This window comes from Malus domestica, chromosome 12 (genome assembly GCF_042453785.1).
Source record: "Malus domestica chromosome 12, GDT2T_hap1".
Lineage (NCBI taxonomy): Eukaryota > Viridiplantae > Streptophyta > Magnoliopsida > Rosales > Rosaceae > Malus > Malus domestica.
Window position 1 is genome coordinate 15,196,243 of NC_091672.1, and position 56,020 is coordinate 15,252,262.

At 37.8% G+C, this 56,020-nt stretch overlaps 3 protein-coding genes and 1 non-coding gene across 7 annotated transcripts; 1 reads left to right on the forward strand and 3 right to left on the reverse strand.

Annotated features, from left to right (window-relative positions):
* Window positions 1-29,570: 29,570 nt before the first annotated feature.
* On the forward strand, window positions 29,571-40,712 carry LOC103449930 (E3 ubiquitin-protein ligase UPL7-like). Of its 4 annotated transcripts, none has more exons than XR_011573831.1 (15): window positions 29,571-30,907; window positions 31,031-31,153; window positions 31,381-31,624; window positions 31,702-32,294; window positions 33,150-34,139; window positions 34,226-34,560; window positions 35,736-36,014; window positions 36,126-36,378; window positions 36,870-37,040; window positions 37,143-37,221; window positions 37,990-38,097; window positions 38,531-38,647; window positions 38,735-38,824; window positions 38,996-39,080; window positions 40,338-40,712. XR_011573831.1 is itself a non-coding variant. In XM_029090729.2 (15 exons), the coding sequence occupies exons 1-14, from the start codon at window positions 30,884-30,886 to the stop codon at window positions 39,077-39,079; spliced, it is 3,504 nt and encodes a 1,167-aa protein (XP_028946562.2). In that variant the 5' UTR covers window positions 29,571-30,883; the 3' UTR covers window position 39,080; window positions 40,338-40,712. The 4 variants fall into 4 exon arrangements, 1 of the variants encoding a protein (XP_028946562.2); XR_011573832.1 differs by having other exon boundaries at window positions 36,126-36,368; window positions 37,143-37,235; XR_011573830.1 differs by having other exon boundaries at window positions 37,143-37,235; window positions 38,996-39,172; window positions 40,338-40,476.
* LOC103449931 (GDSL esterase/lipase At5g03820-like) lies at window positions 39,578-41,887 on the reverse strand. The gene is made up of 5 exons (XM_008389257.4): window positions 41,475-41,887; window positions 41,268-41,398; window positions 40,967-41,197; window positions 40,326-40,581; window positions 39,578-39,931 (listed from the first exon to the last, which is right to left on the reverse strand). The coding sequence occupies exons 1-5, from the start codon at window positions 41,713-41,715 to the stop codon at window positions 39,738-39,740; spliced, it is 1,053 nt and encodes a 350-aa protein (XP_008387479.3). The 5' UTR covers window positions 41,716-41,887; the 3' UTR covers window positions 39,578-39,737.
* A 1,902-nt stretch (window positions 41,888-43,789) lies between these two features.
* On the reverse strand, window positions 43,790-45,672 carry LOC103449929 (protein CHUP1, chloroplastic). The gene is made up of 2 exons (XM_008389255.4): window positions 44,630-45,672; window positions 43,790-44,405 (listed from the first exon to the last, which is right to left on the reverse strand). Exons 1-2 carry the CDS (start codon window positions 45,443-45,445, stop codon window positions 43,938-43,940), a joined length of 1,284 nt encoding a protein of 427 aa, XP_008387477.3. The 5' UTR covers window positions 45,446-45,672; the 3' UTR covers window positions 43,790-43,937.
* A 4,934-nt stretch (window positions 45,673-50,606) lies between these two features.
* On the reverse strand, window positions 50,607-50,708 carry MIR11015 (microRNA MIR11015). The gene has a single exon (NR_161636.1). It is a non-coding gene; the product is annotated as a microRNA MIR11015 (primary transcript).
* Window positions 50,709-56,020: the final 5,312 nt, after the last annotated feature.

The window sequence follows — 56,020 nt, forward strand, 5'->3', positions numbered from 1 at the left end:
ATTTATATGACAATGGAATTATACTATAAAGAAAATAAGGATAAGGTATAGTTACCTTTCTCAGCAATTTTATATCTTCTCATGAAACCTTTGTGCGTTTGCCTCACTGATTTGTTTTGTCTCACTATTTTAAATGTATAACAAAGATCCAAAAAGATAAATGTATATTAGATAAAAGCTGGATGAAACATAGGAGAAAATATTGTTTGGTAAGGTGTAAACAAAAAGTTATATACCTATCGATCAATTGGAGTGGGAAAAGTTGTATAGCTACAGTTGTAATATAAGTATTCTATATCACTGTGCATCATTCATTTGTTACTTTCTTTTGGTTTAAACCTTATTGATGAAAAAAACCGGAGGGGTCTTGGAACAACGTAAATCCGACCGTGAATCTACAAGAAAGTAAAGAACACAAGATGTATCGTGGTTCACCCCCATGTTTGGGCTACGTCCACATTGATGTTGATATTGTTTCACTCTGAATGGTGAATATACAAGAAAGCTAGAGGCAGTGTGCTCTCTCGCCTATTTTTTGTGGCCTAAGCCTTGCCCTCAATCTTGGCCTAAAACTTGGCCTCTCCTAATAAGGAGAGTGAGGAGTCATTTTATAGAATAAGGGCTCCTTACTTATTACATATTTTCCCCTTAATTTATTACATAATTACACTTGAGTCCCCCGAGTATTTATACGAGGTCTAAATGCGGAGGACCTAAGTATGGTACAAACAGTAGTCCCCCAAGTCTTCAGTCAAGAGAGTCTTTTGGCTGGAGACTTGAAATTCAGTCCATGTGTGGGTTGAAGTTACTAGATGTCGTCTAGAACTGATACTCAATATGAGGCGGTGCTCAATCTGAAATGATGCTTAACTAGAAGTAGCACATGTTGCGAGGCTGCTCGGTTTGTGGCTTATGTTGCCTTGGTTGGCTCAACTTGTGGCGTTGAAAGTGAGGGGGTCCCTTTTATAGAATAAGGGCTTGCTCCTCAATACATGAAAGATGGGCTAAAGTTGATGCTCGTGGTGATGCGGTTGCTCAGCAGACGGCGATGCTCTCTAATAATTGTGAGGGAGTCCCTTTTATAGAGTAAGGGCTCGCTCCTCAATTCATAAGTGATGGGTTAGGAGTGATGCTCGCGGCGAGACGGTTGCTCAGCAGGCAGCGATGCTCTCTAATAATGGTGAGGGAGTCCCTTTTATAAAATAAGGGTTCGCTCCTCAATACATGAATGATGGGTGCTCTCTAATGAAGGTGAGGGAGTCATTTTTATAGAATAAGGGTTCGCTCCTCAGTAGATAAATAATGGGCTAAGTCCTCCAATTATTTTTCATGAGGCTTAGTTGCGGAAGCCCAATATATGGTACATAGTGTAGTCCCCTCAGTCTTCCGTCAATAGAGTCTATTGGCTGGAGACTTCAAATTGAATCCATGTATGGGCCGAAGTGGCAGTTGTTCGGATGTGGTCTTTGTATACCCTACACTGAAGCTTTGTAGGTGAAGCTTTTGTAAATGAAGCTTTTGAAGCTGGAGTTCTCGAAGCTGGAGCTCTGTAAATGAAGCTTTCGAAGCTGATTGACATGAGTGATGCTCGTGAATGTTGACATGAGTGATACTCATGAATGTTGACATGAGTGATGGTCATGAATGTTTATGTATGATTGACATGAGTGATGCTCATGAATGTTTATGTATGATTGACATGAGTGATGCTCATGTATAATTTTGGAGTACTGGACGTAATTTTGATCACTTGGTTGGTGATAATAACGGCAGGCTGCCAAATATTTTTGGAGTACTGGACGTACTTTTGATCACCTGGTTGGTGATAATAGCGGCAGGCTGCCGAATAATTTTGGAGTACTAGACGTACTTTTGATCACTTGGTTGGTACTATTTTAAGCTTATGGGCCTTCGCCCTCCACATAACATTCCAGCCCATTATTTTGGGCCCACTATTTTTTTTTTTTTTTGGCATGCTGCCTTCTTTCTTTATTTATGATTACCCTCTGTTGGGGTTATACAGATATCTCCAAAAGATAAGAAAAGTAAATCACATCATTCAAAACAAAGGTTTCGACACAAAAGCTTCGATAGTTGTATATCGTTGGTGCGTACTGCACCTACTGCGTACTGGGTTGTTTCAGATCTTTTTCCATGTGCGTACTGCGCCTATTGAATGTTTTACCTTTTCCTTTCTCTTTATTTTTCTTTCTTTTGGTAGATGATAGACAAGGGAATAATGCCATTTCCTTGTTTTTGCAGAGGCAGATCAGGAGAGATAAGGATGAGATATTCTTCTTTCCTTCTTTTTCCTTTTTTTTTTCTACTTTTGCTTTTGTTTTCTCAGAAAATGGGAACATGCATAATGAAAGTGTGGGCATCTTCTTTGTTGTTTTTCCTCTTCCGCTTGTTGGTTGTAAAGGTCAGTTGGCAGATGGCAAACAAGAGGAATAATAATAGGATTGTTATTGAGAAAGCTTATCTTCTTCCTCTCTACTGTCGGTCTGGTCTTCTTGTTCCAGTCCACAACCTTTTCAGTTCCGGAGCAGTCATCTCTGTGTTTTATCTCCAATATAGATGCACCTCCTTCTCTTCTTAATTTGTGGGAGAGGCAAGCAGTAGTTGTGGTTCCAGCATGTCGACCATGCTACCTCCAACGAAACTGTTACAGCTGTCATGAACACTTTTTGCTTCTTGTAGAGCCTTAGCCTCACCGCATGCCTGCATTAACTGTAAATAGAGATGCAAATCCACATGAACATGCTGTTTCTCTAGCAATCCCAAGATTTGTACAACCTCTTTAACATTCCCCTCCTTGCAAAAATGATCCAACTCTTCAAGACTAGAACTAGATGGGCTATTTTCCAAAGCCTCAATCAATTGCCCCTCAAATTTTGACTCACTTCCCATATGAGAATCCATTCTCGTATTTTGAAAAGCATCTGAATTTGTCTGACATTGTCCAACGCGAGGGCTTTGTTGGTATTGCCCAATACTAGGGTGTTGCTGGTATTGCGCATAACTAGGCCGTTATGGAATCATCAGCATGAATGGTACTAATGAGCTGTAGAGAAACCCATTGGCCGACCAACTCATACACGTCATTGAGAATCGAAGCGTTGAGATCGTTGAAGTCCAAAACATTCTTCTTCATCAACACCACAGTCTCATTGATCTTTCCATGATTCCCATTTTGTTGTTGGCCTGTGAGCTTCTCAATTATATTCTGCAGTATTTTGGTCTTCTGTTTGGGGTTGTACTCACAAAATCGATAAGGTTTGAATCTCTAGCGTCGACACCCCGCGTAGGGTCGCCGGAATTGATATCAGCTCCTATAACTTGACTCAGTTGGAGATGATGATGTCTCCGGAGCTGGAAGTACCAGAGAGAAAGAGAGAGAGAGGAGAAAGAAAGTTGATGATGTCTCCGGAGCTGGGCGAAGTTTGGCAGGGAATCATCGTAGCTGAGTATCATCTTGAGGTCGCTGTCGTCGTCCACGGTGAACCCAGCACGCATGTCGGAGGCCATGGAGTCTGCCACGTGACGCATGAGGGGCAGAAGAGTGGCACTATCGTTGTGTGACTTGGTCAACAGTGAAGTAAGGGAAACAATGACAGATCAGACGGCCATCCTGAAGCGAGGCATGGTCACAGTAGGTGATCAGCGTCGGAGGTAGAAAGATCCAATGGCTGGGGACGTGGTAGCAGCTGACATTGTGTTGTACGGTGAGATCTATGAAAAGGAAAGAAGTGGGAATATAGCGTTGTGAAGGGTTTGGGTGTCTGGGCTGCTTGGAGAATTTAGCCACACAGAGAGGGGTTTTGATTTCTTAGGTTGTGCCGATTCAAGGTGGTGAGATGAAAAAAATGAAAGAGAACCGACATAGCTTTTCGTGTCGTTTCCCACAGACGGCGCCAAATGTTGATGCACAAAACCAGAGGGGTCTTGGAACAACGTAAATCCGACTGTGAATCTGCAAGAAAGTAAAGAACACAAGATGTATCGTGGTTCACCCTAATGTTTGGGCTACGTTCACACTGATGTTGATATTATTTCACTTTGAATGGTGAATATACAAAAAGGCTAGAGGCAGTGTGCTCTCTAGCCTATTTTCTGTGGCCTAAGCCTTGCCCTCATTCCTGGCCTAAAACTTGGCCTCTCCTAATGAGGAGAGTGACGAGTCCTTTTATAGAATATGGACTCCTTACTTATTACATATTTGCCCCTTCATTTATTACATAATTACACTTGAGTCCCCCGAGTATTTATACAAGTTCTAAATACGGAGGCCCTAAGTATGGTACAAACAAACCTAAACCAAGGAAACAAATAAATATTAAATGCGGGGGGATCATCATCTGTCTTGGCAACTTAAACCATACCGTTTTTATACTAAATTGAATGAAAAAAATAAATGACAACATTGAACATATGATAGAAATTCAATTAGCAGAGTAGAGGCAGTGATAGTATGACTTTATATATTAAGTGTACTCACAGATAAATAATGATATTGGTACTATGTATAAGTTGATCACACAAACTATTCAAAGGGTATAGAGTAATGATCAAACGCTAAGTTCACAACAAAGTAGCCAAAGGAAAATAATAATGAGATATTTAGATAAGAAAAATTATGGAAAACTGAGATAAAAAAGTTACACGCAATTGAGTGAGCTAAAATTGAGTTGATAATAAATTTGAACTAGGCAAAAAAGTTTAAAAATAATACAATTTATTTTATGTTTTTTTAGTGAAAGTACCTCATTGGATGCCTTTATTGGTTGGAACGTCTAGTTATTTTGGTAGGAATTTTATATCTTTATTTCCTTCTCAGCAATTTTTTTTTTTCCACAAGGTATCGTGATGTCTTTCTATGGGGATCAGAGTGAATGGAAAGGAAAAAGCAAAGGATTATGTGCATGGACATTGTCTTGCCTAAAGGTGACATTTATTCTGTAATGAAGTGTGACAAGAAAATCAAGTAAAGTTCTTGATCACAGATAATTATGAACTCACAATTGAAAGAATCATGTTATCTGCAGGTTTTAACATGTTGAATTTGGTGAATATTGAAAAGTTGAATGGTAACAACTTCAATACATGGAAGCATCAAATTGAGATGAACTTGGGAATGTTAGAGTTCACTGTGGCATTTAAGATCCCATCAACCTACTGTACTAACTGATTCAAGCACTGCACAACATAAGGAGACTTTTGCAAGATGGGAGAAAGCTAATCAAATGTCTCTCCTCATTATGCAAAATGCTATGGAAGAGCATATTCGTGGTGGCATACCTAGCTGTGACTTAGCCAAGGATTACACGGCTAGGATTGAGGAGAAATTCAAAAGGTCTGACAAAGCTGAGATAGGTGCATATCTCACTGCACTGATTAACACCAAGCATGATAGGGTGAGTAGTGTTCGTGAACATCTGCTCAAATTGGTGAACATCTCCAACAAGCTGAATGCATTGGAGATTGGAATAACAAATCAGTTTCTGGTGCACATGGCCTTATACTCCTTATCTGGTGATTATGATTAGATTAAGGTGAATTACAATGCACAAAAAGAGACTTGGACAACCAATGAACTTATTTCCATTTGCTTTCAAGAAGAGGAGAGAATAAAGAAGTCCAAGATTGACAAGATGGAATTGGCAAACCTTGTCAACTCTGGGAAAGGAAAAGGTAAAATAGGGGTTGCTAAATTCAAAAATGAGAATTACAAAGGCAAAAAGCAGTCAAGATTCAAACATCAAGCTGGTGTAGACTTTGGTGCCTAGAAATCTTTCAAAAACACTTCAGTTGCTACCAAAAATAATGGTGCATGTACCTCCATAGGTCTACGAGTTAATAAAGTACAACTTAAAAAGTGTTTCCTTTGTCAATCCACTAAGCATTTAAGGAAAAATTAGCCTGCATTCAAAATCTGGTTGGTTAAGAAAGGTAATACTAAAATTGATGTTTTTGTCACAGTAGAGTCTAACATGGTTTTTATTCCACAAAATTCATGGTGGTTTGACACTGGTTGTTCAATCCATATAACTAATTCATTGCAGGGATTTCAAAACCAGAAGGGACAAGTAAGGAAGTCTACAATGTGTTTGTTGGAAATGGGAATAAAGTTGTAGTTTAAGCTATTGGCAGAATTATGTTGAGACTGTCATCTAGATTTGTTTTAATTTTGAACAATGTATTTTATGTTCCTTCAATAAGAAGGAACCTGCTTTCTGTTACTCAGTTTGTCAAGGATGGATTTTCATATGTTGGTGATGTTAATAAAATTCAGTTTTTTATTCAAAACCAGCATGACAATCCAATTGGTTATGCATTCCCAAATGGAGATATTTGGCAAATCCAATGCATATATTATGAAGAGTGTCTCAATCTTGAACATTCAATCTCGAAACGTATGCTTGTTAATGAAAAATCTTCAATGTTATCCCATAGAAGGCTAGGGCATATATCAAAAGAGAGAATGTTGAGACTAATTAAGAATGGCATATTGTCAAATATCAATTTTGATGACTTTGAGGAATGCATAGATTGCTATAAGGGAAAAACTACCAATACCAATAACAAAAGAAAAGCTACAAGAAGCAATGATCTCTTAGAAATCATTCATACAGATGTGTGTGGTCAATTCCCAACGAAGACAATCTGTGGAAATTCATACTTTGCTCTCTTTATTGATGATTTCTCAAGATACACTTGTATTTGGTTTCAGAAAAAAAACTCAAGTTTTAAACTGTTTTAAAGTTTTCAAAATAAAGTGGAGAGACAATTGGGAAAACATATCAAGGTTATAAGATCCGATTATGGAGGAGAGTTTTATGGCAAGTACACTGAAAGTGGACAGCATATGGGTCCATTTGCCTTGTATCCACAACAACATGGCATTGTAGCACAATACACTACCCCAGGAACTGATAGGAGCATATTTATGTGACTTAGTTAGCTTTTTTTCATGCGTTTTCATAGTTAGTTTGTGTTTATTATAGTAATTTAAGCTATTTTCGTGTGTTTGTAGGTCCAAATGGTTAAAGTAGCAAGAAAGTGCTTTTTGGAGCATTTTGGAGCAGTTTTGGGCATAAAATGGATATCACATGCTTGGAGCCAAATGGATGGACAAATTTGAAGACCAAAGATGGCTAGGAATCTGATAAGGAGATGAAGAAATTAAATTCAAGACAAAGAAGATAAGGAATAAGCTCAAAAGAGGAAACATTATCCACAACCTTATCCAACCTTATCTTATCCAAACCAATCTTATCTTATCCTATCATATCCTAATCTTATTAGGCCTTAAATCTAGCTGCAAGGGGACCTAAATATCTATTTCTAGAAGCTATTTCTAGAAGCATTCCCTTCTAGAAGTCCCAAATCAGCCACAAAACACATTGTTTCTAGAAACCCTACAAAGGTGGCGCTTTCTAGAAGGCCTTGCCTTGCCTTGCAATCCACTCTCCTTTCCCTCCAATACCTGCCGCACCTCTCTATCCCTTTTCCCTTTTGGAGTCTGATTTATTAGGCCTTTTCCTTGTGGATTTGGGTTATACAAATCCTTTGCAGAAACTAAGTGGGCCAAAACCTTTTCCTTGGTGGATTTACACATTGTGCCGCACCCTTTAAACCCTAGACCTAATTCTGAAGGTTTTACATACCTATATATATGTGTTTTAAGAGTTGGCCGAATTCACCATCCCCTTACCATAAGAAACACATCTTGCCGCACCATTCATTCACCATTCTTGCGATTCATACAATTCCATACACATTCAGCTGCAACCTTTCACCCCCATCAACCATCATTCATCATTCTAAACAAGATTATGCCATCCATCACCCCCAAAACCATCAACCACACCTTGTGCCGCAGCAAGGAAGAATGAGGAGAGCCCTTGGACGTGCTTGCCATTCGAGTTAGAGTCGCTGGAACGTTTTAGGTGTAATCTTTCTTTTGTTTTCAATGTTTAAATTCAATAATCTTTGTTTTGTGAGTATGAGGAACAAAACCCCTCTTAGCTAGGGGGAATTTCGAAACCATGGCTATATTTGCAATATGATTTGATTACATCCAGTTGTGATTTCATGAATTGTGAATTCAATTTACTTATCTGTTTGAATTAAAACTTGTTTATGTATGTGAGTTGAAAGTGCACACTTAATTTGCATGTATAAATCTGATGCTAGGATATAAGAAAGTTTCACCTAATCGTTATGAACTTATATTCATAAGTAGTAAAGGTTGTTAGTCACAATCATGTTAAGTAAATTCCTGGCATAAGTATCATGCGCTTTCATATTTACGAATGCCTTGTCAACACTTATGATTTTCATAGAATTTAATGATCTTTGATTGTTTCTCTATTATGCGCTTTCATGTAGGGAACTTTTGAGTAATAATTTGATTGCGATGAGCTATTTCCATTCAATTCAATGATTTAAGGAAAATCTGAGGGTTAATTTAAGCATACCTAATTAACTTGGGGTGTTGAGGTTCATGGTTCATTGAAAATGCAACTGGAAATTGTTTTGCATGCAAGTATGTCATGTGTGGAGAAAGACCTCTTAGCTAGCCCATCATCCATCTAATTCCACCAAATTCGTGCAAATCTACCTAGTTTTAGTTCTTGTTTTGTTTACTTTATTTTCGTCCAAAACCAAATCCCCCTTTACTTTAGAGTGTCTAACTAGCTAGGATCTGTTTTAGATTGTGTTTTTAAGTGTTTTGAGTCAAGGAAAAACTAAAATTTGTTCAAATTTGTGTTTAGAGTAAGAAACTGCCCAGTTTGTGTTTTTAAGCAGTTTTGAGTGTTTTTAGCTTATTTTGAGTTTTGTGAACTTGTTTTGAGTCTTTTAAGTCTAGTTAAGTGCGTTAAAGCTTAGTTTTATCTATTTGAGTCAGTTTTAAGTGTTTTAGCAATCCCTCATAATCCCCGGTTCAAGAACGATCCCTACTTACATATATACTACAATTGTCAAAAGAGGGTTTAATTTGTGTGTTAAGTTAATTTTCGCATCAGGAACACCATCTCAGAATGGTGTTGCAGAAAGAAGAAATAAGACTCTCAAAGATATGGTGAGGAGTATGTTTTCTCATTCACATTTGCTTAAGTTCTTGTGGAGGGAAGCCATCAAAACTGCAAATTACATACTGAATAGAGTGCCTACAAAGGCTGTTGAGGTTACTCTATTTGAAGCTTGGACAGGAAGAAAGCCAAGCTTATCGCATTTTCACACATGGAGGTGTCAATGTGAGGCTAGATTATACAATCCAAATGAAAAGAAATTGGATTTGAAAACAACCAGTTGTTATTTCATTGGTTATGCAGAGTAGTCGAAAGGTTACAAATTTTATTGCCCTCATTCATACAACAGAATTTCAGAGTCATAATGCTAAGTTCATTGAAAGTGTTGGTGAAACCTATGTTCCAAGTGATCACTCCAATGTTTTTGAAGAAAGCAATGAAGACATTGCAGAACTAAAAAATGGTTCTGTGCTGAATCAAACACTGTTGTTACCATTAGCAGCTCCAGATACCATTGTAGCTTCATTTTCCAACATCAATTCCAATGTACCACTTGACAGTGGTAATAGGGCATCCTGCAACAATTTACAACAGATTCCAACAAGTATTCAGCCTTCATTCATTGTGCCCACTTGACAATGGTACTAGGGCATCCTGCAGCAATTTACAACAGATTCCAACAAGTATTCAGCCTTCATTCATTGTGCTTCCAAATGCTGCATTAACTTCTCCAGTACCAACAATTGTCCAACCACAAATAGGCTTGGATCACTCTTAACAGGTTATGAGAAAGTCTACTAGAATAAGAAAATCAACCATACCAGATGACTATCTGGTCTATTTGCAGGAAATGGAGTATGACATTAGTGATGAAGATGATCCAACAAACTACAAGGAGGCTATGGAAAGCTCTAATTTTGCTATGTGGAAGGAGACAATGGAAGATGAGTTAGCATCTATGTCAAGAAACAAATTCTGGACCTTAGTTGAAAATGTAGAAAATATGAAATCCATAGGCTGCAAGTGGGTTTTTAAAACCAAACGTGACTCACAAGGAAATGTGGAAAGATTCAAAGCTAGATTGGTGGCCAAGGGGTATACTCAAAGAGAATGAGTCAAGTACAATAAAGGATATGGGACCAGCTCATTATGTCTTGGGTATTGAAATTGTAAGAAACAACAGTCAAGAGTTGTGTCAACAATGGAGTCTGAATATATTGGTTGCTTTGAGGCAATGAGACAGTCAAACTGGTTGAAAAATCGATTGCATCACATAAAGACAGTAAGGAGCATTAAAAGACCACTGAAGATATATTGTGACAACACTTCTGCAGTGTTTTTCGCCAAGAATAAAAAAAAAACTCAAAAGCTTCAACACTTAAAGATATCAAGTACTTGAAAGTGCAAGATCAAGTTAGAGATGGAGTTATAGACATTGAGCATATTTGTACTCATGAGATGGTGGCAAATCCGTTGACAAAAGCGCTCAATGTCACTGTATTTAACAAGCATGTGATGAAGATGGGATTGCAATCTTCAATGGATCTTGAGTAATGTGGGAGCAAGGTATTATGGATATGAATCTTGCTACTTTATGTTGTATAGAGTTGATTAATTTCATCTATAATGAATCTTTGCAAAGTTAATAAAGAAGGATGTTCATGACATCTCAGGATCAAAAATGTGGGAGTCTGTTAGTATACTATTATGATCCCTAATAATGATGTTCCTCAATGACAACATTCACATTATATTGTATTTGTTTAGTGATCTTGGAGAACTAGTACATAAATTTGTACAACGCTTCTCCTAGGTCTGCAGATGCAATATTTTAATCAGTTGTGAAAGTTCTTAAATCAAGATTAGCTCAGTGATCACATTTACTAAGTAACTGTAGTAAAGTTAAAAGTTTTGACATCACTCATGTGGTAGAATGTTGGAATTCATGTGATTTCATCACATTTGAATTCCAGTGAGTTCATCAAAATTTGGACAGTAAGTAAACTTAGGAATGAGCTATAACACATTCGAACTTATAATAGTTTGAATCCGGACAAACTTAATACATAATGGAGGAAAAATGATGTGAACCACATGTAAATAACCAAACCATAAGGCAGTTGGATTGGAATTCGAAAACTGATGGTAACTGCCATGTTAATGGGATGAGGTAGTTACCAAAATCAACGGTGTGGATTAGTCCCTCTTCTCAGTATATAACCTTTGTGTTCATTATGAAGGAAAAGCCCCATTGAGTATCATGAACATATATGCACTGAATAGAAGAGAAGAGAAGACACCACCATAACAAGAGGCATGGCTACAAATTCTGGTCAGTGCATACATACATTTGCATGTCGCTGGGGTTTATGCAGTTTCTGTATTTAGTACAGAAACATATCAGGATGCATGCATGCATAATAAACTTGATGTTCATGTAGATTAACAACTTGGTTGATTGAATCCTTTTAATTAAAGTTAACAAGATGGAATAAGGAAGATGGATTGATGCTACAAAGCAATAAATTAAATCAAAACAAATTTTAGGACTTACTAATTGTAAGTTTACAAGTGTCTTTTTTTTTTGAAACATGGTTTACAAGTTTCATTAAATAGTAAGTAAAAAAGCTACAAACATAACATTCACTAAATAATCAAAATCAGTTCCAGAGATAACTCTTTGGAAAAATTTCATGGAGAGACAATTCTTGGTTATATTTCACGCAGGGACAACAAACTTTCTAAATGCCAAGACTAGCCTTGAGAAAGCTTCCAAAAACTAATGCACAATGGTCTAAATGGTCTAAGGATGGTCCAACTTTTTCAACTAAGCACCTAACAACAAAAAGTAAATCCCGCAACATCAGTTTCCTCTATGCAGAAATAGTAACTCCACTACTAAAAGTGACACAAGTGGACAACTCCAAGTCTTCTTCCACTATAACCATTTTTTCTTAAAGACAACCTCAAGTGTATATAAAGAAAGTTGTCGAGATCGATTTTCAATTTCAAGGACCATCTTGATGGGATGGGTCAATTTCAGGGACCATTTGTGATAAAAAAACCCTATATTGTTTTATGTAGTCGTTGTTTTTAAGTTCCCTAAAACCCAAATTTATCTCAATATATAGAAAATAAGTTTCGCCTAAACAGTTGTGAAACCATCGGATATCCTATACATAAATTTGACTATGCTCTGCATGCTTATTTCATTCCAAACTATAACTAAAATAGTTTTATTCTTATGACAAACAAGTTATTTCTCAATCCGTTTGAACAATAGAAAACCACTTTAAAATCTTTTTCTAAAGAAAAAAAAACCAAAAAACCACTTTAAAATCTTTTTCAAGAGAAAAAACCTACATCTTCAAACAGTGTCGTACATGAACTATTGTTTTTCATGCATAATAATAGGCAATCATATAATGAAACTAATATCTAAGAGCGAGTGTGAGTTCCCCTACTTTGATTCGAAAAACATTTTCATCAAAGCAGGCGGTAGTTATGCTCCTATTGCCAACTGTGCCGCATGTTAGTTTCCTACTGCATTTGTTACGATTTTAACAGGGCGTACTAAAAGCTGATACATTATTTTATATTCATCCCTTGCTTATAAGGTTTGGTGTGATTAAAGTTCTATAGGTCTTAGTGTTACAGACATTATAAAAGGCAAATGATAGACTAAGTATTGAGTTTAAAGGAATCCTTTGAGTGGAGCCACACATAAAAACTTCCAAGTCCTTAGCTCTCTTGCTCTCTTTGCATTGCCCTCTTGTAAACACTCATCTTTGTAAACATTTGTATATCAATAAAAGTTCAAGTGTACAAGTAAGCTTCCAAGCTTAAGTAAGTTCCCTTTTTTAGTGTGGTTTCTTTAAGTAGACTTCCGGTCCAAAGTAGGAAACACTATTATGGTTATATTATTATCTTGCTAAACTAATGATCATACTTTGTTTGAACACTCCGTTATAGTTGAATATTGGTCATATAATTAACTAGACATCAATCAGGGAACCTCTAAGTTCTCAATAACTCTGAGTACATCCCTTCTGGCGTTATACATGCTTTGTGAGTGGCCTTCATATTGAAACATGTCAAGTTCTATGTGCAAGGTTATATGTTTAGTTGTCATAATGACCATCCCATTATTTAACAGAGACCCAGCTCGAATTTTTGGTATCGGAGCTCAAGTTTAGTATTTTAGTAGTATAATTATAATAGTAATGTAACTTGAGGACATTAAGTCATCAACACAGCTAATATCACACACCCACTTAATTTGCATGAATACTGTATATTATTGTCCTTGTCTACCATTTCAGAACCATTACCAGAGTTTATTGTCCTAGACAACCTGTTATCACTAGTATTAAGGGATATGTAGCCCATATTTGTAAGAGAATTAACAAGGTTCTTAAGAAGCAAAAACTTTATGATAGGGTTCTTATAAATCCCAAGTCCATTAGTAAAGAAAAAGAAATTCAACATAATTTATTAGAAGCAAATAATCATACTTTAGAGACTCTAAGAGGACAAAGAGAGTATTTAAAAAAATCAACTAGTAGTAATTTTTGGACAATGTAGACTTTAGTTCATGATAGATTGTCTTAGTTTAGAAATGAATGAGCATCAAAAAGAAAATTTACTGTAGACCAAAATAGTTTAGTTTGTTATTTTTCACTTAGAAAGCATAATCATATTTTGCATAGTGAAGAAAATCCCAAGCAAATAGTATTTTAGACCTTATTATTTGTCAAGCAGGAAAATATAAATTAGAAAATAATAAGTATAATAATTTATTGGGTAAAGTACAAAAAACTACCTCAACTATTGGTGTCACGACACTTTCATACCTCATCTTTTTAAAATAACAATGTCATACCTCATCTTACGAATTTGTGTCAATGTTGTACCTCTGTCAGTTTTTCTGTTAATTTTTCTGTTAAGTGCCGACGTGGCTAGATAGAGGGCCACTCACTAATCCAACTGGATTAAAATATAATATTTTAATAATTAAAAATTAAAAAAATTTAAAAAATATTATTATATCTCTCTCTTATCTCTCTCTCTCCCCCATCTATCTTGCCTTTCTCTCTTCTCTGCATCCCCAAAACCCCTTCCCACCCGACCCCCCCAACCTCTTCCCACATGTCCCCCTTAACCTTCCTCCACCACCCTCTCTCTCTCTGTCTGGACACCCACCTGCATCCTCAAAACCTTCTAACCCTTCCCACCCGTCCCTCCCAACCTTCCTCCCCTCACTCTTTCTTCCCCCTGCTCCCATCTTCTTTGCGCAATCTCTTCCTCCAAAAACTCTCCCCTCTAGAGCCCCTCGACCTCTCCGTCTCCCACCTCTGCTTCGCCACTCTCCCGCCCCGCTGCCCCTCCCTCTCAATCACCTGCCTCGCCGTCAACCACAACCTCTTCTACGCCGCATCAGGCCACGATTGGCAGTGTCGAACGATGGGACGGTGTACACCGGGTTGACGGATTGTCGAATCTGGGTGTGGTCCAAACCGTTTAGGGAAGACATAGAAGACAGGAATGGGGTGGGATTTGGGTTGGGTGGTTCTATTTTTGATTTTGGAGCGGGGTGGGATTTGGGTTTAGTGGTTCTGGTTTTGAGTTTAGGGAAGACGGAGCGAGGGGAAGAAAGGGTAAAGGGGAGGAAGGTTGGGGGGGACGGGTGGGAAGGGTTTAAGAGATGCAGGTGGCTGTCCAGAGAGAGAGAAAAGAGAGAAAGGGTAGTGAAGGAAGGTTGGGGGGGATGGGTGGGAAGAGGTCGAGGGGGTTGGGTGGGAAAGGGTTTTAGGGATGCAGAGAAGAGAGATGCGAGAGAGATGGGGGGAGAGAGAGATTTAATAAATAAAAAATTTTAATTTTTTAATTTTTAATTATTAAAATATTATATTTTAATCCAGTTGGATTAGTGAGTGCCCCCCCCCACGTATCTAACCACGTCAGCACTTAACAGAAAAATTAACAGAAAAACTGACGGAGGTACGACATTGACACAAATTCGTAAGATGAGGTATGACATTGTCATTTTAAAAAGATGAGGTATGAAAGTGTCGTGACACCAATAGTTGAGGTAGTTTTTTGTACTTTACCCTAATTTATTAAATCAGTTATTAGATAATTTAGAAGAATTCATGGAGGACAAACTAAAAACTTTCCCATAACAATAAGGTTACACCAAGGTTCAACTTTAACTCCTTATCTTTTTGCATTGTTACTAGATGAGCTAACATGAGTGCTAATAGCTAAAATCCAGGAGGGAGTAGATTTGAAGCTTAACCTTTGACAGGAAGTGTTGGAATCTAGCCGTCTTGACCTAATGTGGGGACCATATTAAAATAACGCAATTCTAGGAAGTATAGGGGTCATCATATTGGCAGATCAGCAGACATGTGAGACTTGTGCACCTTCAAAATGTTGGACATCTCTTAAGAATAATAATTAATAATAGTTTTCCTAAAGGAATCTCTTAATAATACAATAAAGACTCTTTTATCGTGAAATCAATGGTACGTGTGCATTCTAGGAAGTTTAGGGGTCACCGTAGTCGCAGATCATCGGATATGTGAGACTTGTGCACCTTCAAAGTGTTGGACATCTCTTAATAATAATAATAATAATAATAATAATAATTAATAATAGTTTTCCTAAAAGAAATTCTTAATAGTACAATAAAGACTCTTTTGTTGTGAAATCGATGGTACATGTGCAGTAAATAATATAAAATAAATAAGACAAAATATTTACAAGGTTCGACAATTGTGCCTACATCATCAGGACAATATCAGTATTCTATCTCATTATCAAACATAAATTACAAAGCAATGAAAACAATAGATTGTTTATTTTCTTCTCTACAACAGTTGTGATCTAATAGGCCTTTATACAGGAAAATATATAGTTTCCTGCTAAGGCCAAGAAATGTGACAGTAGTACATGCTACATGTGACTAGCAGTATACCCTCAACATTTGCTGGCTGACAAGAAGCGGTGAGACGGTGCTTGTTTCTTCATGTTGGCCATCCACTTTTATAACACTCCCTATTGGATGACCACAAGTGTTTGGTTGATTGTCTCTAAAATTTATCCAATAATAACTCATGAGATGAATGAATGGTCTAAAGGAAACAAAAGTACTTTGCTCATATGACCAATATAGTATACTTTTAGACACTCCCCCCGATGATATATCCCTCTGATCAGAATATTCTTGGATTAATTAACTTTATTAGGCTAATGCATGTTGGTGCAATCCTTGAATTTCTGAAGGGAAAACTTTGGCAGATAGTTAGTAAGGTTGTGTACCATATTAGCTTTGAACTTGTTTCTCCAGTTTCCATTACTTAATTCTTTCTGTGAGTGATCTTTATGCAGGCGAGAAAGATATTCAGATTTTGCTTGCCCAATAAGACCATGGCTATTAAAGAGTTCATTGGAATAGAACAAGCTCATGTCTATAATTTCCCGAAGATAACAATAGATAAACTTTATTTCATTCCAATACCCCCATATGTTGGTATTGTATTTCGCAGGAAATATAACATTTGATTCACTGTATTGTGCTAAATAGTATAAGACACATAACTAAGATATGGTACTTCTGAACCAAATTTAATTTATCATTTCCCTCACAATGATGAATGATTTTCTTAATATCTAACTATTGATTAACCATTTGAATGTTCAAATCATGATCTTCAATCCATATAGTTCTTTGATACCCATAAGCCTTCTGATGGATAAGAATCACGTTGGCATATCGCTCGATTTGCAGCTCGAGACAATATGTCATTCAAGGATTTTCTACACTTTATGACACATTCTTCTTTGGAATTTATACAGAGCAATTCGCTTCTATGTATATTTGAGGGATTTATTTGTGGAGATATGTTTTGAGCATTTCATAAACCTTCGCATAATATATAATTCTCCATAGAAATGAACAAGTTTCACAATGAGACATCATGTTTGCAAGAGTTTACTACAATTTCAAGTTTCGACTAGATGTTGCAGGGATTGAAGTCTCAATAAGACAATCCATAGACTTGGCACTACTACACTATTGCATGCCCGAAGCATGACAGTCGCCATATAGTTTTAACCCCTAAAAGGACAATTCATGGACATGGCAATTTTAATATGTCTTATGCATGAAGCATAATAGGCGAATATATTCCAATGAGTCAACTCCCCAAAAGTGGAGATTAAAAATTCAAACTTTATAACGCTTTAGAGGAGATTATGATGCAAATTCTCCAACTAATTCATCTGATAAGATATGATTGTCCTAGAAGAGACAATGTAAAGTCCCTGAAGAGGTAAGGATATCCAAAGCAATGAAATGCATATAAATTATGCATGTGCATACACATGAAAATTATGGGATAACAAATTGATGATAATCAATGTTAATTCTGGTTTTATAGTAACTACTAGAGTCATCCATAAGTTGTGTTGATATTCAGCCGCCTTCTTTTGTTTGTTAACGAAAAGAAAGATTATTCGTCAAAATGGAGAGAGAAAACTCCATTACTATTTAGTAAGAACGTGTTGTAACTTGCTAAAGCATTTAGTAGTTTATTACTAATCCTTAATTACCTTTTACACATCATTTGAATGTTGAAGTCGTTCTTGTCTCCTAGCCGTCATAGACTTAAGTAAAGTTTGTTGGGCCTGTGAGTAAGATTCTCATCATTGAGCTTTGGTCTTCCATTCACTTAGTCAACCACTCATTTTCTCACTTTGAACTTCTTAGGGTGATTGATCCTTCAGCTTCAGCTTCCTACACAACAGAAGTGGTGTGCAACCTTTGCCCTTGAATGGTCCTTCAAAGCATCATTTTTTAGTGTCTCATCCATACTTAGCAGCTTCGGTGTAATGAGCCAACATTTGATCAACTATGCTGAGGTGTTGGTCACTTAAAATCTTATGCCAACAACAATTGAAGATGACTACTAGAGAGTAATGCAAAGTAAGCAATAATGCAAGGTTTCAGGCAACAACATTACATACCTCATATTTCCTTTGTTCTCATCGTCCTTGATAGAAGCATATTTATGCAACTTAGTTAGCTTGTTTCTTGGCATTTACTTAGTTTAATTCTAGTTATTTTAGTACTTTAAGCTATTTTCGTGTGTTTGTAGGTTCAAATAACAAAGTTAGCAACAAAGTGCTATTTGGAGCATTTTAGAGCATTTTTGGGCCAAGATTGGATAGTGCAAGCATGGAGACATGAGGATGGACGTTTTTGAAGATTTGAAAGTTAGAAATCAGCATGTGTGTGTGCAAGTGTGTTGACCTACAACTACAAACATACATCCATTACACCCATTACATCCACTCATTACCAAACACTCACCCACTACACCCATTACATTCACTCATTACCACAACACTCACCCACTACACCCATTACATCCACTCATTACGAAACAGTCATCCATTACACCTATTACATCCACTCATTACCAAACATTCATCCACTACACCCATTACATCCACTCATTACCAAACACTCACCCACTACACCCATTACATCCACTCATTACCAAACATTCACCCACTACACCCATTACATCCACTCATTACCACAACATACACCACTACCACCTTAATTAGATGGTGGTCCTCTCCCTAGCCTATAAATACATCCACCCTTCACCATAATAAGGGAGGGGAGATCCATCCAAAAACACATTCACACGGACAGTTTAGGGAGAAGGGAGGAAGACACATTCTGCCGCAAGGCATAGTCTTTTCTTCTTAACCATTCTACACATTCCCACAACAAAAACACAATTTCGTGCACCTTTATTTCCCTTTCCTTACCGTGACCTCTATCCAACCTAAACACATTCAGCCATTCCCTTCCATATATCCATACGCATCCATCAAACCACACATTGTGCCGCAACAAAGAAAAGAAGGAGGACCCTTGGACGTGCTTGCCATTCAAGTTGGATTGTTGGAGCGTTTTTAGGTGTTTTCATGCTTTTGTTTTCAATGTCTAAATTTGTTTACCTTATCCATTTGAATTAAAACTGATTTGTGTATGTTGGTTGAGAGTGCACGCTTAATTTTCATGCATAAATCTGATGCTAGGATATAAGGGAGTTTCACCTAATCATTATGAACTTATATTCACAAGTAGTGAAGGTTGCTCGTCACAACCATGTTAAGTAAATTCTTGGCATAAGTTTCATGCAATTCATAGTTACAAGTGTCTCGTCAATACTTATGATTTTCATATAACTTAATGATTCTTGCTTGTATCTCTATTATGCAATTCATGTAGGGAACCTGTGGGGAATGCTTTGGGTTGTTGTATGCAATCATCCAATTCAATGAAATTTGGAAAATCTGAGGGTTAATTAGTGCAATTCACAGTTAATCTGGGGCGTTGAGAATTCGTAGTTTATTGAAAAGCAACTGGAAATCGTTTTGTTTACAAGTGTGTCATGTGTGGAGAAGAACCTCCTAGCTAGCTTTCCATCCATTCAATTTACTCAAATTCTTGCAGATTTCATTAGTTCTTTAATTTACTTGTTTTGTTTTCAAATTCATCAAAACCAAAACCCTCTTTACCTTGTTGAGTCATATTAGTTAGAAACTAATTTAGTTTGTGCTTTTAAGTATTTCGAACCAAGTTGAAACCAAAATTCATCCAAAAGTGTGTTTAGAGTCCAAATCTGCCCAGTTTGTGTTTTTAGGCAAATTTGAGTGTTTTTAGCTTGTTTTGAGTTCTTTGAGTTTGTTTTGAATTCTTTGAGTCTAGTTTAGTGTTTTTAACTTTGTTTATATGTTTTTAAGTCAGTTTATAGGTTATTAGCAAGCCCTCCTAATCCCCGGTCCAGAACGATCCCTACTTACATTCTTTACTACAATTGATACAAGAGGGTTTAATTTGTGTGTTAAGTAAAAATTCGCATCAAATTTTTGGCGCCGTTGCCGGGGATTAGCAACTTTGATAATCCCTTGTTGTTTCTTTTTGTATATTTTCGTGTCTTTTGTTTTTAGTTACTGACTTTGTTTCTGTTTGTGTTTTTTTTTTTTTTTTTTTTGTTTGTTTTACTTTTGATATTTGATTTAGTTTAGTTTCCTTGATTTCAGGTACTAGAGAAGTAAGACATGGATTTTGCTACCATTCAAGCTCAATTGGCGAAACTTACTTCTCAATTGTCACAACATGCCGAAATGACCACAATGCAAAGTGTCCCTACATATGGTGTGTCCTATGGGCAAGGATATCCAACTCATTAATGTTCTCAATTTGCTGCGAATGAAGATGCTTGGGGTTATCAAGGCCATAGCCAATCATAGGACAACATGTTTTCCAACGCTTACAATTCGGATTTGAGAGATTATTCAGATTACATGTGGGGAGAACCTCAACAATTCCAACAAGATAGATATTGGCAGCAAGAAGATGAGTTCTATTCAAGACCTATGCAGCCACCACAACCTCCTCCACAACAATTCCAATCAAATTCAAGTATGCCTTTGAGTTATGATGAAATTCTTGATGTATTAACCTCTTTGATACAAGGCTCACAACAAGAAGAATATTTGCCGTCGTCAGATGAGTTCTATCACTGGCCATATGAACCATCACAACCACCACAACAATCTGCCCAATTCAATTCAGGTACGTCTTTGGATAATGATATGTTTAATAAGTTACTCACCTCTTTGAACCAAGAAGTAGAAAATCGAAACAAAGAGATGCAAAATCAAGCCAAGAAGACAGGTGAATTGGAGAAGCAAATTGGGCAGATTATGGAGTTCATGGCACAAATTCAAGAGCAAAGTGAACTCTCTAACTCAACTATTGAAAATTTGAAGGAAGATTTTGAAATCCATGATGCTATCACTTTGGGAAGTGCTATGGAGGTTAGAGGTGAACCCAAGACATCCAAACCAAGCCAAAACATGGATGAACAGTTGCTGCTTGAAGAAGAGGAGAATAACAAGGCCACGGCAAGGGAAGAACCACCCTTGCCACAGCCTCATATGCCCTCTATGCCGTCCACTACAACCAAGGTAAGCCTAAATTCAATTTGTCCTGACCCCGTTTCACCAAATGTCCTTATTCCTTGCAGGATCATGCAATCCAAGGAAGAAGAGGGTGAGAAAGGCATCTTCGAAACCTTTCCAAAGAAGATACACTTGAGATGAAAATTCCCAAAGAAGTTGGATTTTATGACACGGGAAAAGTCATAACTCTCAAAACACCAAAACTGGCCAAGTCTCATATCCCTGCAACCTTCAAAGATGTGGTGTTCGTAATTGAGTTTCTGTTGGAGCAAGCAAGTAAGCCATCTTCTCCAACTTCGATTTTATTATATACTAACTTGTTGATTTTGATGATTCAGGCACCTACACTAGAATTTAAACCATTGCCAGATCACATCAAGTATCACCTTCCATTCAAGGATCAATTCCATGCTATGGGCCCTATCCAAGTTTAGAATGAGGTATCGTCCGGCTGGAAGACGTTAAAGCAAGCGCTTTTTGGGAGGCAACCCATGTATTCAAATAAGGAAGATTTTTGAATTGCTCCACGATTGGTTTTGCGTTCCTAAAAACCTTCCATTTTCTGCAGTTTTATTTGCCATGATTGTCATTTTTATTTGTTACTTGTTTAATTGTTTTTGGTGTGGGTTTATTTTTGAAACATTGATAGATATGCAAGGTATTTTTACATTCTTTTTCATGAAAAAAAAAGGAACATTAAGCAGAAAATACAAGAGGAAGCCTTCACAAAGGCTGCTTAGGAAAAGTCTCAGTAGTCGATAGAGCCCCAAAAGGAGGAGGCATCGGAGGTTGATCATTTGGAGCTTCATTACGCGGTACAGCCCTAGAAGATGAAGGTAAATGCTGTTGGAACAAACCCACAAACCTCTGATGATCAAGTAAAATCTGACCATCAAATTTCTGCATCTGGTCAATCTTCTTCTTCATGTTTGTAGCATAGTTATGTACGAGCTTGTGCAACTGTTTATTCTCATGCTTGAGCCCTCTAATCTCCTGTTTGAGACTCATCACTTCAGCTGCCAATGATTCAACTTGACGGGTTCGAGCAAATAGGTGTTAGGCTATATTGGACACAGAACCTGCACACTGCACACTGAGAGCCAGAGAATCCTTAACAGTCAACTCATCAGATCGTTTGGAAAGTATTCTGTTATCTTTGCGAGTGACAAGGTTCCAGGCCACCACCACAGCGGTCATATCATTCTTCATCATCGAATCCCAAACGATAAGAGGACCAGTAAGGGATATGAATGATGGGCGTCATATGTTGTCTGGAGAAGGTATGGTTGCCTCTTCACCAAGGTTCAAGTCAAAACAACGGTCGGAGGGGCCAGACATTTTCAAAGGTGTTGAAGAAAGAAAAGGTCGGACAAGTCAAGATCGTAGAAGTGCAAGAAGAGAGTTTCTACAAGCAGAAATTCAAGTGTGCTTTGAAACATACTGCACGCCTTTATAAAAACCAGCACTCGATGGGATTTCAGAGATCGAAGAAGCGAGCTCAGAAATCGAATAGGCCAATTCAAAAATCGAAGAGGCGCTAGCTTTCTCAAAAGCTGGGCTTGCTCAGAAACCACGGGTCAATCTTCTTTTCCAGATTTGTCCGCATTTGTCACATGCAACCTCTGCACTCGACGGAGCTCAGAACTCAAAGAGGCGAGCTTAGAAATCGGAGAAGCATCTGCTTTTCCAGACGTGTCAGCATCTGTCACATGCACACTCAGCTTTGCGGAAATCACGGGCAGTTTGTCTAAGCGCCGATTCCAGATATTGAAGAGGCACTTGCTTTTCCAGACGTGTCAGCGCCTGTCACATGCACACTCAGCTTTGCAGAAATCATAGGCAGTTTGTCGAAGCGCCGATTCCAGATATCGAAGAGGCACTTGCTTTTCCAAACGTGTCAGTGCCTGTCACATACACACTCAGCCTTGCGAAAATTACGGGCAATTTGTCGAAGATTTCTTGTGAAGTAGAAGGCACGTAAAGTTTACTGTTAAATCATCCAACGGTTGCCGACAAGAGTGAAAGAATAGTACCGGTTATTAATTTCTATAAATGCCAACCTTCACCCTCCATTGCAAGGCAGACATACATAACCTTTCTTCATCTCCGAGAATGCCTTCCCAATGAAGCCTCTCGAGTCACTCAGTGTTCCTTATTCCTTGGGGTACCTTTGCAAACAACTCATCTAAAGCAAAAGTATTTCATATCATGAAGGTTGAAAGCAAGATTATCTCATATCATGCTTTCTCCCTGTCATTCTCCTTGTCGTTGTTTTCATTTGAGGGGACAAGGAGAAAGAGAGCAATTAGCCAGCACTTGGTATCAATCTTCCGATCTGGAACCGACTGCCTGATACCCCTTCCTGATTCCTTACCTAGCCTTGCTCTCGAGTACTCATCTTCAACATCTTATGCTTCATCTTCGTCTACCACATCTGCTTGGGAACAGATAAAGGAAGTGAAAATGATACCTCGAAGCATGTGGAGACAATGTGCTAATTCATCCTCAGCTAGGAATAAGGAAAAAGAAAGCAAATGGTGGGCACTTGGAAAGATTGAAGAAAGAAACAGACTATCACCTTTACCTCGTGCCTGCTTGCCGTGCAGAAGAAACAAGCAGAAAAGAATGCAGACTACACAATCAAATCAACCCAGCAGAAGGAGTCTGATTTGAAACCAAGGAACTCTGATATTTCTCGCTCAGAATTCCAAACTAGTTCGAGATAAAAGCTGTGGAAATTCGCCAAGATCATCTATCTCCAAAACCAAATTTGCGTTCTTAAACTCTATTTTGTCTGGTTTTTACTTTACCATACTTGTCATGTTTATTTGTTGTTAGTTTGTTTGCTTGTTTTTTGTGTGAGTTTATGCTTGAAACATTGAGGACAATGTTTGATTTAAGTGGGGGGGGGTAACCAAGTTGTTTTGCATGAAATTCGTATGAGTTTATCACCCATTACTTCTAGTGTTGTTCCTTACTGTTTTTAAGCTATTTTGGAGTGTTTTAGTGTGTTTTGACATAAAAATCCGAAAATCTCACAAAAATTTGAAAAAAAAATTGTTTTGAAAAACCCAAAAAGAGTTGTTTTTGTGTGTTTATTTGTGTCTTAGGGTACCTTCCAACACAATGATTAGGATTTGGTTTTTAATTACATGACTGTTAAAGAAAGTTATAAACATGGATGAAAATTGATTTACTCTTTGGTGTATGCTTGGTTGTGGTTATAATTTATGAATTCACCTGCAATCATAAAGGAAAAATCAGTTTTTGTAACATGCTTGAAGGAAGGAACTCAAATGAACGCTACAACCTTGTGAGACTTGAGCCTAAACGTTTATTTGGAGAGTTAATAATCTGTGCATCATTGTTTTCTAAAGTCGTTGCATGATCTCATTATTCTTTGCTTGGTTGCTACTTAGAAGGCATTTCATCATTTAGTTCCAAATGCTAGAACTCATGCCTATTTCATTCAAAGCATGCTATTGATTTGCATAACACATATTCAAGATGAAGTTGTGTAGTGACCACCAAAGCCAAATTGTCGTGCCCCTATTTCATTATGTGTTTAAGTTTAACCCCGTTGAGCCTTGTTAAGCCTATGTTCTTTGTTAACCCACACTATCCTTACCTAGCCTAGTTTTAGGATCATTCATACCCTTGTTCTTGAAGCATAGTAAAGCATGACCTAAAATGAACTCTTTTTTTATCAATGTATTGCAGAAAGCAAGTGTGGGGGGAAGTGATTCTTGTGTGTGTATGTGCCAAAGTCCTTAATAAGGCACGGGTAGAGAAAAGAAAAAAAAAGTATGAAAAAAAGCTCTAAAGTGTTGTTTGTTAAAAAAAGGTCCAAAACATTGAATTCGGCCCTAAGTGTTGCATGAATCTTCCCTTTGTATGTAAAAGTTGATTCTACATTCTAAAGTGAATTCCAAGTGTCTATTTCATTGCTTTGCTTGCTATCGCTTTAAGAACGTTTGTTATTCCTATCCTTTCTTTGTTAGCCATTACCTCCAAGCCCTGTTACAACCCTTGACTTCAATCTTGAGTGTTGTGCGTTTCAATTTATGGAGTTCGAAATTGGTATGAGCATATGGTGTCACTGGTTCTCGCATCTAAGTAGTAGCATACCATTCATGAGGTCATATCTAAACATGCTTAATAACTCCAGAAAATTGCTTCCTTTGTTATAACATATGCCAGTCCCAGTCTCTAGTGTAGGGTGTGTAGTCAGAAAATGTGTGTGAAAATAGAGAGTATCTTGTAAGGAATTGAGCAAATTCTCTAAGGCATGTTACTACATTCAAAACATTGTTTTAATTGGTTAATTGTGAACTAGTAAGTAATGACTGTGATTAAGTTTGTGCTCAAGTGTGAAGATAACCAAAATCTGTGTGTGTTTTAATGATGATTTTTAACATGTCATGTGCATTGGAAATCCCTGAGGCAAATGTTGGAAGGTTACATTGTGTTTTGTTTGTTTTGTTTCGTTTTGTTTCTTTTGTTTTGCTCGAGGACTAGCAAAAGCTAAGTGTGGGGGAATTTGATAGGAGCATATTTATGCAACTTAGTTAGCTTGTTTCTTGGCATTTACTTAGTTTAATTCTAGTTATTTTAGTACTTTAAGCTATTTTCGTGTGTTTGTAGGTTCAAATAACAAAGTTAGCAACAAAGTGCTATTTGGAGCATTTTGGAGCATTTTTGGGCCAAGATTGGATAGTGCAAGCATAGAGACATGAGGATGGACGTTTTTGAAGATTTGAAGGCTAGATATCAGCATGTGTGTGTGCAAGTGTGTTGACCTACAACTACAAACATTCATCCACTACACCCATTACATCCACACATTACCAAACATCCATCCACTACACCCATTACATCCACTCATCCATTACATCCACTCATTACCAAACACTCACCCATTACATCCACTCATTACCAAACATTCACCCACTACACCCATTACATCCACTCATTACCACAACATACACCACTACCACCTTAATTAGATGGTGGTCATCTCCCTAGCCTATAAATACATCCACCCTTCACCATAACAAGGGAGAGGAGATCTATCCAAAGACACATTCACACGGACAGTTTAGGGAAAAGGGAGGAAGACACATTCTGCCGTAAGGCAGAGTTTTTTCTTCTTAACCATTCTACACATTCCCACAATAAAAACACAATTTCATACACCTTCATTTCCCTTTCCTTGCCGTGACCTCCATCCAACCTAAACACATTCAGCCATTCCCTTCCATATATCTATACGCATCCATCAAACCACACCTTGTGCCACAACAAAGAGAAGAATGAGGACCCTTGGACGTGCTTGCCATTCAATTTACTTATCCATTTGAATTAAAACTGATTTGTGTATGTTGGTTGAGAGTGCACGCTTAATTTTCATGCATAAATTTGATGCTAGGATATAAGGGAGTTTCACCTAATCGTTATGAACTTATATTCACAAGTAGTGAAGGTTGCTCGTCACAACTGTGTTAAGTAAATTCTTGGCATAAGTTTCATGCAATTCATAGTTACAAGTGTCTCGTCAATGCTTATGATTTTCATAGAACTTAATGATTCTTGCTTGTATCTCTATTATGCAATTCATGTAGGGAACCTATGGGGAATGCTTTGGATTGTTGTATGCAATCATCCAATTCAATGAAATTAGGAAAATCTGAAGGTTAATTATTGCAATTCACAGTTAATCTGGGGCGTTGAGAATTCGTAGTTTATTGAAAAGCAACTGGAAATCGTTTTGTTTGCAAGTGTGTCATGTGTGGAGAATAACCTCCTAGCTAGCCTTCCATCCATTCAATTTACTCAAATTCTTGCAGATTTCATTAGTTCTTTAATTTACTTGTTTTGTTTTCAAATTCATCAAAACCAAAACCCCTTTTACCTTGTTGAGTCATATTAGTTAGAAACTGATTTAGTTTGTGCTTTTAAGTATTTCGAACCAAGTTGAAACCAAAATTCGTCCAAAAGTGTGTTTAGAGTCCAAATTTGGCCAGTTTGTGTTTTTAGGCAGATTTGAGTGTTTTTAGCTTGTTTTGAGTTCTTTGAGTTTGTTTTGAATTTTGAGTCTAGTTTAGTGTTTTTAACTTTGTTTATATGTTTTTAAGTCAGTTTATAGGTTATTAGCAAGCCCTCCTAATCCCCGGTCCAGAACGATACCTACTTACATTCTTTACTACAATTGATACAAGAGGGTTTAATTTATGTGTTAAGTAAAAATTCGCATCAGCCATCATGTTTGTTTATGGAGTGGCTGGTACAATCATCCACTAAAGTAAATGAGACATAATATTTACGAGGTTTGGTAAGTGTGCCTACGTCCTCAGGGCAATGGCAATATTCTCTCGCAATATCAAACTGAAATTACAAAGCAATGAAAATAATAGATTGTGTATTTTCTTCTTTTGTAACATTTGTGAGCTAATAGGCCATTTATATAGGAAAACATATAGTTCCCTGCTAAGGCCAAGAAATGTGAAAGTAGCACACGAGACTAGCATCACACCTTCAACATTTGTGGGTTAACAAAAAGTAGTGGGATGGTGCCTATTTCTCCATGTGGGTCATCTTTTTTTTTTAACAAGCAATATTATCTACACTAAAGAGGTGCAGGAGTGGGCTAAGCCTCATAATGGCCTACCAATAATGTGGTTCAAATTCGCTTTTGGCAAGAATCGAACCTAAGACCTCTCACTTACAAGTGAAGATGAATACCACTAGATCGTACTACTGATTGGCTCATTCATTTTTATAACATCTTTTAGGATATTTCTTAATAATAAATTGGCTAAATAGGATGAATTGTCCCTGTGGTTATAGAGTATTCGGAAAGTAACTCTTGTGGTAGAAAAATTAGGATTTAAACATTCGTGGTGAAGAATGTTAGAAAATTTAACCCAAAAGTTAGATTTTTGTCAAATCTTAGTTAAAATGTAGGAATAAAAATGTCCAACAACTCTTTATTTTTGTTACCCTTTCTTCTCTTCTCCTTTCTCTCTTTTTGTGTACCTCCACGGCTCCCTTACAAAATAACATGGCATTGGGCTCATCTGATGCATCTCCCAGGGTTGAAGACTCAAGGAAACAGCTTTTGGGTCCATTAAATTCGGGTTTTGAATTCAAAGCAAACGGTTCGAGTTTAAATTCCACTTTGGTAGGGCAACTTGTGGGAGTTATTGCAAATACACCTGAATATGAACAAAAATAGAATGGAGAAACCGATAAAAGAAAAGTTTAGGAACTTTGGTGGTGTAAGATTTGTAGCACTATCTTTTTGTTTTGCTGAATCAGAGTGATTTTATTTTTAGCTAAAAGAAATGTTTAGTTGAGTTCCACAATGGAGGTATTGTGTTTGTTATGATAAAAATGCGATGGTTGAAAGTGACAAGATGAGGAATGGGAATAGAGATGCACTCATATCTTTGAGGAAGATACCTCGGACGACCAAAACTAGTGTTCTATCTATTTTTGAGTCAATAATGGAGATTGGGGGCTACAATCAAGACCTCTGGTGAAGGAGGTATGCCATACCTGTGGCAACCATGACTCAAATGAGCGCACTTGGCGAGCCGTGAAGGTACACAGAGAGAAAGAGGAAGAGAGAAGAAAGGTTAACACAAAGAAAGAGTGATTCAACATTTTTATCCCTACATCTAATTGAGATTTGACAGAAATCTAACTTTTGGGTTAAATTTGCTAATATTATTCACCAGAGGGTTTAAATCATGATTTTTTTTTACAAAAGGGGTTACTTTTCGAATACTCTAAAGACCAAAGAGATCATTAAACCAATTTGGCCTAATAAATTCTTTAAGTTTGACTTTTGAGTTTAGCTGTTTTGCAACATCTTAACCTTAGGATTTACTCGCGCCTTGGTGCGTGTGGGATAAAAACGAAAGTGCACGACTTGATAAAAAATGAAGGGTTTTTGTGACAAATGGTCTTTGAAATTGACTCACCTCATCAAGATGATCCATAAATTTGAAAATCAATCAATATAGTGCTTGAAAATGGGTGTTACAAATCAATATGGTCATTCCGTTAAAAATTTGTCAAAAAATTTGTTGTGTGCTGATTTGGCAGATAACTTGGTTCCACAAGTCTAATTAAATATTTTTATTTGAATGAAAAATATTTAAAAAATTAAAAAATTATTTTATATAATTAAAAACTTGAAAAAAAATAGGGAAGACGATGTTCTTTCTTCCCACCCCAGCTGTCGCACATAAAGGGGAGATGTCATTTCCCTCTATAAACCATAAGGATGCGTTTGTTGCATCGGACTATCTCAAACTAAATTAGCTTCAGGGACTAAGCTAGACTGGCTTAGACTAGACTAACTTGGACTAACTTAGTGAAGCGTTTGTGACAGTGTCGGACTAAAAACAAGATAATTAATAAATTCTAATATTATATTATTTAATCCCTTTTTATTAATATTTTATTATTAATTATCTCTTTTTTTTTTGTCTGAAAACTTTCATCTTCAAAAACCAATTACACAATTTGAGATCAGATCAAAACAACTCCAATTCCACAATTGCAGAGTATCCCATCGTCGAAATAGTGTCTCAAAACCAACTCCAATTCCGCAAATCAAAGCCTCTCAGGCTGCTGCCTCTATCTTCTTCGCCAATCCCAATGTCCTTGCATCTTAGGCGGTGACCCCAAGCCGCTTCGCCGTCGTGGACACCGGCATTCTTGGCTTTTCAGATTCCTCCATTGCAATCATGTTCCTCACCCACTAATGGGTTCACAAAGATCTCATGATTTGGGTTTCAATGAAACCCTCTGCGGTGATATGTGCCCACGACAGTCAGAGGCGGTAGAGGTTATGGGTCTTGTCAGATGAGGAATAAGTGGAAGATTTGTAGAGAAGGCAGACGAAAGACGGGGCTCTGGGACTTAGACGAGGAGAAGACAATAGAGAAGGAGACGGTCTTAGCAATCCGGTTGAAATTGGGGATCTTTGTTAAGAACACCTAGCGAAGTATATAATCCGAGCGAGTCCGACCTAAGCTCATTAAACATGATCCTTGTCCAGACCAAACAAGGGACTACACTAACAATGAGTCTAGTCCAGTCCAGTCCAGTCCCTCTAATCCAGTCAAACATACACACCCTAAAGTTCCTAATGAACGGCATATAATCGTCTCCCGAGAGTCCTCCGCTGGTACCCAAATGCCTCCCACGTCGATCTCACGCTCTGCCCGCGAGTCCTGGACGCCTCCCTCGCCGCCGTTCAAATGCCTGCAAGTTGAGCCTCCTTTCGATAGATCTTTCGCGGTCGAATTGCTTTTACGGAACTGGGTTACTGTGTTTGGCTGCCAATTGCTAGAATCTGGTGGAGATCAACTTGTCGAACGCCACCGAGCTCAGAGACTCCGCGGCCGCGGCTCTGGCTGAGGCGAAGAACATTCAAATGCCTGCAATTCATCTTCGTTATTCTTTTTTCTTTTTTTAGCTTCTAATTATACAAAAAGAAAAATTGTTTTTTATTAATTAAATATTTTTAATTCTTATATCAATATTTAATAAGATTTATAAGAGGAGTAATGTGACACGTTAGCACGTTGATTTGCGACATTCAATTTTAATTTCAGGAGCATGTTGGCCCATTTCAGAGATAAAAACCCAAAACCGAACAAAACAAAGGGAAAACCAGAGTTTGAGGAAACGGTCACGAAATATCATCGTCGAAGAGAACTAGAGAAGCGAAAGAGATCGAAGAAAAAGCTCGATTGCAGGATTGCCGAGCTCCGACGACTTCCATGGACAAGCGAGGCAAACATCAGGTACTACAAATTGCTTATTCGACCGCACAATTCATTTTCTTTTTGTCCAATCAATCGAAACTTGCGATTACATTTCTCAGAAATTTGAAAATTTTGATTCGAAATGGCGATCGGATTGCTCAGGTTTCGTTGAGAGGAGCGAGCGCCAAGGAGATTACCAGAGACGCGCTTCTCGAGAAGGTCTCTCAGGAACGAGAGCTCCGTCAGTACGCCCGACGGGCCACGGTTGCTGCGCTCTTCATTCAGGTGTTTGCTTTTCTTTTTTTCATTAGTTTTCAAAAAAATTTCCGCTTTTTCATTTATAAAATTTGAAACTTCTGCATTTTGGTGTTGATTTTTGGCTAAAGTAAGCGAATTTTTTATGTGGGCAAGAATTGAAGTTCTAAAAAAATGAAAAACAAATTAGAGTTTAGATTCTGTTGTGGAGGGCATATAAGGGTTTTTCTTGTTCATATTTAATTTTGTGTTTTCAGAGAGAGTGGAGGCGCTACAGGGCCGTGAAGATGGCCGCGTTGGAGGTTCGAGGAGAGTGGGAGAAAGTGGTGGAACAGTATGCTGAGTTAGCCTTCACTGCAACATGGATTTCCAGCAATGTAGTGAGGCCTTTTCTTTTCTTTATTACTTGTTTATCTACTTGGCATAGCAACATTCAAACTACAGAAATGTGCTCTATGAAGACCTGCTTTCAGATTCTACTGGAAAGCGTGAATTCTACTGGTATGCTTCTTTTTTACAGTTGACTAGTTTTCTCTGTGTGTTTTAGCTGTTGGGTTGATTTCATTTTTCATGTGTAGATTCAAAGAAGAACTTTTGTTCATTGGCAATCGGCACTCTTGAAGAGAGTAGAATCTGGAGTTATCAGTCAAGGAAGCTGATTTCTCTCTGCATGTTTGTTCTTTCTAAGTGTGACACGTCCCGTGCACGGGATCAAGTTATTGTTGCTCTCACCTCCTTAGCAATGCGTTTTGTTGTTGTCTTAACTGATTTCAAAGGATGGAAGAGCGTTGCTGAGCATGACTGCCAGAGTGCAGATGCGGCAGTGAAGTATTTAGTTCGATTTATGGGGACTGGTGAAAGTGGTCTTTACCTATCTATTAGAAGATACATTAGTACATTGGATGCTCCTGGATTTTCACGGATAAGCAGTAACATACAAAGAGATGATAGTTTTCTGATTACAGCAAGTACAATAACTTTAGCTCTCAGGCCATTTCATCTAGCAAAGTTTGATTCAGATGGCCCTGGCTCATTGGATGTCCATTATGTTGCCGAGAAGTACTGCGTGTTTCTACTTACAATTCCTTGTCTTACCCAACGCCTTCCAGCTGTGCTTATATCTGCTATGAGGCACAAGTCCATTCTCTCACCTTGTTTCCAGACATTACTGGTAAGGCTCATTAAATTTGAACCTACTAAGTGCAAATTCATTTTTAGTAAGGTATTTCCTTTAATATACACTCTCATTAGAATATGTCTATCATTAGAATATGTCTGTGTAGATTTATCAGTGGTTATGATAACCCTTCTTTTGGATATGAAGAGCCAACTTGCTTGTAGGAATCTATATATAACTAGTGAGCAACGGTTGCATAATTCCAATCTTAATCTGGCATTTCATGTTGAAATCGTAGCTATCTCTTTTCCATGTAAAAGGGATCTATTCCAACCAATACGTCGAATTGATGCCAATTTAGTATGAGCGGGCTAGTTTAGGGAAAAGTAAAAAAATTAATCTTATTAAGATTTTGGGAATAGCATATCTCTTCTTCTGAAAACAATACATGCTTTATCAAACAATTATATTGGATGGGGAATTAATTTTATTAATGGTTCAATACTTTGTGACACTTATTAATAGGTAAATGTGAACATATTGTGGAAGGTACCTTGCAGTTGCTAGTAACAATGACTCCGAACATTACTACATAGGAGACAACCTTTTTCATATATTTGATTTTGACATTCTCAACTTGGGTAATCCGTGAGCAGATTCATTATTAAGTATGTATGATATTGGTTCTGTATTTTGTTCATTCTTCATAAATTGCATGCATCCCTCTATATGTCTTTCTATCTATGTTATGTGAATTTTCAAAAATTTTGTCATCGTATTTGGGGTTATAATCGCACATAAGTGATTAAAACCTAAGTTCCTTCCTTTTTTGTTTCCTTTTAAATATAACTTCTCAGTCCTGTAATTCCGACATGTGGGACCTGATCAAACTTGTTCAGGTGATGGCAGATTTTGAAAGACAAAATACTAAAGGAGATGTTAGATGTGGATCAATCAAAGGTTCATTTTCTTCCGAAGGTGATTCCCCCAGTTGGTTGGGCTCTTGCAAACATTATATGCCTAGCAACAGTGACAGAGAGTGATTCCGTTGATCCTGGAGGGTTCAATCAAGATTTGGACTCTGTCTCATATGTCTGTGCTGTTAACACTCTTGCAGAAACCTTATTGTCTATGCTTGAGAATGTTGACTGTGTCAAGGATAAGCAGGCTCTCCAAAGTGATGTTGAAACCCATGAGAAGCCCAATACAGTTTTATGTGAGGGTGAGACGGGTTCCTTTAAGATGTACTTGGATATGTTTAGGCCTATTTCCCAGCAGTGGCATCTTACAGATCTCTTGGCAACAATGAATAAAGTTGGTGATATTCAAGGGTCTGAGACTCTGACACCAAAAAAAATTGAACGTTTAGGGAAGTTGGAACTGCTAGATATTGTGCATTTATATTCTTACATGCTCAGAATATTTTCATTCTTGAACCCCACAGTTGGGTCTTTTCCTGTCCTTAACATGCTCTCTTTTACTCCTGGGTTTCTTGTGAATCTGTGGAGAGCCTTGGAAACTTACCTTTTTCCTGGGGATGGTCACACTGCTCCTGAGCATTATGATTGTATCACTAAAAAGTCTGGTGGTGTAAAAAAAGATGAGGCTTTTGAGAGAAAACTAAAACACACCAACAATGATGGAGTTAATAAGTGGGTCACTGTTCTTCATAAAATTACTGGCAAGTCGCAAGCAGGCATTGATAATACAAATTTGAGTGATAGTCAACCTAATCCTAGATCTGTTCATGAGGATTCTTCTGATGTTTGGGATATAGAACCTGTGAGGCATGGCCCTCAAGGTATTTCAAGAGACATGTCATGTATGCTTTATCTTTTCTGTGCAAGTTATTCGCACCTGCTTTTGATTCTTGATGATATAGAGTTTTATGAGAAACAGGTAAATACTTTAAGGTTTTTCTAATTTTCTATGTTTTCACTGATTTCTTGGATTAGTCAATTCTAATCATTTGAGCATTTCAATAGGTGCCATTCACACTGGAGCAACAACGGAAAATTGCATCTGTTCTCAATGCATTAGTTTATAACGGATTTTCTCAAACTATTGGACAGCAGGATAGACCCCTTATGGAATCTGCAATCAGATGCTTGCATTTAATGTATGAAAGGGATTGCAGGCACCAGTTCTGCCCCTCTGTTTTGTGGCTTGCACCTGCTAGAAAGAACCGCCCTCCAATTGCTGTAGCTGCCAGAACTCATGAAGTTTTCTCAACAAATGTAGGATCAGATGATGCCCCAGTCATTCCAAGTATAGGCTCTGTTATAACTACAACTCCACATGTATTTCCATTTGAAGAAAGGTATGGAAATAATTGACAAACCGAAAACTCAATTGATTGCATAGTTCAAGTTGTTTCTTCTGTATTGTAGGGCTATTTGTTTACTTTCTTAACTTTGGAGAAGCCTGGGGGGGGGGGGGACAAATAAGCAGTGGTGGATATAGGTCCTCATGGAATCCCATTTTTTTTTTTTTTCAATTTTTCTAAGTGAGCCATTTTGTTGAGCACTTGACAAACCCATAACAAATTGTGTGCTTAGCGTACATCCCCAACCTTTGTGCCGTATTAATTGTATATTTAGGTCAATATTGTTATAGTGAACAAAGAGATAAATCATGTGTATAGGATCGGCAGGTCAAGTTTATAAGACATGGGAGGAGGGAGGGTTAGTGGGCCTTTTATTATTTTATTATTTTAAGAAAAATGACTAATTTTAAATTTTTTCAAAATGGTGTCGTTTCCTTGAAAACTTAGACTTTTTCTCTGTTTCTTCATCATGAGACATGAGCTGCCATAACCAGCTTTGCAACTAATTAAACTTTTGTGTTATATTCGCCTCCTGGTGGGTTTGGATGAGGAACGAATGATAGAGTTGGTGGTGTTGAGTTGATTATTATTCGCCATAGTCCGATTCGACTTTGTATCGTGTGACAAAAGGTGGCTACGATTTAAGCAGGACCCTGATTCTTGCTCAGATCGACTACCATTTTTTTAGGCCACAAAATTTTTTTTTTTTTTTTGGGGGGGGTGGGGGGCTGTGGGGGCCCTGGTCATATGCCTTGGGGTTGAACAGGTTTGTCAACTTCAATGTTTGGTTTCTATATGTTTGCAAGTGAGAGTGCGGAAGTTCTTCAATGCAATATGCATATGTGGCTTCTCTGGCTTGTGAGGTTGAGTGAGCACTGGTAGGTGGGTGGGTTGGTAGGTCTTGTTCAACTCCGATTCTTCATTGTCCATATGATTCTTCTCTGGCTTGTGAGGTTGAGTGAGCACTGGTAGGTGGGTGGGTTGGTAGGTCTTGTTCAACTCCGATTCTTCATTGTCCATATGATTCTTCACTGCCTTTAACAATATCGAATTATGTTCCTCACTACCAACTTTTTTAGTTTAAACTTTGACATTATTATTTGAACTTTGGTTTCGAAAATCTTAAAGATGTCTGCTCTGATTTATTCTATACTTTATTATCCTGGCAGAGTTGAGATGTTTAGAGAGTTTATCAAGATGGACAAAGCCTCCAGAAAAATGGCTGGTGACGTTGCTGGACCTGGTTCACGATCAGTTGAGATAGTAGTTCGCCGTGGTCATATTGTTGAAGATGGATTTCAGCAATTAAATTCCCTGGGTTCAAGGTTAAAGTCATCAATCCATGTTTCATTTGTCAGTGAATGTGGCCTTCCGGAGGCTGGCCTGGACTATGGTGGATTATCTAAAGAGTTTTTGACAGATATATCAAAAGCAGCCTTTGCTCCTGAGTAAGTTTCAGAGTTTAAATAGATAATAATCTATCACGAATTTGGCTTTCTTACGTGGTAGCGGCGTTTTTTTTTAAGTCAATTTTCTAAGTTCACCTTTCCGATTATCAGTTATGGGCTATTTTCCCAAACCTCAACATCAGACCGACTTCTAATGCCTAATGCGTCCGCAAGGTTCCTAGAGAATGGTATCCAGATGATTGAATTCCTTGGAAGAGTTGTTGGCAAAGCTCTTTATGAAGGAATTTTGCTAGACTACTCCTTTTCACATGTTTTTGTACAAAAGCTGTTAGGTCGGTATAGCTTTCTTGATGAACTATCAACACTGGATCCAGAGCTTTACAAGAATCTCATGTATGTGAAGGTAAACATTGTATTTGTTTGTTTTGTCTTTGTCTCCCTTCTCATTTACTTTCTCAACCATTGGTCAATATTTTGAGGATCATGCAACTAAATTGAATTGATGTACGAAGTTTTAAGATAACATGGTAAGACTCTTCAGGATTTACCAGACGTTTTAAGAGTAAAACTTGGATGAGAAAGTAAGGAACTAATGTGCCTTGCTCCTTAAGGGGCTATATAACACCCAACAAAAGAAAGGCTATATGATGCCAAGACCACTTAATGTAAACTTCATAGGGTCCGTATGGTGGCATTGCTACCTAAACTCTTTGAAATAAGGTGAGTTTGGTTGCTTTGTCTGAAATATTTGAGATAAATATATTGGTTCATGTCCAGCTTTAGGTATCTGGAAGTTTCCATTCCGAATTAAGTTTGTCTTACATGTATTGAAATGCTTTGTCGCGTATTTCATCTCTTGAAAGATTTTGATCCTTACTTGTGTGGTTATTGCAGCACTATGATGGTGACGTGGAGGAACTCTGTCTTGATTTTACAGTAACTGAAGAATCATTTGGGAAACGGCATGTCATTGAGCTTAAGCCTGGTGGAAAGGATACTACTGTGACAAACAAGAACAAAATGCAATACATTCATGCAATTGCTGATTATAAGCTTAACCGACAGGTTTGTATTTCATTCCGGTTCAACTAAGGAAAAGATATTGTTTTTGAATAATTTACTATTACTGGTGAGAAAAAATTACCTTGTTTCAATGTTGAACTGCAGATATTTCCTTTTTCAAATGCATTCTATAGAGGGTTAGCTGATCTCATATCACCATCCTGGCTAAAATTGTTTAATGCAGGTGAATTTAATCAGGTAACTCCCTCAGTGTATGGGTTTGCTTGTAATTCTAGTGAATGTGAATGTATGACTGCTGGGTGCATTTCTCTATGATTGTACTCATATAAAATATGTTTCACTTGTAACCTAATGTGCCAATTAGTCTTATGCTCAATATATTGATCATCTTAAAACGTGTAAGTTTAAGTAGTCCCTTTTTTTTATTCCAAAAGTAGAAAAGTAAAACCATAAAAATGGACTATCATTTTTTGTACTTTGTTCTGTCTTTGGTTTATATCTGGCTGATAATGTGATAATTTGGAAAAAAATATCAATATGAATGGCTTTAAAAAGGGTAGTAGAATTGTTCCTCACTTGCAGCGAATTTGAAGGGGAAAACCAGAGTTTTATTTGTTGATCAATGTTGGAAGGGGGGTCGAACTTGTGACCTCTTCCAACGTTGGGAAGAGAAGCCATTAACCAAGAGCTATTTGGCAAGAAGAAAAATGTTGAAATCTGACAATAGGGACCACTGGAATTAAAATATAATAGTCACTTTAACTAAAGGATCCCTCTGTAGAGTTATTCTATCCCCAGATTTTCTGGGTGGGAAATAATTATAAGTTTTCTATCTTGATTTTACCATTAAAATATGTTCATAATGGCAGTGTAACTGGTCATTACGGTCCAGTATTAAGTCCTCAAATTCACATTTCCTTTAAGATTGCTGAACTTTCATGCACATGAGTTCAGTTGGTGTCAAATACTGATCTATAATTACTTTATGCAGTTGCTTTCAGGTGGAAACCATGACATTGATGTGGATGATTTAAGGAAGAACACAAGGTACACTGGTGGTTACTCTGACGGGAGCCGAACGATTAAAATTTTTTGGGAGGTATTGACTCATCTTTTGAGGTTGAATGAGCCTATATAAATTCGTGGAATTAGGTTTCCTTGTTTTAAGAACTTACACTAGTGGTTTCTCCAAAATGGTTCTTGTAAAATACATGTTCCCTTTTGTTTTGAATGAATCAATATGGAGTTCTGTATTTGTGGCCTATTATTTGTTACACATTCAAGACCCCATATGCTCATATAAACTTATTATGCTGTCTCTCTCTTCCCAACATCTCAGTGCTGGTTCATGTCTCACTATCAGAAAAGAAGCAAGTTAACTTTCATCATTATCTGATTTTTGAATGAACAGTCATATTATTCGTTTTTCATAATTGAAGGTGGTATTTGTTGTTTAATAAGTGCCCATTTGTTATTTGAGATGCCTACAATCCTTTTATGTTTTATTGAGTTTCTTCATACCATTACCACAGGTAATGAAAGGTTTTGAACCTAAAGAACGTTGTATGCTTCTAAAATTCGTCACCAGTTGTTCTCGAGCTCCATTACTTGGATTCAAGCACCTGCAACCTACTTTTACAATCCATAAGGTATCTTAATTGATCTTACATCTACATATATGTATGAGTATATACAATCAATTTATCAAACTTCCTCAAGAATTTGGTCTTATATAGGTTGCATGTGATATCCCTGTCTGGGATACAATGAGAGGACATGATGTTGAGCGGCTTCCATCAGCCTCAACTTGCTATAATACTCTGAAGGTACAATAAGGGAGAAATACCCCCTATCCCTTCTAATTTATCAATAACATTACAAAGGACGGGGTTCAGAAATGCTACTAGACTGCAACGTATATCTGTGGGCTCATTATGCTCTCTTTTTTTCCAGCTACAAATAACACTTATTTTTTTCATCCTATGTGATGCCTACAGCTTCCAACTTACAAACGTCCAAGCACTTTGAGAGACAAACTTCTATATGCAATCAGTTCCAATGCAGGATTTGAACTTTCCTAAGGTCTCAGCTAATACCTTTTTCTTCTTGCCTTACTGAACCTTAATCCTATCTTGTACCAACAGTATTTCTCACCAGTTACATACTGAACTCAGGTGAATTTTGATTTTCCTTGATTGTACGGATTTTTAAAGGCATAAAATATTACATATAGGTCATACCCATCTTGGCAGAGAATAACCCATAACCTCATATTCTTGTCCAGATTAGTCATTCCAGAGAATCCAGACAGAAGATAGAAGATATTAGAAACGGAAGAGAAATACTTTAAATTATCTGATAAGATGATAACTACACCCAATGATTGCCTTATAAGTTTTCATTTTTCCTTTTCATGTATAAAAAGGTTTGGCAAATCATTGAGTAAGCATCAGTTATGTAGCTTCAGGTTCATGCACGGGATTTACCTTCACTAACTTAGAACCTGTTTACAGTTTACAGAACTGCTTCACGATCTTATTAACACTAGGGATCTAAACACATGAACTTTCATAGTGAGAACATCGAGTGGCATTCTTACATGAATAGCAAAGCAACTTCACATTATGAGGAAACTAAATTCCTGAACTAAAGCCACTAAGTACCAATATATTATCATATTACATTATATAAGATAAAAAGAGTGCAGTAGTATTAGATTATGCCACTTTGGAAATAGATTCAAGATATGAGGTCAAAACCCTGTTGAAGTAGATCTCCAGCTAAGACCTCATTAGCAGCTTCAGAGGGATGGAATCCATCCCAAAACACATAACCAGTCGCATTGGTACATGTTCCTACAGACCTAGAGTTGCAAAGCACAGAGGTCTCTAATATACCTGTTCCACAACAAGCTCTTCTAGACTCAAAGAACCCTGTCACATTACATCACAGAAATATTAGAAAATCACTACGTTTAGCTCAAACAGATTTTTTATTATATTCATGTAGTGGTCTTGCTTTGTGAATGCTGATTGCTGAATGATGGTTTAATGTGTAAGTTAAAGAGGAAATATATTTGTGATAGAGGAAATATATTTTACAAGATGCCAAAGAGGAAGCTGAGAATTTTTCCCTTAATATTTACTATCTAGAACTACTTTTGTTCTTAAGCAACGATTTGGATGGGAGGGGAGAGAACTTTGTATTCAGTAAAATGTCAAAAATTAAACATTAACATCTTTTATTTTCTCTAGATAATGAAATTTTGTAACTAGTATAGTTTTTATTTTGTCGATTGGTTTACTAATCAACCGAGAGGTGCTTTACCATTATCACCAGGATTCATAATCATATCCAGAAGAGGCTGGAAGATATTGAAGACCACAAGCTTGAGGCCTGGAAGCCTATTCTTCAAATCTTGAGATGTGCTGTTTAGCTTATTGTTGAAATAAATGGCATCTTGGTTTAACCTTGGGACACATTCGTTGGTTCCAGAGCCAAACATTGTGATTGCTGCTGGCAAACACCCAATTGGTGGTAAGTTTGTGACTCCAATCCTTCGTGCTCCGAGTGCATACAAATTCTGTCAATGTGCTGCTTATGTCATGAGTGTATTTAAAGAAACAGATAGACTGATGTACAATTTGCTGTATCAAACATATTCACTATTATCATCATGCAAATCTATTTCTATATGATCACTATGCATTTAAATCGGTTCTGTTTCACATACATTTAGGTTTGGTCAGCAAACATCATTCGGTAATGTGATTATTTCTTCTTTTTTCGGGATCATGGACAAGACCAATAACTAGATATAGCAAAGATCTGACCAGGTTTGATACTAATTGTTACGTAAAAATAGTTGAGAGGGATGCAATATGATGTTTTGTTTAGAAAAAGCGCTTTTCCATTTATTTCCAGATAAAGAGAAAGTAAATAGTATATAATCTGAGTTGTGGAGTGACCTGAATGAAAGTGGAGTATGATCTAATGAGAATGTTTGAGAACTGGTCAGGTGAGTAGATTCTAAGAAGGGGATTGATATAGTAGTTTTGAATGAAATCACTGGTCCCTGCGCTTAGAAGGTGGATGGCACCAGAGAATATGGCACTGGTGTTGTTGCTACCCACCATACTCACCACTTCATTCTGATACTGCCTATAGTAATTCAGTTGCCGGGTCAGCGAAAGTGTATTCTGCAAAACCAACAGTGATCAGCATGAGAGAGAGAGGGAGGGAGGAGGGGAGAGAGTTTTTACTGCTTACATATAAGAAAGGTGTGTAATCCAAATAGCCAGAAGCAGCTGATGCAAAGTTGACTCCGGTCAGGAGGTTCTGCCCTTCGGCTTCTGGGCTAAGGTAAGCGGGCGGGTATGAGGTGAATCCTAGATATTCAGCTGTGAAAGGCAGTGCTGAACTAATTATCTTCAAGCAAAAGGGAGGATAAAAAACAGTTGGTAAAAAGTTTTTTACCAGTGAAGTCTGTGGTAAGCTTTCCATTGCAGAATCTTCCAGTTGGTCTATGAGTCACAAAGTCTCTTCCATAAGGAGGGAAGTTTGCCTTGATGGGTGTAGTGAGGTTGTTGTTGTTGCCCACATCAGCAACAGAGTCCCCAAAGATGATAAGAGCAGGAACCAGAGGGTCTGCCCAAGCCGCTGCGAAAACCAGCACAAGAATGCTCAAGAAAGCCAGGAGTTCACTTGAAATCCCCATTTGCTTTTGTATGTTCCAACAGTGAAAAACTCACTGGCCAAACACAGAAGGGATATGGAAGAAAAGGTTGGGTTGAGTGAATGAAAAATGAAGAGGGCAGGTGGGGGGCAATTTAAGGAGAACAAGCAGTACCTACATATCTCGTTTTATGAAAGTTGCTCTCAGGTTTAAAAAGCGGTACAAAGCTGCCATTTTCTGGTAAGTAAACATGTTTAGTGCTTATGATATTTGTCCTATTTGTTAGCCTGTTGCAGTGATAGTGCCATCATTTTGTCCATTTTCTGGGTTTGTTTTGAGGAGGGACAAATGGTTTAGTTAAAGCATTAAAAACTTTAAGAAAGCTTATGGAAAAATATTGGCCTCTTGTAAACTCCTCACGTTGTACATCATTCAGGTGCCGTGATCTGGTTGTATCGATGAATCTCTCTACCTTTTGAGAATCTATCAGTGTCCAGAACAAAAGTTGGTACACCAAGTGTAGTAATACAAGCGGAGGGACAATGAAAAATATATTCTCTCTACTTATACTATGGCAAGTGGTGTAATGACTTGTGTTTCGAGTTTCTTGTCCATTTTTAGCGAAGGGCCTAGTCTTATAGAGATAGCTTCCTCATCAACGCACATGTCCAAACTTACAGTAGCTTTTCTCGACATCCTTAATCTTCATAGATGTTGCAAGAGATGTGTACAAATTTACAAATCTTATTTGCTGAATTGATCACTTTCTAGTATTTGATCGATATGATGTCAATATTTAATTTTTTTAATGTAAACAATAATAACCATTTTGATCAATATGCTAGGAACAAATTTTTTTTAATCACGAGAACAGATTTTTGATCAATATCCATAAATCATTTTAATCCTCAAAGTTCGACTGGGAACAAATTCTCCGGTTATAAGATGTGATTGTAAGATAGAGGTTCATGGCTAAAGGGGTAGAAGAAGATCTAGGAAAAATTGAAAATAGACCTTAAAAAAAGACTTGGACTATTTGGACCTAACGGAAGACATGGTACAAGACCTAGCGCAATGACGTTCTAAAATTCATATATCCGACCCCACTTAGTGGCATAAGACTTTATTTGTTGTTTGTATTTTTATTAATCACGAGGAAAGATATAGGAAGAAAGGGTTATACACCACGTTTCATGGAAGTTGCCGTCGTGTTTAAGAGGGGGTAAAGCTTTTGTTAGCCTCCTCTTGCAGGGATGCCATCATTGTGTCAATAATGTAGGTTTGTTCTGGAAGGGCAAATGATTTAGTTAAAGCATCAAACACTTTTGAGTGTCACGAATGAACGAATTGCTGGTGATATGAATGAGTTTGTGGTTAAACATGTCCCAACTCAATACCTTGAAAGCCAATTATTGCTTCAACCCTTCAGGTACACATTTGTCAATGGCAGGCCTGTAGACTCGTTGGGATCACTGGTCATTGTTTAAGTGTGGAAATATTCCACTTCAACCATATCTGTGAAAAAAGAAGAGTTTAAATATCCTAAACCCCACTCCAACTAACACCGAGGCTTTTGTGATAAAACCTCACACCTGACGGATTGTGGTAATTAACAAGTTGGGCACAATATTAGTGTTGTTGGAATTGGGCATTTAGCTAGTCTCTCTGATAATTCTACAGTAAGTATGGATACCTATGGTGTGGTTTGGATCCAACCAAGGTTGATCGCGGTGGTGCTTATATTGTAAGGCAGGCAGCAAAGGGTGTAGTATATATTGAGGTTTCTAATGCAGTTGGCGTCCCAGAACCAATATCAGTGCATGTTGACACCTTAAAAACCAATATCAGTGCATGCTAGATATTATTAAGGAGCAATTTGACTTTAGGCCGGGAACGATTGCCACCAACCTTGGTTTGAAAAAGGAGGCAACCTCAGGTACCAGAAGACTGCTACTTTTGGTCACTTTGGTCGCGATAATCCAGACTTTACTTGCGAGACGGCGAAGCTCCTCAAGCCCAGGGCTTAAAAAAGAAGCATAATTTTGAAAAATGTACACGTGAGATCAAAGTTTCTCTCATCTTGTAGCCTAAGGGGTTCTATTCATGCCAAGAAAACTTCACTTGAACGCTTTTGTTATTGAGATTTATAATTAAAGCATCTTTTACAAAGATTTCATATGAAGGTAGATATCAGTACAATTTACAGGTTACTGATTTCAGTTAAAGGAGAATTTGGCCCTCCCTGAGACATGTTATATGTTAATTCAAAGTCGAATATTATGTGTTGATGCACTAGAGCAAGACTTCCTTGGAACCTGATGCTCCTCTGCATAATCCGAAACAGAATTTCTTCCAAAACACGTAACTTGTCCATGCCTTTCTTTCTCATCCAATCTTCCTCTTCCCTTCTCATTCCCTTCCACCCATCTCTTAAGCCTTCGGAATAACTTTTTTCTTTTCGGATGCTCTTGATCGCTGCTCATATTTCCAAAGCACTGCTCACAATTTCCAATTTCTGCTCTTCCTTCCAAATTTATTTCCAGATTATTATCCTTCTCTTGAGCCTGCTGCTCTAGTTGCGCTTGATTTCTCATCAACTCCTGCCTTAAGCAAGCATTGCTCCACCTCAAGTAAATCAGTTCCTTAATTTCAGCTGCACGATCCTTTTTCAGATTCTCCAACTCCTTTTCGAGGCCTGTATAGTCCTCGATTTTGACCCCTTCTCCTTCAGTCTGCATTTTTTGATACCTCAAAATGGTTAGACTATCCATTTCCAGGAAACAATATATATAATTGTTCTTTATTCTTTTGACAGGTATTAAATTATTGCTCATCTAATTGCAATTAGCTAAGTTGTTTGATTATTATAAACCAAAGGAATCTGAACTTTTGCAATCTAAAGTGATGCATGCATTAGTAACTGTGATCTCTATGCTTTGAAGAAGAGTGTTTTCACCTTGGAGATTGAAGCCGCCGATTTTTCTGCCAACGCAAGCCTTGCCAAGAGCCCCTTTTTCTCATCTTGCACTCGCTCCAAAACCGCTCTCAATTCCCCAGTTTCATACTCCAATTTCTTGATAACCTTTGCCTTTGTTTCTTGCGCATCATGGATTCCCAAAGCTTCTGCTTCCCTAGCTTCAAGTTTCGAGTCTTGTTCGCGTATTACATGATATTGCCTTCTTGCTTTCCTCAAAAGCTTCTTTACCTTCCTCTGAAGCAATCCATTTTCTGATTTCCAATACTCCATTTGCTCCGAAGCTCTCAAACATTCTCCAACCAATTTCTCAAGCCCTTGGCTCTCAGCCTCCATGGATGAAGCTTCTTTCTCCAAGAACTCAACACGAGCCACTTCCAATAACAACATATTCGAAAGCTCCATAAGAACAGATTCTTGCTCTTTCAAGTTGCAGTAGCGTATAAACTGCATCTCCAAATCAGATTCTCTTTTCTGAAGCTCATCAAGTCGGAGTCTTAGGCACGAAATCTCTTCTTCCAATACGTGTTTATTATCTTGAATCTCCAAACATTCCGTTGAAAGCATACATGCAGAGCTGAAACTATGAAAAACATCCTCATCTCTAAACTTCCGAGAATTGGCCTTGAGGTAACTCACCTGATCATCAGTTCCTGTTGACGACCCTTTCAGATTAACGCTTCGGTTAGCCATAATCTTGGCACAGATGAAACCAGCCACTGACAAAGCTAAAGGAATCACAGCTGCTTTCAGCACTGGCTTTATGATGATATCTGCCTTTGATGTTGAGCTCTCCATCCTAAAAAACCAACTTGATGCTCGTGCTAGGCTGTTGGATGATCGAATTCAGATCACGATATGAAATCACAACGAAACTTGATTAGTTTCTTGAATGTCAAGGCTTTACTTCTTATGGACGTAATCAAACAATGTGAGTTTTGTTATATAAAGCTGTTAGGATTATTCTTTAGCTTTGTGTTTTGTGCTTAGCCTTCCGTAAAGAGAGGTAGAGGGGGCTTTCTGTTGCCTTTCTATTACACTATCAGGCCTTTATCTCACTTTTATACAACTTTCTTGGTGGAGTTTGGATTTGGAATCTAATTCCTTCTCTAATATTATTTCCGCGAATGCACACGTGGGTGTTTAGTAACATATGTTTCTTTTTTCCTTTTTGGAGACGAGCGACATGGGGTGCGACGTAATTCCCAATGAAAATATCGGTGATATCGGAAATATCGGTGATCCAAAAACATGGAAATTTCAATGCAAATATCGGGATATTATCGATATCGATAAAAATTGAATAAAAACCACGGAAATTGTAAGAAAAACTTGGAAATTTTTATTAAAACTTTGCAGGATGTTTATTTAGTTAATTATCTATTAGTTTATTACAAAAAATTGGAAGGAAATGCATTGCATGATGGATTTAACTGATTTAAGTTGATTATTTAGCGAGCTGGCAAACATTGTGAGTGTAGAAAATATGTAGTAATTAATGAAAGAAGTTTAAACACACCATAATCATTTATATATAATGAATTAGTACAATATTTACACTTTATACATTGCATGGTAAGATAGATGAGTGACTTAGTACCACATAGAGTTCCTATCAAGGTCTAAAATATCGATGATATCGGAAATATCGGTAGTCCAAAAACACGAAAATTTCGATGTAAATATTGGGATAATATCGATATTTTAGACTACCTTGCAATACAATAGCATGTTTGATAACATTTTGTAAAACAGTTTTTTATTTTTCAGATACAAAAATATGTGTTTGGTAATTTTTTATTATTATTATTTTTTTTTTTAAGAAAGAACTCAGAGAACAATATTTAACTAAAATTATTTAAAAGATCAAATTATGTAAAAGAAATTACAAACAACGTAAGAAAAACAAAGCCAAAGTTTTGGGAAAAGATCAAAAAAAACTATGTACACCACAACCACCTTACCATGGCCATCACAACCGGCATTCCAACTATAAGTATTGTCGCCGCCAGCACTCTACTACTGCCATGATCACCCCGCCACCTCTATCATCACCTCAATCCCCAACCACCTCCCAACAATTATGCCACCTACACCTTCTAACCATCATTGTTAACAACATCCACATCCACATCACCATATCCACCGCATTTTCCCCTTCCACCACCACCACCACCTCCCAACAGTTACATTCCCACGACCACGCTCACCATCATTTTTAACCCCTCCTCTGACCATGGCCACCACCACTTTCACCATCATTGCCACCATTATCCCCACCACCTTTTAACAACTCCATTACTGGCCACTACCACACTTATTGTTATCACCACTCCTACCACCATCACTAACTCCGCCGCCTCTCAGCACCATTGCCAATGCCCCATTTTCTTAATCTTGGGACCAAAATAGGATTTTGCAAACCGTGCACACAACATGCACAACAATATGACAGAAATCCCCCCGACCAGATCACTCTGCCAATTAACATGTAAGAAAGATCAATTAACAACGACGGTCTTGCCACCCCCCTTCGCAAATCCACTAGAAGTACGATGACGTTACTGTCATAGGCGAGATGTGGGAAAACGTCATGGAAATCTGTTTATCTCTAGAAGGAGTCCAACGAAGCCCGCTAGCTAGAGAACCTATAGACTTGCCGACATGAAGGCATGTATCAAAGACCTCAAAGAAGCTGTTTCCTGTTTGAAGAGTTGGCTACCCGAATGACGGAAGTAATTGATCTAACCTCCGAGGAGCCACCTCAACTTCTTATCCCTGAGGAACATTGTAGGAAATCCAAGAATGGTGGCCACCATTAACAAGCCACTGGCGATCGATTCCAATATCTTGATGTTCTCTGACAGTGATTTGAAAGATATCCATTCACCTCATGACGACGCCCTCATCGTTAAGGTTCAAATCTCTAACACCCTGGTAAGCTGCGTCGCTTCTTGGTCGATAATGGCTCAGGAGTTAGCGTTCTCTTTAAGGATGCCACTGAAAAGATGGGGATTCTCTACAGCATCAACAAGGGAATACAACCCTTCACACCTTCAACGGGGCACCGGTGCAATTTCTAGAGACAATGAAGCTAGTGGTCCAAGCAAAACCCTATAATCACTTGGTGACCTTCCACGTAATGGATTGCCCAACTCCCCACAGCGCCATCCTTGGCCGGACTTGGTTACATAAGATGAAGGTTGTTCCGTCCATTTACCACAAGTTACTCTATTACCCGGCTCTCGACATAGTAAAAGTAATAAAATGAGATCAATCAGTGGCACGTTGTTACGCTATCAAAATCATGAACATTATCAGAAAAAAAAAAGAATGAAGCTTCAGTACCCGCATGTATGAATTAGCATAACAATCATAGTCAAGGGGTCAGCAGACGAGTTTCAAAGAATTCGACCTAGATCTTAACCCCCAAGATGACAGTACACTAGAGTCAAGGCTAAATAAGACGTTGTATATATCAGCCTCGATCCCTACAGATTGGAATAGAAAGCTAGGATTGGCTTGAAGCTAATTGATCGAGAGAAAGAACTGTTGACCAACTTCTTATAAGCTAACAAAGAACTATTCGTATGGTTAGTATAGGACATGCCAGGAATCGATCCCTCTGTGATCTGCCACCGTCTGGACCCAACTGCCAGACCAATTATCCAGTGTAAACAAAACCACGAAACAGAGTGAAGTATGATCATAGAGACGGAGATCGATAAACTCAAAGACGCCCAGTTTATTGTTGAAGTCTATCACCAAGACTAGTTAGCAGATGTAATGCTGGTGCAAAAGATGAATAGAAAGTGGAGAGTATGTGTGGATTTCACGGACTTGAATAAAGAATGCCCAAATGATCTGTATCCACTTCCACGGATCAACCTCTTAGTAGATTCAGTCGTAGGACACAAGCTCCTAAGCTTCATGGATGCTTACTCTGGGTACAACCAGATAAAGATGTATGAACTGGACATGGAAGCAACAGGTACATACTACTATAAAGTTATCCTTTGGACTTAAGAATGCAGAGGCAACATACCAATGACTCGTTAATCGGATCTTTAAGGAAAAGATCGAAAACACAATCGAAGTCTATGTAGACAACATGGTTGTCAAAAGCAAAGAGAAGAAGGACCACATGACACACCTCCAAGAGTCATTTGACTTGCTCCGAAAGTACAACATGAAGCTGAATCCATAAAAGTGTACCTTCAGAGTAACATCATGCAAATTATTGGGTTACATGGTTACTAAGCATGGAATTTAGGCTAAGATGCAACCAAGTACAAGTACAAGTCTTCTCCATCGACTGGTTTGGATAGCAAGGTTTGGAGATGTATTCTTTAAGCTTCATGAAGGCTTCTTCGCATTCATCTGTGTATAGTAGACCCTTGCTATTCTTATTGCCATAAAGAACCGTTTTCACTTGTCAGTCGTGAAAAGAATCTACTGAGGGCTACCGCTCGCTTTAGACTTTGTATTTTCTTCATGGTTATGGGCGATCTCATCTCTATGATAGCCTTGATCTGGTCTGGAATCCTAAAGACTGATCTCGACTTTGCAGAGGAGCATCAAGAATACGCTCTCAAGTTCGACTAGCAGCCTATTAACAGTAGATCCAATCATATTACAACAAAGGTGTCAAGCCCAAAAGTCTGCAAATCGGGGACTTGGTCTTAAGAGAAGTTTTTTAGAATACCAAAATCCCAAGAGAGGGCAAACTCGGGGCAAACTGGAAAAGACCATAAAAATCACTAAAGTATGAGGCAATAACAAACCTATCACTTAGAGCACATAGATGGAACACCGATCACCAAGAACTAGAACATTGCCAAGCTCCGAAAATATTATCCATGAACGCGCCATCCGAACTACACGCAGTTTGATTCCCTCCCCAAGATATGAAGGCAGTCCACTCCGAACCCAATCGCAAAGCCATCATCTACACGAAGATAAGTGAATGGAGAACTTATCTCCTCACACCTTACCATAGACTTATCGTCAAAAGTGATCCCTGGTGTAATTTTTACATCATATTATCTTTTTCTTAGAATTACACCGATGATTTGATTCTCCATCCCGAAGATATGTAGTCAATCATTTCCAGATTCAATCATACCCCCTTTTTCAATCAATCCTATTTTGATTATGAATAAAAAAAAGTCTTCTTTCAACGTTTATTTCTTTTTTTCTCTTTTACGATGCATGGAACATCTCGTAAGCTTTGAAAACTTTGCACGAATGTAAGTATAAAAAGTTCAAAGTAATATTGTCAGAGGAACCTCCCTTAGCCCAATCTGTCTTGAACGGTTAACAGCTTGATAGACTTGAACCGTAATAAGCACGGTAACGGTTGGTTGGCTATAGGCACAGGCACATAGTGTCCTAACCTGAAGTCCAATGCACCATCCAACCTTTGGAAAGTTTATACAAATAGTAAGGTTTGGGTTATAACATTCAAACCCGAGCTCTTCACTAGTTGACAGAATAGTCGAAAGGGCGATCCGGAAATCATTCAAAGGTGGCTCTGAACTCCGACCCCGAGTACAACTACTTCTATCCTGAACCAGCATACTAAGCCAAGTATGTTCTGCAACATCATATGTTAGTAGGTTCGAAGAAGGCATCTAGACTAAGTAATCCCTAAGAGAAATTTTATTCCAACGAAGCTCCGATATGCGAAAAGACTTTGGCCAAGCCAACCAAGGTGGTTCGATCGGAAACACTTATGTCTAACGCATAGGCTCTAACCAAAGGATTCAAAAAGTGTTTTTTACCCACATGTTGATGACCAAGTTTCCAAATAACTTTTATTTAAAATCACTGGAAACGGACATGCGATCTAGTCTAGAAAGAAAATTCCCTTCTCTGACTACGTTGCAAGTAGGCTTGACAAACATGTCATGTTTGTCGTTTTTGTGTAACACCTGCTATCTTAACGGGTTATATTGTGTCACACCCATTATCTTAACCGGTTCTTAACAGGTTGGGTCATTTTACCCAACAAGTAAAATGACCCGACTCGTTATGACCCATTAAGAAAAAAAAAATATATATATATTATATAAATTTGAACATACCACAATGCCACATAAACATTACTTCAAAACATAAAAACACATTTGTCGTTAAGTACTACATACTCCAAAATAAGAGCTTAATAAAAAAGCATCAATACACTACTACAAAATATCAAATGTCCAAAGATATGAAAAATGAAGGAGTTTTTCTTTTCAAGGTTGTGAAACATTTCTCAAAAGTTAAAACCTTGCCAATGAAACTCAAAGCTTGCATGTTGTTCTTTTTACAAAATCCTTCAATTTTCATTGATCATCATGGGAAAATAGTATTGGAACTTTGATTTGATTTATTGTCTTCAAAAGTTATATTGATGAGAGAGAGTCCAATTTAGGGCTGAGAAAAACATTGGGTGGCCAAGATTAAATTTCAGCCGATCCAACAGTCATCCATTTTCTAAATATATATATATATATATATATATATATATATTAACTTTTAGTTCGGTTAGGGATTTAATTATACTGATGTTAATTATACTATTTTTTTAGTGGTATAAAATTATTAAATTCATTTTTTTTTATCGTGTAACAGGTACCCACGTGTATACCTATATCGGCCCATTATTTCAACTGGTGCTTATCGGATTACCCGATAACGACCCGATTCATTATTATGTTGACCCGAAAACCTGTTAATTTCGTGTCGTTTAGTGTCGGATTAACGGGTCATGTCAAAAATTGCTAGCCAAAGACTAGGGCAAGGTAAAAATAGTTGATTATCATTTAATTCTTTCGCAAGTAGCTTCAGACTTAAACTTCTTCAATCCGATAAATGTATTGATAAGCATGGAGCAAAGGGTCCTTCATGAGTTTAATGCTCAATTCCTAGTACCATAGCAAGGTGGTTCTCTGACTATTGTGATGAGGATCCTTTACTGATGCTAAGTTTGAGAGGTAATATTTTTTCCGAATCAACATTATCAAGGAGGCTTTTTGAGCCATGTCCCAAACCCATAAACTTATTTGCATTCTGTTATGTTGCTTATTTATTTCTTGAAGTACGTTTACTTAGAAAAATTTATCGAATTAAGAATCTCCTCACATATACAAAGACAAAGCAGATAGTCACACAAGCACATGCTCATTGTCCAATTCCCAATAAGAGGGACCAAATAGTTATAGTGTTTGGGGGAGACAAGCTCTCACCCCTAGCAAAAGGAAAATCTTAAAGACAAGGCGACATGTTGGACCAAAATCATTAGTGTTGAAGAGGATACCACTATCAGATCAATGGCATACTATGCCCATCTTGCTGCATTTCGAGCATGACACTACATTGAGGGCGAACATTCAGATGGAGATCTGCCACCGTCGTCGTCTATAAGCAGAGGAAGAGGAAGAAAACGTTGATGGAAAACCCCAATGTAACCTTAATACCTCGAAGAGATTGGACTCAGATGCAAATCCTGCATCGTGAGTGCCTAAACGGGATGAATGTTATGGAACAAATCGCAAGAAGTGAAGGACATTAAGATAGAACTATGGCTAAATAAGGAAACATTTAGCTTTGTTGGACAGAAATCGACAAACAAGAGGAAGGATTTTGGTTGGAAGATTCTCGACATCGAAAGATCAAAGAAGAAACTGACAACAGAAGCATTGGTTAGAACACAAGAGTTCAATAATGTAGAAACGAAAGTGGTTGTGAAACAACTATTTAAAAGCAAATCATTAGAAGATTTCACCATTGAAAACAAAGAGTCGTGTACCTTGGGATCAATACGTGCAAAGATTGAAGCCAATTAATGAAAAGTGTGGAAAAGCCTGCACACGAAACAGAGGCGTTCATCATCATTGCAGTTGATTTTTCACGATTCTAGAGGTTAGTTATGGAAACCGAAGCGACTCAACTACCCCGCTTTAATGTTTGAGAACCAAACTAGCTCACAAAGAATCTGAAGACTAAATGGTGCATTTTCCAACTTACTCTGTAAGGCATGGTCTTTGGTTAACAATTCATCCTTAAAAGGAAAGGGTTGCCTCTCAAATAAATGGTTAAGGGCAACTGTGGGACCATGACTTTCCTGGGCCAAAGTAAGCCTAATCTGAATACAGTTACCTCAGAAGTCCTGTCATGGACTTACCAGCTTCAGGGCGGAGCTATATCAAACGAAGCAGCGGTGCCACCATCACCAGCTTCAGGGCGAAGCTGTATCAGACAAAGCAGTGGTGCCACCATCACCTGTTCCGGGACAATATGTGGAGTCCTAAGGACTCCGCTGGATGACCATGCTTGTCCCATAGGACACGCAATCTGATCTGAATATGGACATAATTAGATCATTTGAGTCTTGGAATTCCTATAATTTAGGAATTAGTGTGCGCTACAAGTAATCATAATTGCTAAGAGAATGCAATATCTACTACTAGATATCCTCTAAGAGATTCTCCCGACTTAGAACGAGGATTCTATCCTATAAAGGTCTCTTTCTCCACGGTGCAACACACCCATCTAGGGTTCATCTATTGTAATGCCAATCTAAATACTTCAATTCACTAATCCATTACTTGAGTCTAAAATCAGTCACTAACTTGACCGTCGGAAAGCTTTTGGCCAGCACAAACCCCTCCCTCTGCTCTAGTCTCAGGCTTGCTCACGTTGTTTACTGTTTTGCAGGTTGCTCGAGTTTATGCTTAACCACCACTCATTGTGGTGCAGGAATTTGGTTCCAACAGAATGGTTCCGTCGCACAAAGGCCTTTTCATCTTTATCAGGACAAGAGCTCTCCATTTCTTGCAATTCATCATTTTCATCAAATTCACTTTCTTTCTCTTTCTCCAAAATTCATTCACTGTAAACTGATCGGCTGCTCTTTAGCATCCACCTACAACACCTCTTCCCAAATTTCTACATCTCTCATAGTCCCCCAAAGATATTACATTTATTCTTAATAATTTTGAAGTTGTGAAATTTGTAATGAAATCTTGTGTTCTTAGTTTATGTTGTGAATTTGTTATATATATTGTGAATTTGTTTTATATATATTGTGAATGTATTCTTGATTAGTATGTTTTAATATTTGTGAGAATTTTGTTTAAAAAAAATTGGGGAACTTGTTGAGGGATAGGTTTGGAATGTTGAGATATGGGTTGTATGGCCGAGTTGGGGAGGGGGAGAGGTGGTGAAGGGGACAGGTTTGGGGACGAAAAAGGGTTTGGGGACAGGGAACGGTGGAGAGGGGTACATGTTTGGGGAAGGAGACGAGTAGAGAGGGAGATGGTTGGGGAAGGAGATGAGTGGGGATGGGGACGGTTGGGGAGGGGGACAGGGTAGGAGGGGGTACAGGGATTAAGGAGTGAGGGTACGACGATGGGTGATATGGTCAAGATAAATTTTTGTTATATTACAATTTTTTAGGAAATTTCTAGAAATTTTTTAGATAGATACCTAGGCGCCTCATTGTCGTCACCATTTTTCTTGGCTAACGACTCATGGTTGAATATGCACAAGTCATGGGCGTCCAGCATCCCCACGGGTTCATTCAATGTTGAATTACACAATACTTGTACTCATCTGCCTTAATTGCCTTTTGACTACCCATAAATGGAGGAACATCTCCTCCGAAGTGAAGCAAGCCCTAATGGTAGAGCTCTCAGGAGTTATTTTTTTAAATTTAATATTTTAATAATTTTAATTATGATAATTACTAAATTACTCTACTTTTATGACTAACACTTGTTTTTGGTCTATTTCAAATCAATTTCAATATTAATGTAGGAGACTCGAGTACGTTGGACTGCGTTAATCGGTTGTGGACTAAGAGATTCAGAGAGTGGATGTTCGAGCTACACTCCCAGTACAAGAATTTTGCAAGTCATGAAGAAGCTCTACCCATCAACCCCATGAATTAGCAAATAGGATGGACCAGTGAGAGTGGCTTTGTGGTTATTTTCAGAATTTATAAATTCTAGCATCTTCCATGGAACGAGTGAAGCTATTTATTATCCGGAATAATATTTTCTTTCCAATAATGTTGTACGAACTTTGGTATTAATTAAATAAATTTGTTTAATTTTATGATATTAATATAATAATAGTTAATTATTTTTTTAAATTAATGTAGACGACCATTTCCGTCGGCCAACGACATCAACTAATTTTTTATCTTCAGTTAAAGCATGTCGTCGGGCAAAGTTGACAAAAATTATTTTTATAAATATTTAGTTTTTGCGCGACGGTAAGTTTTCGTCGAGTGAAACATTGTCCGCAGGGCCTCGACGGTCAGCAAAAGACTCGCTCGATGAAGTTTAGTCGCCATGTTCATCAGGCAAGACCTCATTGCCTGACAAAGTGTTTTACGACGGCTTTTGCTCGATGACTTTTACTTGACAGAATTCCGTCACCTTATCTTTTCGTGACTAACATTGTCCTTAGGAGGCGTAACAGATTTCATCTCCCAAGTCGGTTTTTTTGTAGTGTATATCTACTGATTTTTTTTAATGGAATTCCCTTTTAATTGATAGTTATTCAATCCTAGTAACCCAAAAGCTACACACATATCTTTTTGCTTACAGTTGATTTTAACAAAATCCCAGCAGTCTGCATAAATTTTCTAGAATACTCGATAATCATCTCTAGCAAGAATGCTATATTTTTCACTTTTACTTACCGAAACGTAATGAAAGTTCAGAGAAAACGGGTAGAATGATTGAATGCCTCAATAGATCACTTGAGCCTTAATTTTGTATTATATATTTGGGAAATGATAAGCACATATTTTTTTCTTTTTTCACCCACTCATGTTTAATCATGTCTGTCACAGCCAGTCCCGAGATTCTATATATCGAGGTTGTGAAATGACAAAATTACCCTTGACGGTTACTAAGGTATGTGTGTGACATGTTATTGATTATGCATATTTCCTAAGTTTTGGAAAAATTTAATTGGATTAAAGGTTATATGTATTTTTGTGGTTAGGGAGTTAAGAAAAATGGATGGTGATGGTTTTGGGATGGACCACACACACATACACACGGGTCAAACCTCTCTCTCTCCTTCCCGTGCTCTCTCTCTCTCTTCTCTTCTCAGTTCACTCTCTCCCTCTCGAAAACGTACAGACGAGACCAAATTCCCTCTAAACATCGCGGATCGACGCCAAAAAGGTAAGGTTCTTCATCCTTTCGACCTCCTGAGTCGTTTGGTACTAGTTTTAGAACGGGAAACCTTAGAAATCACGTTGAAAACCCGAGGTCCGATTTGAGTACTGTTCATGCATTCGTGATGTGTTGATTTTCAGGGAATTCTAAGCTTATAGTGAGCTTAGTGAGGTCCTAAGGAAGCTCGGAG

What these genes read in the sequence shown, in the direction of transcription:
- LOC103449931 (XM_008389257.4), bottom strand. Translation starts at nt 41,715, where the DNA reads ATGGGGATTTCAAGTGAACTCCTGGCTTTCTTGAGCATTCTTGTGCTG. An exon ending in CATACTCCACTTTCATTCAG is followed by an intron (nt 40,582 to 40,966) that starts GTCACTCCACAA and finishes GCACATTGACAG; the next exon opens with AATTTGTATGCACTCGGAGC. An exon ending in TATGAATCCTGGTGATAATG is followed by an intron (nt 39,932 to 40,325) that starts GTAAAGCACCTC and finishes GTAATGTGACAG; the next exon opens with GGTTCTTTGAGTCTAGAAGA.
- LOC103449929 (XM_008389255.4), bottom strand. Translation starts at nt 45,445, where the DNA reads ATGGAGAGCTCAACATCAAAGGCAGATATCATCATAAAGCCAGTGCTG. An exon ending in CGGCGGCTTCAATCTCCAAG is followed by an intron (nt 44,406 to 44,629) that starts GTGAAAACACTC and finishes CAAAAAATGCAG; the next exon opens with ACTGAAGGAGAAGGGGTCAA.
- LOC103449930 (XM_029090729.2), top strand. Translation starts at nt 30,884, where the DNA reads ATGGACAAGCGAGGCAAACATCAG. An exon ending in AGAATCTCATGTATGTGAAG is followed by an intron (nt 36,379 to 36,869) that starts GTAAACATTGTA and finishes TGGTTATTGCAG; the next exon opens with CACTATGATGGTGACGTGGA. An exon ending in ATTATAAGCTTAACCGACAG is followed by an intron (nt 37,041 to 37,142) that starts GTTTGTATTTCA and finishes GTTGAACTGCAG; the next exon opens with ATATTTCCTTTTTCAAATGC.